Source organism: Oncorhynchus nerka, linkage group LG25, assembly GCF_034236695.1.
Source record: "Oncorhynchus nerka isolate Pitt River linkage group LG25, Oner_Uvic_2.0, whole genome shotgun sequence".
Taxonomy (NCBI): Eukaryota; Metazoa; Chordata; class Actinopteri; order Salmoniformes; family Salmonidae; genus Oncorhynchus; species Oncorhynchus nerka.
The window spans coordinates 51,008,268-51,064,933 of NC_088420.1; the positions used below are offsets into that span (position 1 = coordinate 51,008,268).

A 56,666-nucleotide genomic window follows, 5' to 3' on the forward strand; every position below is an offset into this window, starting at 1 on the left:
ATGTTGTTAGCGGAGGCCAACTGAATCCCACCGTAATAATTAAAGAATAACAGCGTGCGACATTCTGCGACGGCAAATGGTGTCATTTGCTCTCCAGACCAGCTGCCTGCCAGCATAACCGTCCGACCGACACTTAACTGGTTAGGATTTACTGAGCTAAGGCTGAGCTGAACTGTCTTGGAATCCACAGTTAACTGCCTTTATAAAACCAGACAAGCCCCTCTCACATTAAGAATACTACCTCGGACTGCTGGCCATTAAAGTTCCTCACAGTCAATCATTCATTTAGGAGTGATGGTCAGTTATTGTAAATTCCAGACAATGGAATTAAGCATTGGATTTAGATGCGTGTAGCAGAATATCTTTAGCTGATCCATCAATTAAGTGATGGCGTGATGGTGTAATGTGCAAACGGGGATGCAGCTGTTAGTCTGCTATACAGACAGGTCAGCTGTCCTGTACTTTGAAATGGCACACACAGACATTAGCAAAGAGCAGAGACGACAACATAGGCTACAGCTCAGGCGTCAACAACATCAGTTTGTTATGATTGTTGTGTAGCTCCAGTTCTTGATATGAATGGGGTAACTTTGCACCTTGATCAGTGGTTCCTAACCAGGAGACCATAGGCTTACTGGTAAAATGCAAATGGGGGGGGGTTACTTCAGGGGTCTTCTGGGTAGAGCAAAATTCAGTTGTTGGTACAGTAAGCAGAAAAGATTGGGAACCAGAGACCTAGATGCTGCATTATAAGACTTGGTGACTCCTTCTAAAACTGCATATTTAGCTATAATGCATGCATATTGGGGTCTTCAGGGATTCTGACAAGCTGTTGTCCCCCCAAGATCAGAAATACTACACTTACGGCACTCGGGTGGCAGACAACAAGATTGACGTCACCGAACTTTAATGAATGTCTCTCGTCTTGTCCTGTCCTTGTCCCTTGTCAGTATGTAAAGTAGTGTGTCTCCATAACCATAGGGCATATGTGCCGTATCCTAATGGGAATGTGTGTATGCATGTGTTCCTGGCTGTCCGAAGTTGAATGGAGTACAGGACCAAAATAAATAATACATAGAAACCCACCCAGACTGGCCAAGGGTAATTATCAAAGGGAAAATATCATCCAGTCTGCGATAGACAGATATCTCATCTCATTACATGATCAAACCACACATGGGCCAAAGCCAGCGTTACATAGCCTACCTTCCAGCCGGTTGGCGTGTTCCTCTGTTCAATTAAAGATGTTCAGAGCCGCAGTCTAGCAGGTGAACATGTGCCGCTACAATTATTCCGACTGACGTTGGAATAACTGCCAGGTAGCCCACCAAATGGTGCTGTCAGCCCCCAGGTTTAATTGCCTTGGCACCGGTGCCAGCTATAATCACCTGTCACCGCAAACAACGGCTGCATCTGTTTACACGTCTGTCAGAGGTGCCAGAACGCGCCGGCCTTTGGGACGAGACAACTTTCAGCGAAGAGCGCGACCTAGACACAAAAGGTCATGTGTCCTCCTGCTTTAGAAGTCATTCACCCAGCAGGAAGGAACTAACAAGGAAGAAAACCATGGATAGTGGATGAGAAATGATGCCTCCGTAAATGTTACGGGGCTCTTGAATGTTAGTTTTTCTTGGATGGAAACGTTGCATTCTTGTGAACTGGACCAGATGATGGCCAGTAGTTTCTGCACAAGATGCTACATTCAATGAATAACTTTCTACCCTGATGTGTGTGGGTGCCAATGTGTATGTTAGTTTATTCTGGTAGCAGAAGAACCAGTATTGGCCCAGCCATCCCAACTGAGTAATGTGATAGCCAGGCCCTATCCGTCCCAAAGCCAGCAGCCCCTTTAGCCCACATAAGTCCCTCCAAACCCACCCCTCCAGTCCCCACACACCCAGGTCTGATCCCCAGCACCCGGCCCAGTTCCTCAACACAAGTGGCCACTAAAAAGAGCAGCTGGTTCTCCCCTCGCCAGATTGAGGACATTTTTATTACTGGTTCTTTCCCCAAGTCACCGTTCACCTTCAACATAATTTATGACCTGCTCAGGAGCCTTGAACAGACAATATGCTTGCTATGAAATTAACTGGAACAGTCTGGTGGATTATAACCAGACCCTAACAACAGTGCCACATGAACTCTTTACACTGTCATATCTAATGGTCCTATATATGTTCTAGGGTATATCCTAAAACTCATCACAATTACATATTTATTTCAACAAGACATCACTATCAACCATACTCTCAACCAAAGGCTGAATATCATACTGTTTGCTTGTACGTTGTATCTGACAAATGGGGGGCCCTTGTGGCTATAAAATATGTTATTTCCAAGTTATGCCTCATATGTCTGGCAACTCCACACCTGACAATACATATACAACCCTCTCTGCAGCGTGGAACAGACGGAGAAGCACACAGTGCATTAACATCAGTATTGACATTGACATTATCCTCCTTCCTCACCACTTAAACAGACTGATAATAACCTGCAGTAATAAGTGTTCAGGACAGACTGGGCTTCGTCCCAAATGGCACCCTATTACCTATATAGTTGACTACTTTTGACCAGTACATGGAAAAAAGGGTGCCATTTGGTATGCAGGCTGGGTCTGCTACCATGACTGCATTGGGCTCATCTGTCTTGGGAGTGTAGAGTCAGATAATGACGCTCCTCATTAAAGTCATTGGATATGCACACGACAGTCCCTTTTTAACTTGGTTAGGCAGGCAGGCCCAAGAACATGTTGTCAGTCACAACACCATCGACAGATAATAGTGAAAATATGTGATTAGATCCTTTACAGTACCTAGCTAGCACATAATGTCCTGAGAACCATATGTTTCTTAGAGCTTTGTGAGAGCGTCGTTGTCATATGGTTATTTTGCATACATATTTTGCATCCTCTCTAGGTTTCTTCCTAGGTTCCGGCCTTTCTAGGGAGATTTTCCTAGCCACCGTGCTTCTACACCTGCATTGCTTGCTTTTGGGGGTTTTAGGCTGGGTTTCTGTACAGCTCTTTGTGACATTAGCTGATGTAAGAGGGGCTTCATAAATAAATTTGATTGAAATTTGATTGAACCTTCCCACAACTGTCTGGAAATGGTGCAGGTCATTTGCTTGGCTTTGGAACTTTTTCAGCACATTTAAGGAACTTAACAAAAAATGTAGTATTTCATTACTTTAACAGAACGTTTCCTAAAAGTTAAAACATGGTTATATTCAATTTGGTAATGTTCTAGGAACATTCTCCAACTGGTTTGACATGTTGGAGAATGTTCTCAAATAGAGACATGTTGGGAATTTCAAATAGTTCTCAAATAGTTCAGAGAACGTTAAGAAACTTCTGTGGAAATTTCAGTACTTCAGCGTAACTGTAACGGCTGTCTTCCTCCGATGAGGAGGAGTAGTAAGGATCGGAGGACCAATGCACAGCGTGGTACGTGTTCATGCTCTTTAATAAAACAAGCGAACACTGAAACAAAACAATACGTGAAATAACCAACCGAAACAGTTCCGAGTGGAACACACAGACACAGAAAATAAACACCCACCAAACACAAGTTGGAAAAGGCTACCTAAGTATGATTCTCAATCAGAGACAACTAACGACACCTGCCTCTGATTGAGAACCATACCAGGCCAAACGCAAACACAACATAGAAAACGGACAAACCCACCCAACTCACGCCCTGACCATACTAAAACAAAGACATAACAAAGGAACTAAGGTCAGAGCGTGACAGTAACGTTTCCCTACAGGGTTCCTCATGGTCCTATTTAAAAGCCATGTTCTCAAATTGTTCCGTGAACATTAAGAATTATCAATAAAAACAACAAGAAAACTTTAGTAACGTTCAGAGAACGTTCTAAGAATGTTATTTAAAAACATACACTGCTGTTCAAAAGTTTGGGGTCACATAGAAATGTCCTTGTTTTTGAAAGAATTAAAATAACATCAATTTGATCAGAAATACACTGTAGACATTGTTAGTGTTGTAAATGACTATTGTAGCTGGGAACGGCAGATTTTTTATGGAATATCTACATAGGCGTACAGAGGCCCATTATCAGCAACTATCACTCCATTTAAAAAACGTTCCATTTTACCAGACAGGAAACATATGGCTTTGTTCCCACAACCAATGTGAAACATATTTAAATTGTGTATTGCTTTCCCTTAGTTAAACCACATAAGAGAACAGCAGAAGGGTTCTGGAAACCTTGATTTTACAACCGGTCTCAAAAATTCCTCAGTTAAAAAAGTTGTATAAAAAGGTTTCACACAAATCCCTCTCCCTTGAATTCTACAAATTATAAAAAGTACAAATTTACTCACCTACTTCAAGTATCCCCAAAAATATATCCTTAAATAATATAAAGTCAACTTGGAAAATCATGAATCAAAAATGTATTGTTGGAAATAAGACCTATAGTGATCCTGATGTTATTTCATGTGAATTTAATAACTTTATGAATGTAGGTTCCTCAATGTCAAAGACAATTTTGAAAACTGATGTAAATCCCTTGGATTACATGAAGGGACATTTCCCTTCTTTGGTGTGAATAAATAAAACATAAACCAAAAACATACATTCCCACAAGGAACCAAATTCCCTTCCAAGGAACCAAATGTGCTAGCTGGGTAATATCAAATATTAACATTACTTTAATATCAATATAAAACTTTTGCATTTCTAAAATTGTGTGAATATTGTTTAGTGGTTAAGTCTCTTGTAACAAAGAGACTACACTTCAATAAAGTATTCATACCCATTGACAGCCTGAATTCAAAATGGATTAAATAAAAAATAAAAACTCACCCATCTACACACAATACCCCATAATGACAAAGTGAAAACATGATTTTCATAAATGTTTGTTGATTTATTGAAAATGAAATACAGAAATACCTAATTTGGCTTACCCCGGCTACACCCTAACAACGCTGGGCAAATTGTGCGCTGCCCTATGGGAGTCCCAATCGCGGCCGGTTGTGATACAGCCTTGAATCGAACCAGTAGTGACGCCTCTAGCACTGAGATGCAGTGCCTTAGACCACTGCGCCACTCATTTCTAAACAACCAATTTCATGTCTTGCCATAGATTTTCAAGCTGATTGAAGAGTGGATTGATGATGGCTAGAAGACCGGCGACACAGACCGCCGAACGCTGCCCGAACAAGGAGAGGAACCGACTTCGGTGGAAGTTGTGACAGTACCCCCCTTTGAGTTGCGGCTCCAGCAGCGTGCCGACTCCGGCCTCGGGGACGACCCGGAAGGCGAGGCGCAGTGCGATCTGGACGAAGATGGTGGAACTCCTGCAGCATTGAAGGGTCCAATACATCCTCGACCGGAACCCAGCACCTCTCCTCCGGACCGTACCCCTCCCACTCCACGAGATACTGAAGGCCCCTCGCCCGACACCTCGAATCCAGTATGGAGCGAACGGAGTACGCCGGGGCCCCCTCGACATCGAGCACCTCCAGCACCTCAGACTCCTGGAGCGGACCAGCCACCACCGGCCTGAGGAGAGACACATGGAACGAGTGGTTAATACGATAATCGGGGGGGGGGGGGGGCTGTAAACTATAACAAACCTAGTTCACTCTCCTCAGGACTTTAAATGGCCCCACAAACCGCGGACCAAGCTTCCGGCAGGGCAGGCGGAGGGGCAGGTTTCGGGTTGAGAGCCAGACCCGGTCCCCCGGTGCGAAAACCGGGGCCTCACTGCGGTAACGGTCTGCGCTTTTTCTCTGGCGCAGCACGGCCTGCTGAAGGTGAACACAGGCAGCTTCCCAGGTCTCCTACGTGCGCCTGAACAAGTTGTCCACCGCAGGAGCCTCGGTCTGACTCTAATGCCAAGGCGCCAGAACCGGCTGGTACCCCAGTACGCACAGGAAGGGAGAGAGGTTAGTGGAGAAGTGGCGGAGCGAGTCCTGTGCCATCTTGGCCCAGGGCACGAACCCGGCCGGTTCTGGCAATAAGACCTCAGAAACCTGCCCACATCCTGGTTTACTCTCCCCACCTGTCCATTACTCTCGGAGTGAAATCCGAGGTAAGGCTGATCGAGACCCCCAGATGTTTCATGAACGCCTCCCAGACCCTAGACATGAACTGGGGGCCTCGATCAGACACTGTATCCTCAGGCACCCCCTGTCCGCCTCAGCCGACCACTGCAAGCTCACCGGGCCACCCTTCAGCAGTGAAGTAATGGGAGCCGCTACCTGACCAAAACCCTGGATAAACCTCCGGTAGTAATTGGCAAACCCAAGAAACCGCTGCACCTCCTTTACCGTGATGGGAGTCGGCCAATTATGCACGGCTACAATGCGGTCACTCTCCATCTTCACCCCTGAGGTGGAAATGCGGTACCCTAGGAAGGAGACGGACTGCTGGAACAACAGGCATTTCTCAGCCTTGACGTACAGGTCATGCTCCAACAATCGTCCAAGCACCCTGTGCACCAGGGACACATGCTCGTGGAGGCGGGTGAAGTGGAGGACCGAATGTACCACTGATGCAGGGATTCAGAGACATATGTTTCCATAGCCGCTGTCTCCGCTTGTGACAGAGGATACACGTGACTCCTGGGAAGTGCGGCGTCTACCAGGAGATTTATCGCACAATCCCCCTGTCAATGGGGTGTTAATTGAGTTGCCTTCTTCTTGGAGAATCGGCATATTCAAGGGAATGAGACCTGGTCTGGACTTTCCACTGTGCTAGCACCAACGGAAACCCCTAAACACCTCCCCGAGCACTCTCGCGACCACCCCGTGAGATCCCTCCGTTGCCAAGAAACAGTGGGGTCATGACAACCATGGGAAACGCAGGAGAGTCAATGAGGAAGAGACTAATTCTCTCCTTGTGACCACCCTGCGTCACCATACCCAGAGGAGCGGTGGCCTCCCTAATCAACCGTGACCCTAATGGTCGACTATCTAAGGCGTGAACAGGGAAGGGCACAGCCATGGGAACAATGGGGATCCCTAAACTATGGGCGAACGATCTATCTATAAAATTCCCAGCCGCGCCTGAATTGACGAGCACCTTATGCTGGGAACGCGAGGAAAACTCAGGAAAAGTGACATACAAAAACATATGTGCAACAGAGGGCTCAGGTGAGAATGGTGCCTGCTCACCTGGGGTGACGCCAGAACGCCCTGCCTGCTGCCTCGATCCCCAGAGGAACCAACCCAGCACCGACCGGCAGTGTGACCTCTACGGCCACAGATGGTGCGTGAGCTGGAACCTCCTCCGGTCTCCCTGTGCACCGCCCCTCCCAGCTTCATGGGTATCGGAGAGGGGGTGCGGGAGGATGGAACCGACAGACCCCGATCTGAACGTCCGCACGTAGCCAGCAGGTTATCCACCTAGATGGACAGGTCCACCAGCTGGTCGAATGTGAGGGTGGTGTCTCTGCAGGCCAACTTCCGAAGGAAGTCCTCACGCAGACTGCAGCGATAATGGTCGATCAGGGCCCTGTCGTTCCATCCAGCACCAGTGGCCAGGGTCCCAAACTCCAGGGCGAACTCCTGGGCGCTCCTCGTCCCCTGCCTCAGATGAAAGAGGCGTTCACCCGCCGCTCGGCGTTCACCCGCCGCTACCCTCGGGCAGGCGTTCACCCGCCGCTACCCTCGGGCAGGTGGTCGAAGTGTGCCCGGAAGCGGTGGGTGAACTCCTCAATCTGGTCCAAAGCCGCATCTCCCTCTCCCCATACGGCGTTGGCCCACTCCAGGGCTTTCCCGGTGAGGCACGAAACGAGGGCAGACACCGTCTCACGGCCCGAAGGAGCCAGGTGGAGGGTTGCCAGTTATAAGTCTAGCTGCAACAGGAACCCCTGGCAGTTCGCAGCCGTCCCGTCTTATTCCCGGGGAAGGGAGAGACAAATCCCACTGGAACCAGGAGAATGGGGGGCGAGTAGTGGAGATCCCGGTTGTGCTGGTGGAGGAGCTGGTAGAACTCCCTGTCTCTCCCAGTGGTTCATTGTCTGGACAACGCAGTCCATGGTGGTGCCAAGATGGTGGAGCATCGCCGCGTGCTCCCGGACACGCTCCTCCACCACTATACCCGGGGTACCTGCTCCTGCTGACTCCATAATACAGGTCCGGAATTCTGTGAGTGGTGCGTACTGGCGGCAGGGAAATCAGGTGCAGGAGAGCCAAAACTGTGTTACAACGGGAGCAGTTTAATAATTAAAACCACATGAAATCCAGAACAAATAATCAATGTGTACAAAATCCGTCACACACCAGAAAAACGTGCACAATGCACTCACAATAAACAATTCCGGACAAGGACATGGGGGGGGAACAGAGGGTTAAATACACAACATGTAATGACGGAATTGAAACCAGGTGTGTGGGAAGACGAGACAAAACAAATGGAAGATGAAGAGTGGATCGTTGTTGGCTAGAAGACCAGCTACACCGACCGCCATCCGAACAATGGGAGGAACCGATTTTAGCGGTTCCGATTTTAAGTCGTGACAGGCCTTGTGTTTTAGGTTATTGTCCTGCTGAAATGTGAATTTGTCTCCCAGTGTCTGTTAGAAAGCAGACTGAACCTTGTTTTCCTCTAGGATTTTTGTCTGTGCTTAACTCTATTCTGTTTATTTTTATCCTAAAAAACTCCCTAGTCCTTGCCAATGGCAAGCACACCCATAACATGATACAGCTACAACCATGCACTGTCAAGAGCATTATGACCATCGGGTTTCACTTTACTTGGACTAAAAAAAATGCACTTTATGACATTGTCAAGAAGCATTATGACCATCAGAATTATATACAGGACCCTCTGTAATTATTGGGACAGTTAAGCATTTTTTCTTCTTATGGCTATATACACTTCAAAAGTTTGGATTTGAAATCAAACAATGACTATGAGGTTAAAGTGCAGACTGTTTTTGAGGGTATTTCCATCCATATCGAGTGAACTGTTTAGAAATGACACTTTTTGTACATAGTCCCCCCATTTTAGGGGAGCAAATGTATCGGGACAAATTGTGTATTAAAGTATTCAAAAGTTTAGTATTTGGTCCCATATTCATAGCACGCAATGATTACATCAAGCTTGTGACTCATTTATTGGATGCATTTGCTGTTTGTTTTGGTTGTGTTTCAGATTATTTTGTGCCCAATAGCAATGAATGGTAAATAATGTATTGTAATTTTGGAGTCACTTTTATTGTATAACCTGTTTCTAAACACTTCTACATGAATATGGATGCTACCATGATTAAGGACAATCCTGAATTAATTAAGAATAATGATGAGTAAGAAAGTTAGACGCACAAATATCATACACAACCCCCTAGTTCTAGTAATAAACTTGTGTTACTTCGACACTGTCTGCATCTGGGTCTTCCCTAAAACGTGATACTTATTGACTCAAGACTTTTCATTTTGATGAATTATTAAACATTTCTAAAAACATAATTCCACTTTGACATTATGGAGAATTGTGTGTAGGCCAGTGACACAACCTCTCAATGTAATCCATTTTAAATTCAGGCTGTAACACAACAAAACGTGGAAAAAGCCAAGGGGTGGGAATACTTTCGGAAGGCACTGTATATACAAGCTAATTCAAATGTGTAAATGCCACATCAGACACAGCAATGGACACAGCCTGATCCAGTAATCAGTCATTAACAAGAACACAGACTATGGCTACATCTCAAGTGGCACCCTATTCCCTATAATAGTGCACTACCTTTGAGCAAGGCCCTTAGGGTAGTGCACTATAAAGGGAATAGGGTGCCTTTGGGACGGACCCTGTATATCTATGTGGCTGCTGCATAATCAGGAAGTTTCATGGTGTAATACGCCATAAGAGTCATTCATTAAAACAGCCTTCAAAAGGAGGGACACTGACTGCAGGGTAAAGCATGTAAAAACAAGCTATCCTTTGACTCATGGAATACTAAGTGATAATTAATGTATTGCTAACTTAGATGGGCATTCATCTTAAAGCTAGTTGCTATTACTGGGTGTCAGGCCAGTCGGGCCCTGGCTGCAGACTTATATTGTAACAACCCAGTCAGCCTTGTCTATAAATCATACAAAGTCCCGATGGCAGTCCTTCCACATGCACGCACGCTCCCCACACAGTCACTCCACCCCACACACGTTTTTGCCAACCACTCGATCACTATGGCATTCATTCTGTAAAACCACCATGAAAAATGAGTGTGCCAGCAGATCTCTTCTGCTCTCTCACAGTGATACCCAATGGAAGAGTCCACTAATTGTTCTTTCAGTCTGGGGGAAGTGCTATTCATTGGTCTAAACAGCAGGGTTGACAAAAGGTGAAATCACTCCTATGAAGATGGATCTCTCCCTCTCTCTCTGAATGTGTGGCCTAGATTTGATGAAGAGAAGTACAGTACAGTACAGTGATCTCAAGCTTCTCATGGCCCAAGTGTATTTACTCTTATTAGAACAGTACAACCGAAATACCATTATGGCACAAAAACGGCTGATCATTGACAGTATTAACCATAATGACAAAGACAAAGACAAAAAGACAAAGAGCTATATGGAAATGATGTAAGATACCAAACTTCTCTTTGGCACACATACACATTCATAGGATGTTTCCACTGCTAATGCAATCACGTCATGCGGAACACACAACAAAAATGTTTTACGGATTTTACGTATTGTTTTGAGGTGAACCGTTTAGAATTGTCATCACTTTTTGTAAATAGTCCCCCCCCCCATTTTAGGGGAGCAAAAGTATTGGGACAAATTCACTTATGTGTGTATTAAAGTAGTAAAAAGTTAAGTATTTGTTCCCATATTCATAGCAAGCAATGATTACGTCAAGCGTGTGACTGTACATGTTTGTTGGATGCATTTGCTCTTTGTTTTATTTGTGTTTCAGATATTTCAGATAATTTTGTGCCAAATAGAAATAAATGTATTGGCTCATTTTGGAGTCACTTTTATTGTAAATGAGAATAGAATATGCTTCAAAGCACTTCTAAATGAATGTGAATGTCACCATGATTATGGATAATTCTGAATGAATCGTGAATAAGGATGAGTAAGAAAGTTACAGATGCACAAATATCATAGTCCCAAGATACGCTAACCACTCATCATTACAATAACAGGGGTAGTTACACCCCAAAAATGCTATGATATTTGTGTGTCTGTAGGAAAGTTATGCTAATGTACAAAAATTCCCACAGAAGAACATTGTTTCTTAATGTTCTTGGGGGATTTTTTTTTGAGAAAATGACTTTAAATAGAACCATAAGGAAACGATATGCTGAAATTCCCACAGAAGAATGTTATTTCAGAATGTTCTCTGAACCATGAGAACATTACCAATGTCAAACCAGTTGGAGAACGTTCCTAGAACATTACCAAAATTGATATGAAATGTAACCATGTTTGAACTTTTAGGAAACTTTCTGTTAAAGTTATGAAATAAAATACCAAGAAATGATTCCTTTAATGTGCTGTGAATGTTCCAAAGCCAAGCAACTATCCCGCACCATTCCCAGAAAGTTATGGGAAGGTTGTCTGCAAAATAACCATATGACCATGCTCACAAAGCTCTAAGAAACATATGGTTCTCAGAACGTTATGCGTTAGCTGGGTATTTTCCTATTGAGACGCAATAACATTGAAAATTGTACACCGTCTCTTTAAGAGCGTCAAGTTTCCGCAAGAGATCTGTCATTCATTTATTGCTATGATCATTGACCTCCTGAAGAAGCTACCCCTTTGCCTTCCTTTCTTTGCCTCACAAATATTTTGTCGCATTTGACCGCACTTTAGAACCCTGGGTGCCAATAATTTGGACCCCTAGCTTTTTTACATTTGCTTTATTACTTGTTAAGCAAAATGTCTTTCTCTGAGCAAATGTAGTATAAAGTATAAAATATTATATTTTCTTAATTTCTTTAGCATACAATATAGCTCAGTATTTGTATGATTTATTTTATATAGTCTTTTTTGCTCATCTTTATTAAAGGTTGCCAATAATTATGGACCCCACAGTAACATATGTGAATATTCTAGCCAGACATGAATAACTTAACCTTCCCTAGTGTGCAGTAGCTTCTCCGAAACACTCAAATCAAATGTATTTATAAAGTCCTTTTTAAAATCAGCAGAAACCTAAAACCCCAAACAGCAAGTAATGCAGATGTAGAAGGACGGTGGCTTGGAAAGAATCCCTAGAAAGACAGAAACCTAGCAAGAAACCTAGAGAGGAACCAGGCTCGGAGGGGTGGCCAGTCCTCTTCTGGCTGTCCCGGGTGAAGTCCTCTAAAAAATAAAGCACTATAATAATGCTAAACTAGTGTTATTTATACGTTTCTGTTCATATGAAACCAACAGGTTTTTTTTAATGAAACCAATTTAAACTAGACTGTTGTCGAAGACACCTTCAAAACATGTCTAGCAGATGTACTGTGGGCTGTGACAGAGGTGAATGAATATTCATCACTGTGACCTATGGTAACATAAGGCTGCCATGGCCCTGCACTGCATGAAAACAAACAGAAACAATAACAGAACGAAAGGCTATGCCACCAAGAGGATGAATGAGGGAGTGTGGGCTGTAGCCTCTCAGAGACTGGTAACCAAGTGCCATCTAGTGTCACATGGGGGTTGTGAGTGTGTGTGGAAAAGGCTCTTATTTTTCTTCAACTTTTTAGTTACCTGTCCCTTTAATTGCACTTTTTGGTTAACTGTTCCTTTAACTGAAGGCACGTCTGAGCCATATAAATGTATAAAGACCACAATGTATCAGTCCTCAATGTTGTCCCATGTAATATAGGCTTTTGGGCACTGTAGACCTCTATATAGCTCTATGGTGTAAGCGCACCTGCAACCAATTATTTTATTAAATACCCGAGCTCCTTTTGTCTTTTAGGTCAATGCCAAACAAGCCATGTCTCTTGAAGAAACTCTCCAGCATTTCTACCTTTTATTTCTGTTATCTGTGAGTCCAATACCCAACATGAGTAGTCACAATATTGTTTACATTTGACTTTGTTTCATGTGTGAATATATTTGCATATAATGATGCACTGTTGTATCAGTAGTGGTAGACCTTTGAGTTCCTGCCACATGTCACGTAAGGACATGAATAATGAATATTTTGTATATGCTTTGGAGAATGATGATTTAATGAGAATTATGAAAATACTGAAATACTGAATACTGATAATTGTTTTGACGACTCATGTTTATGATATGAAAATATACTGATGCAAATATGTTTTGTTTTCTGTTTATTTCTAGCACACACTTATGGAAATGAAATGCATAATTGAAAGGATAAAATAAAATGGGAGCCGCAACTCTCTAAATCAAAAGCCCAAGTCTCTCTGCCATATCCTTGTCCTCTAAAAGACAATTTATGCTTGATTCAGATATTTTTAATACAACCTTCCCACTACTTTCTGGGAATGTTACAGGATAGTTGCTTGCCTTTGGAACATTCTCAGCACATTTAAGGAATTTGACAAAAAAATGAATCTTGTTACTTCATTACTTTAACAGAAGTTCCTAAAAGTTCCAACATGGTTACATTTAATGTCAATTTTGGTAGTGTTCTAGGAACGTTCAACTGGGTTGACATTGGGAATGTTTTCAAATTGTTCAAAGAACCTTAAGTTATTCTGTGGGAATTTAATTTAACATGTACTGTGCATTCCGTTCTCAGCATTAACAAAACTTTCTAGCCTCTATTTTAAGTGTGTTGGCCTCGCCCACTAATTGGACACACCTCCTGCTCTTAATGAGTGTTTGTTTCCATCGAAATGGGGTCCATTTGAATACATAAAAATGTACAGCTTTGTATGCGTAAAAACATAAATAGGGCATGCTAGCTCCATCATGTTGGCGCAAGAGACTAATTACATGGATAGAGAACAGAAAACTGTAGGTATGAATTTCACTGATGCAGTGACAAAAAAAAAAATGTATGCATTTGCATGATTAAATGAATATTCACAATCTCCAGCACCACCCCAACATTAACATATGTGAAAATTGTACATTTCTATGTTTTGTAGTCGGTGTGTGTCATGTGATTTGAACCAATTATGAGTAGGTATTGCCTACTAATTGGTTGATGTCAATGGAAACACCTAGATTTTTTTACTACAAAACATAGAAACACACCATTTCACAAATGTTATTGTTGGGGTGGTGCTGGAGATATGAAGTTGAAACATTTAGAAATTTCATTAACTAACTAACTTTTCATAGAAATGTTCCTGTGATGTGCAAGTAATGTTTCCAAGAGACTATTCCCTTAATGTCAAATTGAACTTACCCAGAACGTTGTTACCATGTTAGCAGAACTTAAGATATGAAATGTTCTAGACACGTTTCATGGGAACGTGGCAAAAACATTGTCATTTTCTGTGAGTTAGGAGAATATTCCATCAACGTCCCACCAAACATAACACAGAACATGGTTGACATGTTCTCAGAACGTAAGATATTAATGTTCTAGACACGATTCTTTGGAACGTTGCAAAAAATAAATAATAATCATTACAAATCAATTCTTGTTACTGTTGCCGATCCAATCAAGTCCCTGATTGGTGAACAACTGTTCCATTCGTAGCTTTTTTTTGTTGGCAAGGATAGGGATAATCACACACAGTGCTTTTAAGATAGTGTTTTCAACTAAAATATTTGACATGCATGAAAACAATGTGCATGTTCAATTAATCAGAAATTATTATTCAACATGTCCTCACCTGGGATTTTGCGATCTTCCTGCTATGCCACCATGTCAAGTATCAGTTAATTTGACAATTCTCTCATCATTAATGTATGATTGACTTATTTCAACAATTTAAGGGCTTTCTGTACAGTTGTCTAATGTCGGTGTGACATATTAACCTGTTTTAATGATACTCCTGAGTGTACCTTTAACAGAGCTGAGATTTACTTTAAAGTGCATTCAACAGATTGCTTACATCTATCTATCAAGTGGTTTTAGATTGACATATGTGCCTAGGGAGGAGTGGTTAGGTTTTTTGTCCGGACAGGACCTATAAGCACATGCCCTAGAGCAGTGGTCACCAACCACTGAATACTGTGAACTAAGAGGTTGAGTAAAATGTTGAATAATAATTACTGTATGCATGAACATGCACAATGTAATCATGCATGTCAAATATGCAAGTTAAAAGCACTGTGTGTGGGAGTATCCCTAACCTTGCCAACAGGCAAAAAGAGCTGTGAATGGATCAGTGGTTAACCAATCAGGTCCTTGGTCGGCTTGGAAACAGGAACAAGGGTGTGATGTGTAATGGAAAAAAATATTTTTGACCATCAGGTGACATCCTGACAACTGATACACAGAATGTTCTTGCAATTTTCCCATGAAAAGTGTCAAGAACATTAATGTCATATTCTGAGAACGTGGTAACCATGTACTGTGTATGTTTGGTGGGAGGTTGATGGAATATTAAGGGAATGTGCTCCTCACTTTAACACCAAAACATGTTAAAAAGGTTCTCAGAAGGTTTTTGCTATCATGGATACAATGTTCCCCTAATGTAAAACTGGACACGAAAATATTAGGGGAACATTGCGGGTAATGTTACAAAAACGGTTTCTCCCCCTAAAATTGTTAGCTGGAGAAACTCATTCAAAATAAAACCAGACCGCTAGGAGACATTGGGAGGGAAATCTCCTCATTTTACAATGGGAGGGAGGTAGGGGAATTGAGGCGTGAAAAAAAGTGCCCTTTCCATGCTCGTCTGATCATGTGCTTGACAGTTCTGTTCTGCAGTGCTTGTTGAACAAAAGTTAGAAAAGCATCATGGAACTACGACAGGCCAGCTCTGACAGTTATATGAACAGTGACCTGACAGATAGACACGCCTTGCCTTTGCTGACCGCCAAAACAAAAAAGCACCCTGACCCACTCCAACCCTCCGATAAAGAGAGAGAGGGGGGGAGTCAAAGGTTAGGATTTAAGGAGGCAGCCATGGGAGGGGACTGTCATGCCCCAGCACTCTCTGCGTGGCAACCCAGGAGCAGAGCATGCAGAGTGAACTCATTCTGTCCAGTCCAGCTCTCATCTCAGCCTTGTAAATTAGTTTAATTGCCAATTCATGAAAGGCAGAGAGCTGACAGCTTGCCTGTCAAATCCCAGACTGTAAACCAGAGCTCTTTTTCCATCTCAGATCACAAATACGCCTACAGGCAAAGTTTGGGATTATGCATAGAACAGGACCTGAGTGATAGCCCTGCTACTTCCCTTCACAGAGGATGGTCAGAGGGAAACATAACGAACGATAAACATGAAGCATAGACTGGATTGTATAAAAAAGGGGGACATTCATTAACTTCATTGTAAAATCCCCTAAACATGTAGGCTACAACACAACTGATCTTGCACAATCCCCTATCCCACATGGACAAGAAGAATATCTATGTGAAAATGCTGTCCATCAACTACAGCACAGCTTTCAACACCATAGGGCTCATCACTAAGCTCAGGGCCCTGGGTCTGAACTCATCCCTTTGCAACTCGTTCCTGGACTTCCTGTCGGGCCGACCCTGTGAGGTGAGGGTATGCAACAACACCTCTGCCACGCTGATCCTCGACATAGGGGCCCCCCAGGGGTTTGTGCTTAGCCCCCTCTTGTACTCCCTGTTTACCCATGACTGCGTGGCCACGCACGACGCAATAATCAAGATTGCTCACAACATGACAGTCGTAGGCCTGATCACCAACAATGACGAGACAGCCGACAGGGAGGAGGTAAGAGCCCTGACCGAGTGATGCCAGGACAATAACCTATCCCTCAACGCCAATAAAACCAAGGAGTTGATTGTTGACTACAGGAGTTGGGAGGGTCAAAAGATTAAAGTCTCTCGGCGTGCAGATCACGGAGGACCTGAAATGGTCCCTTCACATTGACACCATAGGGAAGAAGGCACAGCGCCTCTTCAACCTCAGGAAGCTGAAGAAATTCATCATGGCCACTAAGACCCTCATGAACTTCTACAGATGCACCATTGAGGGCATTCTGTCAGGCTGAATCACCGCCTGGCTCCTACGCACCATCGGGGGCTCCCTGCCTGCCCACGTTAAGGACTTCAGCCACCCAGGCCACAATCTGTTCACTGGGCTACCATCTAGCAGACAGACGCTACAGGTGCATCAGATCCTGGACAGAGACTGAGAAACAGCGACGCATATAAGGCCCTCCCCCGCCCTCCTTCCGGAAAAGCTGACCACGGCTCCATTTTGTTGCTCCCAGCCTATAGACAGAGACTAAAACAGGAAGCACCCACACTCAGGTCTGGTCAACGCTGGTCCGACCAATCGGATTCCACGCTTCAAGATTGCTTCGATCACGTGGACTGGGATATGTTCCACATAGCATTGAACAACAACATTGATGAATATGCTGATTCGGTGAGCGAGTTTATTAGCAAGTGCATCGGTGATGTTGTACCCACAGCGTCTATTAAAATATTCCCCCACCAGAAACCGTGGATTGATGGCAGCATTCGCAAAAAATTGAAAGCGCGAACCACTGCTTTTAATCAAGGCAAGGTGACCGGAAACATGACCGAATACAAACAGTGTAGCTATTCCCTCCGCAAGCTAATCAAACAAGCTAAGCGTCAGTATAGAGACAATGTAGAGTCGCAATTTAACGGCTCAGACACGAGAAGTATGTGACAGGGTCTACAGTCAATCACAGACTACAAAAGGAAAACAAGCCCCGTTGCGGACCCGGATGTCTTGCTCCCAGACAGACTAAATAACTTCTTTGCTCGCTTTGAGGACAATACAGTGCCACTGACACAGCCTGCTACCAAAACCTGTGGGCTCTCCTTCACTGCAGCCGACGTGAGTAAAACATGCGCAGACCAGCTGGCTGGTGTGTTTAAGGACATATACAATCAATCCTTATCCCAGTCTGCTGTTCCCACGTGCTTCAAGAGGGCCACCGTTGTTCCTGTTCCCAAGAAAGCTATGGTAACTGAGCTAAATGACTACCGCCCCTTAGCACTCACTTCCGTCATCATGAAGTGCTTTGAGAGACTAGTCAATGACCATATCGCCTCCACCCTACCTGACACCCTAGACCCACTCCAATTTGCTTACCGCCCCAATAGGTCCACAGATGACACAATCACACTGCCCTAACCCATCTGGACAAGAGGAATACCTATGTAAAAATGCTGTTTCATCGACTACAGCTCAGCATTTAACACCCTGGGTCTCGACCCCGCTTTGTGCAACTGGGTCCTGGACTTCCTGATGGGCCGCCCCCCAGGTGGTGAGGGTAGATAACAACATCTCCACCCCGCTGATCCTCAACACTGGTGCCACACAAGGGTACGTTCTCAGCCCTCTCCTGTACTCCCTGTTCACCCACGACTGCGTGGCCATGCACACCTCCAATTCAATCATCACGTTTGCAGACGACACTATAGTGGTAGGCTTGATTACCAACAACGATGAGACGACCTACAGGGAGGAGATGAGGGCCCTCGGAGTGTGGTGTCAGGAAAATAACCTCACACTCAATGTCAACAAAACAAAGGAGATGATCGTGGACTTCAGGAAACAGCAGAGGGAGCAGCCCCCAATGCACATCGACGGGACAGAAGTGGAGAGGGTGGAAAGTTAAGTTCTTCGGCGTACACATCACGGACAAACTGAAATGGTCCACCCACACAGACAGCGTGGTGAAGAAGGCGCAGCAGCGCCTCAACCTCAGAAGGCTGAAGAAATTTGGCTTGTCACCAATTGTTAGGTTAGATTACTTGTTAGATATTACTGCATTGTCGGAACTAGAAGCACAAGCATTTTGCTTCACTCGCATTAACATCTGCTAACCATGTGTATGTGACAAATAACATTTGATTTGATATTACCAGGGCCCAGTTTTTCAAAAGTTATCTATCCGGATGAATTATTTTGGCTATCGGATAGGATTAAATGCATAGAAATACAATGAATAGAATGGGCGTCCCCATTCAATTCAATGATTTGTCCATTCTATTTATATGCGCTAACCCTATCTGATAGACGAAATACAGATAGATAACTTTAAAAAAACTTGGCCCAGGCCATTAGATTGTTGAACAGCCATCACTAGCCGGCTACCTGCCCAGTACTGTCCTGCACCTTAGATACTTTCTTGCACACAAACTCCCAGACACACACACAAGTTCACACACACCTCATACACATGCAGACTCCTGCACTCACATAAACACATATGCCCATACTCACAACATACAAACATACTCACGCACACAGCCAACACTGCTGTCCCATGTATACAGAGACATTAAACACTGGACACTTTCCATTTATTTCATACTTTTTTTCACACTCCATTTATATACTGAATTCTCGGCATTGCTCATTCTAATAAACTCAGCAAAAAAAGAAAAGTCCTGTCAGTGTCAACTGCGTTTCTTTTCAGCAAACTCAACATGTGTATATATTTGTATGAACATTAGATTCAACAACTGAGACATCAACTGAACAAGTTCCAAAGACATGTGACTAACAGAAATTGAATAATGTGTCCCTGAACAAAGGTGGGGTCAAAATCAAAAGTAACAGTCAGTATCTGATGTGGCCACCAGCTGCATTAAGTACTGCAGTGAATCTCCTCCTCATGGACTGCACCAGATTTGCCAGTTCTTGCGGTGAGATGTTACCCCACTCTTCCATCAAGGCACCTGCAAGTTCCCGGACATTTCTGGAGAGAATGGCCCTAGCCCTCACCCTCCGATCCAACAGGTCCCAAACGTGCTCAATGGGATTGAGAGCCGGGATATTCACTGGCCATGGCAGAACACTGACATTCCTGTTTTGCAGGAAATCACACACAGAATGAGCACTATGGCTGGTGGCATTGTCATGCTGGAGGGTCATGTCAGGATGAGCCTGCAAGAAGGGTACCACATGAGGGAGGAGGATGTCTTCCCTGTAACGCACAGCATTGAGATTGCCTGCAATGACAATAAGCTCAGTCCGATGATGCTGTGACACACCGCCCAGACCATGACGGACCCTCCACCTCCAAATCGATATTGCTCCAGAGTACAGGCATCGTGTAACGCTCATTCCTTCGACGATAAACACAAATCCGACCATCACCCCTGGTGAGACAAAGCCATGACTCGTCAGTGAAGAGCACTTTTTTGCCAGTCCTGTCTGGTCCAGTGGCGGTGGGTTTGTGTCCATGTCTGGTGAGGAACTGCCTTACAACAGGCCTACAAGCCCTCAGTCCAGCCTCTCTCAGCCTATTGCGGACAGTCTGAGCACTGATGGAGGGATTGTGCGTTCCTGGACGGATTGTGCATTCCTGGTGTAACTCGGGCAGTTGTTGTTGCCATCCTGTACCTTGCCCGCAGGTGTGATGTTCGGATGTACCGATCCTGTGCAGGTGTTGTTACTAGAGGTCGACCGATTATGATTTTTCAACGCCAATACTGATTATTGGAGGACCAAAAAAAGCTGATACCGATTAATCAGACGATTTTTAAATATATATATATTTGTAATAATGACAATTGCAACAATACTGAATGAACACTTTTATTTGAACTTAATATAATACATAAATATAAATCAATTTAGACTCAAATAAATAATGAAACATTTAAATCATATCTTTGACTATTGGATGTCCTTATAGGCACTATAGTGTTGCCAGCCTAATCTCGGGAGTTGATAGGCTTGAAGTCATAAACAGCACTGTGCTTCAAGCATTGCGAAGAGCTGCGGGCAAATGCAGGAAAGTGCTGTTGAATGAATGCTTACGAGCCTGCTGCTGCCAACCACCGCTCAGTCAGACTGCTCTATCAAATCTTAGACTTAATTATAATATAATAAACACACAGAAATACGAGCCTTAGGACATCATATGGTCAAATCCGGAAACTATCATTTCGAAAACAAAACGTATATTCTTTCAGTGAAATACGGAACCGTTCCGTATTTTATCTAACGGGTGGCATCCATAAGTCTAAATATTGCTGTACATTGCACAACCTTCAATGTATTGTCATAATTATGGCAAATTATTTACGGTCTTTGTTAGGAAGAAATGGTCAGTTAGCAATGAGCCAGGCAGCCCAAACTTCTGCATATACCCATACTTTGCTTGCACTAAACGCAAGAGAAGTGACACAATTTCCCTAGTTAATATTGCCTGATAACACAAATTTATTTTAACTAAATATGCAGGTTTAAAAATATATACTTGTGTATTGATTTTAAGAAAGGCATTGATGTTTATGGTTAGGTACATTGGTGCAACGACAGTGCTTTTTTAGCGAATGCGCTTGCTAAATCATCACCGTTTGGCGAAGTAGGCTGTGATTCGATGATAAATTAACAGGCACCGCATTGATTATTTGCAATGCAGGACAAGTTAGTTAAACTACTAATATCATCAACCATTTGTAGTTAAACTAGTGATTATGTTAAGATTGATTGTTTTTTAAGATAAGTTTAATGCTAGCTAGCAACTTACCTTGACTCCTTGCTGCACTCTCTTAACAGGTGGTCAGCCTGCCACGCATTCTCCTTGTGGAGTACAATGTAATCGGCCATAATCGGTGTCCAAAAATTCAGATTACCGATTGCTATGAAAACTTGAAATCAACCCTAATTAATCAGCCATGCCGATTAATCGGGCGACCTCTAGTTGTTACACATGGTCTGCCACTGCGAGGACGATCAGCTGTCTGTCCTGTCTCCCTGTAGCGCTGTCTTACACTACAGACATTGCAATTTATTGCCCTGGCCACATCTGCAGTCCTCATGCCTCCTTGCAGCATGCCTAAGGCACGTTCACACAGGGACCCTGGGCATCTTTCTTTTGGTGTTTTTCAGAGTAAGTAGAAAGGCCTCTTTAGTGTCCTAAATTTTCATAACTGTGACCTTAATTGTCTCCCGTCTGTAAGCTGTTAGTGTGTTAACGACCGTCCACAGGTGCATGCTCATTAATTGTTTATGGTTCATTGAACAAGCATGGGAAACAGTGTTTAAACCCTTTACAATGAAGATCTGTGAAGTTATTTGGATTTTTACAACTTATCTTTGAAAGACAGGGTCCTGAAAAAGGGACGTTTCTGTTTTTGCTGAGTTTATATCTACTGTACATTGCATTTTCTGTTACACTAATTGTACACACCGTGTATTTACATACTGGATTCTTGACATAGCTAATATGTCTACTGCTGTACATACTGTATCATTTGCATAGCTTGCATTTGGATTACTGTTAGTGTTATTTGTATTCTTTCTGACATTTCTTGTTTGAAATTTTACTGCATTGTAAGGAGCTAGTAACTCAAGCATTTCGCTGCACACGCTATAACATCTGCTAAACTGTGTATACGACCACTATACTTTTATTTAATTTTGCATTGCAGGTATCACGGTAAAGGCTAGCCCTGGATCATGACTCTCAGTTCCATTACATTACAAATAAGTCATTGTGCGATGTTGTCTTCTGTACAGGGGAGTTTTGTTAAGCCCCGACACTCGGTCTGAACATTAACACGCATCACTTGTGGTACGGTTTTGGAAGCATAAAGACCTTATCTTTCATATCAGCGAGAAATAATAATAACACATTTTTTAAAAGTAAAATTGAAAAGTCATTGAAAATAAGAATTTGTTCTTAACTGACTTGCCTAGTTAAATAAAGGTAAAATAAATAAAAAATAAAAACAAATTACCCACCGAGTTCTTAAACTACCGCAAGCAATATGGTTCAATGTGACATTATAACAGTACAATCTACTTTTTAGTTTTATCAAATTACCGCCTTCATGGACCACAAATTGGGATCGTGTATACTGTGCAAATGCCTATACAAAAAAATGAGCAATGTACAATACAGCGAAATTCGCAAACGAGGGATTTGTTGTATGCACACGGGGGCCGCCATCTTTATTAACTTTCGCCTATTAGCTATCTAGCACACCTGTGTGTAATGGAAGCCCCAGTAGGGTCGAGTTGTACCATCATCTCTCAGAGTAGCCACCCCTCAGGGTCTCTATGCTGCCACCTACTGATATGTCATCTCTCAGTGCAGTGCATCTCTCAGGAAAAGTGGGGGTGTCGATAGGTGAGAGCATTTAGAAAGGAACCATTATAAGTGGGGGTTATGAAAGGCGCCTTTTAACACTAAAAGCGCTGGAATTCCATAACTACTAGCACTGCCATGACTTGATATTTCAATTATTATTATTCCAAATATTCAATAATACATTAATGTAAAAAATAAAATTATAAATTAAGGTAGCTAGTCCCGTGTAGCTCAGGTGATTATTTTGGAGGCGCATGGGCGCCAGCGTCGGGGAGTTCTTTTCCCACGAGGGACCAATAATGAAACAAGTATTCAAATGTATGCACTCACCACTGTACGTTTGTTAAATTACGTAAATGTAACGTTGGCTAGCATTTACAAGAAAAGTATTGTTACATACATACTACCTGTATGTAACATTTAAAGAAACAGCTTAGTCAGTGAATATCCTTTATTTTTTTATATTTTTTTTTACATAACTAAAATTCCTCACTGTCGTCTCTGCAGACCATTACTAATGTCCGATAACCCAAACGACATATTGAGTGAAACGTGTCGAAACCCCCACTTCTCCATATAGTTCACTTGAAACGTTCACACTTTTCGAAAATTCCACTTTTCCTGAGAGATGCGCTGCACTGAGAGATTACATAGCAGTAGGTGGCAGCATAGAGACCCTGAGGGATGACGACACTGAGATGATGTCGCAGCAGCTGGAACCCTCTCGCCAGAAACGTGGCGTCACTGAAAAATACTCTCGGCTGCAACTAAAACAGTGTACAGTAATTGAATATTTTGTATTTGTGAGATTATTTTGATGTGATATGAAAGTCCAGGACTTTATGTTTCTATAACCGCATCGCAATTGAGAATCGATTCACGTTTAGATGGAGTATTTGGCTGTTTTGGTCCTTGGACCTTAAGGCTAACAGTAAACTCCATCTTGGGCTAGATTAAGGCTTGTCAACATGGTAATGAAAGGAGACAGTGTAAAAGACACAGTGCATAGGAACATTTACTGAAATAATGCCTATCAGCATTGCAAAGTAGCCTACTGCACCAAATACCTGTTAGATATTGACTCACTGTACATAATATTATGAAATGCTCAGTCTTCTGACTGTACTGCTCTTCTCCTGAAACTACTTATCCCATGATTCTTTTGAAACGCATGCGCACATGGGAACAGGAAGACAATTGTTTGTTAGCAACAGTCGCTGAGGAGTGAAGTGTTAATGTGAAACGGTAACAAATGTGTAGGAAATGAATAGTTAATGGTAAACATTATGCATGCATGCTTTACTATTGGATAGACACTTTTAAACGGGACGATAGCTAACTTGTTAGCTTGCTTATCCACTCTAAAACTAACGTTAGCTAGTTCATTGAGACTTGGCTTCAGACGAGCCGCTTGTTTTTGTACGTACGTAGCCAAACGAACCTAGCTAGCCTATTTGTGAGCTATTTTAACCTAGAAAGAAACATTTAGCTAAGCTAATAGAACAGTAATAATATGTACGCCTATTCTAGACATTGATAGCAACTAGTTAGTACTGTTAGTTGCATGGTTTTCATCCGACCTTCCTAGCTAAAACAAGCCACAGGAGGTTGTGTCCTGTTAGTCTTTCATTGATGGATAGCTGTGATGTCTCAACCTTTTGTTTCCAGATTGAACCATGTCAACGTTTGCTGACGAGACTGCAGCAGATGTGCCCGTTAAAGACATCACCCTAAACCTCACTAAGGTTGGAGTGGGATTATCAGGTTATTAATGCCATTACTTGACTTTGGTTTACTTTACTCTACCCTATGGACCTTAACAATTGGGTCTAAACTGGTGGTAACTTCCTGGCTCTGTTTGCAGAGATGCTGGTAGCCCAGAATGCCCGGGCGAGGCAGGCGATCTTGCGGGTGAGCAGGGAGGAGCTGGAGGACAGGTTCCTACGGCTCCATGAGGAAAACCTGCTCCTCAAACAACACACACACAAACAGGAGGACAAAATCAAGAGGTGGGAACTGCACCTGGATGTATGCACACACACGCAACACACACACACATTTAGCTAAGGTTTCAACATCAATGCATACCCCTACAGTATCAAACCTTAGAGTTCAACAACTCTTCATGTGGATTCCTTGCCTCTGCTTCCATTCTATTGAACTTCAAACTTCTCTTGGCTTTTCGCAGGATGGCCACCAAGCTGGTGCGCTTGGTGAAGGACCGTCGGCGTGTGGAACAAGTGGCTGCAGGTGGGGTGCGATCAGGGAGCCGGGACGTGGAGCTGGAGGAGATGATGGAAGAGCTGCAGGAGAAGGTGGACCACTTTGAAAATAAGTGGATGCGTCCGAAATTGCACCATTATTCCCTATATAGTGCACTAGTTTTTACAAGGGCTCTGGTCAAAAGTAGTGTAGGGAATAGGGTGCCATTTGGGACATAACCAGTGTTTTCATGAATGTTTTTGTGTGTTATCCTCTAGGATTTCAAATGCGCATCTTGTCGATGTACGTTTTGTTTATTTGCAACCCAAAATTGAGTGTAATTCAATTCTAGGTCCAGGAGCTGCAGATGCAGAATGAGGGCCTGAAGCAGCGCCTGTTGGCCGCCAAACAGCAGCTGCAGACGCAGAGCAAACGGCCCACCCCCTATGGCCATGTCCAATCACGAGTCAATACAGGCCTGCGGAGGCTGAGGGAGGACACGTTCAGCCTGGCTCAGCTACCCCCTGCTGCCCCCAGAGGTGACCTTTGACATTTTACTTTTATACTCTGACACTGAATCCCAAAATAACTCCTAGTCTTTACTCCCTAGGCATAGATTGGATAGGAAAGCAATATGGCTTTAGCCTCATGTTTGAATATTGGTGGGAGTTTTCTGTTAGCCTTAACTTTTGTGTCTGTTTGTGTCTCCCAGGCCCTAGAAGTGTGGAGGTGGAGATGAGTGGCAGGGCCCCTCAGGGTCTGCTGCCCAGATACGGACACAGTTTGCTGGACGACGCCAGAGCTGAGATCCGCAACCTGTATGTAATGTTTTTATCAGCTAGCTAGACTGTGAGGGACTGTACTTTTTGCACCATATTAGCAACATCCCCTCCATGATTGCAATGCTCTCTCTCTTATTCTCTTTCTCTCTCTATCCTCCCTCTCTATCTGTCTCTCTTTCACTCAGTCTTTTTCTGTCTCTCCAGTTTTCTGTCTCTCTATCTCTCTCTCACCTTCCCTCTCGTTTGTCTTTTTTAAAATTCATTTTATTAATATATTTGAATACATCTATTTAAGTGATAATGCCCAAGAAGCCGGTGTTTGGAGGATATATTGGCACAGGTACTGTTAGGGTCGAAACGAAGTCTAGAGCTGGCAAACCATACCAATATATCCTAAAAACTGTCTTCGAGGGCATTTTCACTTTTACCAACATATTGAAATAATTATTGACATTTTTGTAAAAAAAAATGTTATTTTGATTAATTTATTAATGCTATTTCATCCTTCCACAAGATATAGTCCCAACACAAATCTAGGGTTGATACCCAAGCCGGCTGGTTGTTCGTTCTATCGGTTCGGTTGCGAAACCGTCGTTCAGTCTTCTTGATCTGTATCTATGGACGCGACCCAGTCGTTCGTTATAAATGTTCCATTGCCATACTGGCTGGCAACATTCTTATCGCTTGCTAGCTAGCCAACTACTGCTAACTTACAGTCACATCAAAAAGTGCAGCCCAAATAACAACAGTAGCTGCATTTGTTTAAGCTGTTTTCTAGTGACCTTTATTTGGACGCATCCATAACAATGAGCTAATGAGGCATGATTTCACCTGGCATAGAAAATGTCAGGACACTGTTGTTCAGAGGAGCTAGCCAACAACACAGCTAACACAATCACTTCAAACTGAAGGTGGAAAGACTGCAAACTAGCTGCACTTCATTTCGTTGGACCTTTTTCCAATTTACATTTCTTTGAATATATCCATAAAAATTATGCCAGCTGATTCACGAGTTCGACTGGCTGAGAAACACTGCCTGTCGGTCTCGTCCCGACTCCCGACACGTTCATTACTATGGGACACACGGAGGTCAAATTTGAATATTGAAACAATGTTGCAAATGACATGAGAGACAGACAGCAAGGTTTATAGAAATCTCCACTGTTGAAAACTACATTTTAGTCTCAAGGAAATGTGAGATAATGTCTAGATGCTTTTTGTAGTGGAGATCAAGTTTATAAATTGTTTGGCTGAGTTAATGAGACATTGGATTGCGCAGTCAGATGGAACAAAGTAAATAGACATTTTAACATCATATGTTTAGCCGGTGGTAACTTGTGGAATAGACACAGGCTGGAATGTGGTTTTAACCAATCAGCATTCAGGAATAGACCCACCCGTTGTATAAATTTATAATAGAGCCCCACAGTGGTGTCATAAAACCTAGTGGTCAAACAGGACAATGGTTCCAATTGTTTTTCCAACATTTGATAAAAGTCACCTTGTCCTAGAGAGATGTACATGGTTATCAGGGTAAGCCCTTTTGTGTTTCTAAAATCCCCTATGGGAAAAATCGATTGGAACCATTTCCCTGTTTGACCGCTAGGTTTTATGGGTATTTTGACTCATGCTGTGGATCGCCTACAATTTTACACCAATTTTCTTCATTTTTGGCTCTTACATCCTTCTGGACACTTTTTATATTCTGCTGTGTTTTGTATTATTTACCCATAATGCTCATTGAATTGACATTCCAAATTACCATTAAATAAAGCTCTGATTGATTAGTTCTACCATGATTCATTGTGTTGACCAAAAAAACATAAGCAAAAAAACAAAAACATCCTGCCAATACTGCTATTTTACTTTTCAAAATCCATACATTCTAATTATTGCATCATCATTTATCCCATGATGACGTCACTCCGCCCCCCTCCAGCCCTATAAAAGGGGCCCCCGGCCCATCTAAAAGTCATTCATAGTCTTATCTGCCGCACCAGGGTGTCCCGGCGTTGAAGGAGAGGAGGCCGCAAGCGATAGACAGGCTAGGTAACCTACCTGACTGAACCTCCCGTTTCTCCTTCCCGACAGACTCCTGGTAGTGTAGAAATGTTAGTCTGCTTAAGTTAAAGAGGGCTTTCAACTACACTGAACAAAAATATAAAGGCAACATGTAAAGTGTTGGTCCCATGTTTATGTGCTGAAATAAAAGATTCCAGACATTTTCCATATGCACAAAAAGCTTATTTCTCTCATTTTGTGCACAAATTTGTTTACTTTCCTGTTAGTGAGAATTCTCCTTTGCCAAGATAATCCATCTACCTGACAGGTGTGGCATATCAATAAGCTGATTAAACAGCATGAGCATTACACTGGTGCACTTGGTACTGGGGACAACAAAAGGCCACACAACACAATACCACAGATGTCTCAAGTGTTGTGGGAGCATGCAATTGGCATGATGAATACAGGAATGTCCAGCAGAGCTGTTGTCAAAGAATTTAATGTTCATTTCTCTACCATAAGGCACCTCTATTGTTGTTTTAAAGAATTTGTCAGTACGTCCAACCGGCCTTACAACCGCAGACCATGTGTAACCACACCAGCCCAGGACCTCCACATCTGGATTTTTCACCTGCCGGATGGTCTGAGACAAGCCACGCGGACAGTTGATGAATCTGTGGGTTTGCACAACCAAAGAATTTCTGCACAAGCTGCCAGAAACCGTCTCAAGGAAGCTCATCCGTTTGCTCGTCGTCTTCACTAGGATCTTGACCTGACTGCAGTGAAGTGAATGCTGTCCCACTTCATGTGACTAACAGAAATGGAATCATGTGTCCCTGAACAAAGGAGGGGTCAAAATCAAAAGTAACAGTCAGTAGTATCTGGTGTTGCCACCAGCTGCATTAAGTAGTGCAGTGCTTCTCCTCATGGACTGCACCAGATTTGCCCGTTCTTGCTGTGAGATGTTACCCCACTCTTCCACCAAGGCACCTGCAAGTTCCCGGGAATTTCTGGGGGGAATGGCCCTAGCCCTCACCCTCCGATCCAACAGGTCCCAGACGTGCTCAATGGGATTGAGATCCGTGCTCTTCGCTGGCCATGGCCGAACACTGACATTCCTGTCTTGCAGGAAATCATGCACAGAACGAGCAGTATGGCTGGTGGCATTGTCATGTCAGGATGAGCCTGCAGGAAGAGTACCACATGAGGGAGGAGGATGTCTTCCCTATAACGTACAGCGTTGAGTTTGCCTGCAATGACAACAAGCTCAGTCCGATGATGCTGTGACACACTGCCCCAGACCATGATGGACCCTCCACCTCCAAATCGATACTGCTCCAGAGTACAAGCCTCGGTGTAACGCTCATTCTTTCGACGATAAACGCGGATCCTACCAGCCCTGGTGAGACAAAACCACGACCTGTCAGTGAAGAGCACTTTTTGCCAGTCCTGTCTGGCCCAGCGATGGTGGGTTTGTGCCCATAGGCAACATTGTTGTCGGTGATGTCAGGGGAGGACCTGCCTTACAACAGGCCTACAAGCCCTCAGTCCAGCCTCTCTCTCAGCCTATTGTGGACTGTCTGAGCACTGATGGAGGGATTGTGCGTTCCTGGTGTAACTCGGGCAGTTGTTGCCATCCTGTACCAGTCCCGCAGTTGTGATGTTCAGATGTATCGATCCTGTGCAGGTGTTACACACAGTCTGCCACTGCGAGAACAATCGACTGTCCGTCCTGTCTCCCTGTAGCGCTGTCTTAGGCGTCTCACAGTAAGGACATTGCAATTTATTGCCCTGGCCACATCTGCAGTCCTCATGCCTCCTTGCAGCATGTCTAAGACACGTTCATGCAGATGAGCAGGGACCCTGGGCATCTTTCTTTTGGTGTTTTTCAGAGTCAGTAGAAAGGCCTCTTTATGTCCTAAGTTTTCATAACTGTGACCTTAATTGCCTATCGTCTATAAGCTGTTAGTGTGTTAACAACTGTTCCACTGGTCCATGTTCATTGAACAAGCATGGGAAACCGTGTTTAAACCCTTTACAATGAAGATCTGTGAAGTTATTTGGATTTTTATGAATTATCTTTGAAAGACTAGGTCCTGAAAAAGGGATGTTTATTTTTTTGCTGAGTTTAGAATATTATATATACACTGCTCAAAAAATTAAAGGGAACACTAAAATAACACATCCTAGATCTGAATGAATGAAATATTCTTATTAAATACTTTTTTCTTTACATAGTTGAATGTGCTGACAACAAAATCACACAAATTATCAATGGAAATCAAATTTATCAACCCATGGAGGTCTGGATTTGGAGTCACTCTCAAAATTAAAGTGCGAAAACCACACTACAGGCTGATTCAACTTTGATGTAATGTCCTTAAAACAAGTGAAATGAGGCTCAGTAGTGTGTGTGGCCTCCACGTGCCTGTATGACCTCCCTACAACGCCTGGGCATGCTCCTGATGAGGTGGCGGATGGTCTCCTGAGAGATCTCCTCCCAGACCTTGACTAAAGCATCCGCCAACTCCTGGACAGTCTGTGGTGCAACCTGGCGTTGGTTGATGGAGCGAGACATGATGTCCCAGATGTGCTCAATTGGATTCAGGTCTGGGGAACGAGCGGGCCAGTCCATAGCATCAATGCCTTCCTCTTGCAGGAACTGCTGACACACTCCAGCCACATGAGGTCTAGCGTTGTCTTGCATTAGGAGGAACCCAGGGCCAACCGCACCAGCATATGGTCTCACAAGGCGTCTGAAGATCTCATCTCGGTACCTAATGGCAGTCAGGCTACCTCTGGCGAGCACATGGAGGGCTTTGCGGCCCCCCCAAAGAAATGCCACCCCACACCATGACTGACCCACTCCCAAACCGGTCATGCTGGAGGATGTTGCAAGCAGCAGAACGTTCTCCACAGCGTCTCCAGACTCTGTCACGTCTGTCACATGTGCTCAATGTGAACCTGCTTTCATCTGTGAAGAGCACAGGGCGCCAGTGGCGAATTTGCCAATCTTGGTGTTCTCTGGCAAATGCCAAACGTCCTGCACGGTGTTGGGCTGTAAGCACAACCCCCACCTGTGGACGTCGGGCCCTCATACCACCCTCATGGAGTCTGTTTCTGACCGTTTGAGCAGACATATGCACATTTGTGGCCTGCTGGAGGTCATTTTGCAGGGCTCTGGCAGTGCTCCTCCTGCTCCTCCTTGCACAAAGGCGGAGGTAGCGGTCCTGCTGCTGGGTTGTTGCCCTCCTACGGCCTCCTCCACGTCTCCTGGTGTACTGGCCTGTCTCCTGGTAGCGCCTCCATGCTCTGGACACTACGCTGACAGACACAGCAAACCTTCTTGCCACAGCTCGCATTGATGTTCCATCCTGGATGAGCTGCACTACCTGAGCCACTTGTGTGGGTTGTAGACTCCGTCTCATGCTACCACTAGAGTGAAAGCACCGCCAGCATTCAAAAGTGACCAAAACATCAGCCAGGAAGCATAGGAACTGAGAAGTGGTCTGTGGTCACCACCTGCAGAACCACTCCTTTATTGGGGGTGTCTTGCTAATTGCCTATAATTTCCACCTGTTGTCTATTCCATTTGCACAACAGCATGTGAGATGTATTGTCAATCAGTGTTGCTTCCTAAGTGGACAGTTTGATTTCACAGAAGTGTGATTGACTTGGAAATTACATTGTGTTGTTTAAGTGTTCCCTTTTATTTTTTTGAGCAGTGTATATATTTTTTAAATCATGCACACACTTTCCACTGGGATGTTGGGATGTTTTGTGTATGAAAATATGTATACTATATATATTGAAAATGAAATGCAGAAATATCACATTTACCTAAGTGTTTCGACCCTTCACTCAGTACTTTGTTGAAGCACCTTTGGCAGCGATTACAGCCTTAAGTGTTCTTGGGTATGACGCTACAAGGTTGACACACCTGTATTTGGGGAGTTTCTCCCATTATTCTCTGCAGATCCTCTCAAGCTCTGTCAGGTTGGATGGGAAGTGTTGCTGCACAGCTAATGCCAGGTTTCTCCAGAGATGTTCGATTGGGTTCAAGTCCGGGCTCTAGCTGGGCAACTCAAGGACTTGTCCCGAATCCACTTCTGCATTGTCTTGGCTGTGTGCTTAGGATCGTTGTCCTGTTGGAAGGTGAACCTTTGCCCCCAGTCTGAGGTCCCTGAGCACTCTGGAGCAGGATTTCATCAAGGATCTCTCTGTACTTTGCTCCGTTCATCTTTCCCTCGATCCTGACAAGTCTCCCAGTCCCTGCCGCTGAAAAACATCCCCACGGCATGATTCTGCCGCCACCATGCTTCAACGTAGGGATGGTGCAAAGTTTCCTCCAGACATGAGGCTTGTCATTCACGCCAAAGAGTTCAATCTTGGTTTCATCAGACCGGAGAATCGTGTTTCTCATGGTCTGAGAGTCCTTTAAATACTGTTTGGCAAACTCCAAGCGGGCTATCGTGCATTTTTCTAAGGAGTAGTTTCCATCTGGCCACTCTACCATAAAGGCCTGATTGGTGGAGTTCAGCAGAGATGGTTGTCCTTTTGGAATGTTCTCCCATCTCCACAGAGGAACTCTGGAGCTCTGTCAGAGTGACTATCGGGTTCTTGGTCACCTCCCTGACCAAGGCCTTTCCCCCCCGATTGCTCAGTCTAAGAAGAGTCTTGGTGGTTCCAAACTTCTTCCATTGAACAATGATGGAGGCAACTGTGTTCTTGGGGACCTTCAATGCTGAATAAATGTTTTGGTACCCTTCCCCAGATCTGTGCTTCAACACAATCGTGTCTCTGAGCTCTACGGACAATTCCTTCGACCTCATGGCTTGGTTTTTGCCCTGACATGCACTGTTAACTGTGGAACCTTATATAGACAGGTGTGCCTTTCCAAATTATTTCAGATCAATTTAATTGACCACAGGGGGACGTTTTTATTTATTTTTAATACATTTTCAAACATTTATAAAAAATAATTTTATTTTTGTCATTATGGGGTATATTGTGTAGATTGATGAGATTTTAGAATAAGGCTGTAAAGTAACAAAAATTGGGGGAAATGAACGGGTCTGAATACTTTAAGCTGGAAAATATGGAGAGTTGTACTTAGTAATGTGTTGTATTGGATTTGTCCTAAACATAGCAATTTGTATTCAGGACAAAAAGTTTATTGCTTTGCCACATTTTTTGCAGTATTGATTTTGTGCCTGTTGCATTTAAAAAAAAATTTTTATTCTGTACAGGCTTCCTTCTTTTCTCTCTGTCAATTAAGTAAGTATTGTGGAGTACCTACTGTGTTGATCCATCCTCAGTTTTCTCCTATAACAGCCATTCAACTCTAACTATTTTAAAGTCACCATTGGCCTCATCGTCAAATCCCAGAGTGGTTTCCTTCCTCTCCGACAACTGAGTTAGGAAGGACGGCTGTATCTTTGTAGTGATTGGTTGTATTGATATACCATCCAAAGTGTCATTTAATAACTTCACCATGTTAAAGGGATATTCAAGACTGTTTTTTTATTTTTTACCCATCTACCAGTAGGTGCCCTTCTTTGCGAGCCATTGGAAAAGTTCCCTGGTCTCTGTGGTTTAATCCATGTTTGAAATTCACTGCCTGACTGAGGGACATTACAATTATGTGTGTGTTACAGAGAAATCATTTGAAACAATATTGCACACAGTGTGAGTCCATGCAACTTATTATATGACTTGTTAAGCACATTTTTGCTCCTGAACTTATTTAGGCTTGCCATAACAGTGTTTGATTACTGATTAGCTTTTATTTTTAACTAATTTTGAAAAAATATTTTCACTTTGACATTATCGGGTATGCCAGTGACAAACAAATCTAAATTTCATCCATTTTAAATTCAGGCTTTATCACAACAAAATGTGGAAACAGTAAAGGTGTGTGAATATTTTCTGTGGCACTGTGTATATAGATAGGTTGTGTGTGTATAAACACTCAGTGGCAAGTTTATTAGGTACACCTATCTAGTACTGGGTCGGACCTCCCGTTGCCTCCAGAACAGCCTGAATTCTTTGGGATATGGACACTTTGCTCAGTTGGTATCACGGGACCTAACGTGTGCCAGGAGATGCTGTTCTCTCCACTACCGTTGTACTGCTCCGTCATTTGCCTGCTTGTGACCCGCCTGTTAGTTTGCATGATTCTTGCCATTCTCCTTCGACCTCTCATCAACGAGCTGTTTTCGCTCACAGGACTGCCGCTGATTGGATGTTTTTGTTGTTGTTGTTTGTCTTACCATTCTCTGTAAACCCTAGACACTGTCGTGCGTGAAAGGCCCAGGAGGCAGGTAACTGACAAAATAAAGGAAACCCCAACGTGGTGTCTTAATAGGGCATTGGACCACCACGAGCCAGAACCGCGTCAATGCACCTTGGCATAGATTCTACAAGTGTCTGGAACTCTATTGGAGGAATGCGACACCATTTATCCATGAGAAATGTCATAATTTGGTGTTTTGTTATTGGTGGTGGAAAACGCTGTCTCAGGCGCGGCTCCAACATCTCCCATAGGTGTTCAATTGGGTTGAGATCTGGTCACTTAGACGGCCATGGCATATCGTTTTCATCAAACCATTCAGTGACTACTTGTGGCCTGTGGATATGGTCATTGTCATCCTTTGGGTTCATAGCCTTGGTAGCCAAAATAATGGCCTGCCCAGCAATCTTATACATAACCCTGAGAATGATGGGATGTTAATTTCTTAAATTACTCAGGAACCACACCTGTGTGGAAGCACCTGCTGTCAATATAGCTTGTCATACTTTGTATCCCTTATTTATTCAATTGGTTCCATTATTTTGCCAGTTACCTGTAAAGTTTATATTTTTTACTGTTATTGTTGTCATTCTCACTTTGCTTTAGCAACAGTAGCCTTGTCATTCATTCTAATAAAACAAATCTGAATCTTTGTCTGTCAGTGAGAATGTGATTGAGACTCAACGGTCTCACATAGAGGAGATGGACAAAGCTGCAGAGCTGCTGAGGGACCAGCTGAGGAGGAAGGAGAGAAAATTTGAGGAGTCGCTCCTCCACCTGCGAGAGCAGCAGACCACTGGGCAGAGGTAACACACCATGCAGAAGTAGCTACTCTGCATCCTAACAACACACTCCTCAATCAACCGCATTGAGCACATAAATTTCAACTTTTGGTTGATTTTGTTTTTGGTGGAGATTCACATCAACAATAAGTGGTAGTGTTCACGTACCTGTATATCTCCAGTTGTTTTATCCAGCAACGGCATACACACACACACACACTATGTGGGAATAGTGATCAAAACCATGCCTCTGTGTTGTGGTGTCTCCAGATCTACTATCAAGGACAACGTGGAGATGATCAGGTTGCAGAAGCAGCTTGTTGAGAAGGGCAACGCGTTCACTGTGCTCGAGGGCCGATTCCTACAACTCCAAGAAGTAAAATACAACTGCATGTTCCAGGAGACACTAGTTCATTAGCAATACTCTAGCAATGTCCAGTGTGGATTATTTGGGAAATGCATGTGGCATTAGTACTGCACCAGATTGAGGTTTTAAGAAAAATATTTGAGCTGATTAGAAATAAATGGGATTCAGACTATTTTTTGGGGTCTCCACCGCACATTCTAATCTATAGTCGACATGGAAACTTCAAATATCTTGTTCTTTCAGTCACATACTATTCAAACCCAGTCACCATGGTAATGACCACAGTGTTGTGATTGCAGAGTCAGAGGACCCTGAAGGTCAGTCATGAAGCTGTGATGGCCAAGGTGGATGAGTTAATGGGCCAGCTGAAAGACGAGCGACTGAGGAGTCTGGGCCTGGAGAGCCAACTACAGGCCAACTCATTCTCACAGAGAAGGACAGAGGAGGTAACCTTCCGATACATTTGGGGCTGGTTTCCCAGACCCAGATTAAGCCAAGTCTTCAACTAAAAAAAGCACTTTCAATGGAGATTCTCCATTGAGCATGCTTTATAGTCCTGGACTAAGCTTAATCTGTCTGGGAAAATGGTTCTTATGGTTTAGTCATTTAGCAGGCACTCTTATCGAGAGCAATTTGATGAGATTGAAACAATCTCATAACATTGTAGGGACACCCTTGGCTAAATTCTTGGCTAATAAACTATCCTCTTTTTTTTTAATGAAACACAGTTGCAGGAGCAAATCTTTGACCTGGAGAAGGAGAGAGTGTTGCTGAAGGAGAACTGTGATAAACTGGTGAACAGGTGAGGGGTTGGACACCACGTTTGTACGTTGCTTTGCGTGTTGAAATCCTACATGGAAAAACTCTTTGTATGATCATTTTGTGGATGACATATGGCTTTGTGTTCCCAGTGCTTTCGATGTAAGCCAGGATCAGACATTTAGGATGCGGGAGCAGCAACTGAAACTACAGATAGCCCAGCTAGAGATGGCACTGAAGTCGGACCTGACGGACAAAAACGAGATTCTGGACAAGATCAAGGTTGAAAGAGGTAACTGTCGACCAGAAACGTTTTGTGTACATTCAGAGACGTTTTTACATTGAAGTGTTTTAATTGTGTTACTATTTTAGATATGAACGAAAAATTGAGCCAAGAAAAGGAAGACATTCAGCTTCGGTTCCTGGAACAAAAGCAGCAGTTAGATGAAATAAGGGATCGAATAAAGTTTTACACCAAGGTACAGGAGCCGGTTCTCACTCCATATGAAAATGAATGTGTTTTTTAATGTGTATACCTCAACCAACATGGATATAGATGTGCGTTCATGTTTTTTCTCTTGCAGGAGAGTGAGGTCGATGTGGCAGAACTCAGTGAGGCACTGATGCTAATCAAGGTAATTGGTCATTTTACCTCAAATCAAATGTATTTAGAAAGCCCTTTTTACATCAGTAGATGTCACGAAGTACTTATACAGAAACACAGCCTAAAACCCCAAAAAACAAGCAATGCAGATGGTAGTAGCACGGTGGCTAGGAAAATCTCCCTAGAAAGGAAGAAACCTAGAGGGGAACCAGGCTCTGAGGTGTGGCCAGTCCTCTTCTGGCTGTGGCGATTAGAATACATGGCCATTTAGGCCAGATCGGTCTCTTATCGCTACCTGAAATCATGCTCTAAGGCAGGGTTGCCCAACCCTCTTCCTGGAGATCTACTGTCCTGTAGGTTTTCAGTCAAACCCTAATTTAGCATATCTGATTCAGCTAGTTAAGGTTTTGTTGAGCAGCTAATTAGTGGAAGCAGGTGTGTTAAATTAGGGTTGGACTGAAAACACACACTGAAAACCCTAGGTCTCCAGGAAGAGGGTTGGGCAGCCCAACTGTAAGGTCCACTTTGACCATATGCAGCATCACCATATGTTACCACTCCCATCCACAAGGGGGCACCATGCATTACAGTTTGCACCGAAATGAACGCCTTTCCCGTTTGCCACAAAGTAAAAATTGGCTATATTGTACAAATGTATGAAAACAAAAAATAGCTCTTTTGGTTTTAATTTAAGGTTAGTCATAAGGTTAGCAGTGTGGTTAATGTTAGGGATCAGGTTAGGGTTAGGTTTATAATCATTGTAAATTGTAGCAATAGGTGGGGTTTAGACAAAATGATGACTTTGTTGCTGTGGTAACTAGTGACAACCATTCTTCCCTCCCTCAGGTGCGTAAGTCCCAGAGGAGTGGTGAGCTGGGCTTCCTGGAGGAGGAGGAGGTGCGTAGCGACACGGAGCACTCCGTGAGGGAGCTGCAGGCCACGCACGCTGAGACCATCCAGGAGCTGGAGAAGACCAGGAACATGCTCATAGTCCAGCACAAGATCAACAAGGACTACCAGGTACGTGGTTATACACAGCATGAATCACTTGGACTACAGTTCGGAAAATAACTAGATATTCCATAACATTTGCAACAAGGACAATTGAATGGTGTCTTACATTACACATACTTTTAGAAATGGTCTTTATTCGTAGTATTTCACTTGAGGTGACATACTTAAAAAAATATATATAAAAAAAATTACACCGTATTCTTGTGTCTCAGGCGGAAGTTGAAGCGGTGACGCGTAAGATGGATGACTCCAAACTGCAGTACGAGCTAAAGTTGGAACGCCTTGCCCAGCTGCTGGACATGAGAGCTGCCAAGATCAAGAAACTAGAGGGTATGTATTTATTCTGTCACGATTATTGTGTGTTGTGGTGATTTTATTGTTATGTCTAGTTTTGTGGTGTTTGGTCGTGTCTGGTTTTGTCTTTATTGTCATTTTAACTGATTTTCTTGTTGTACTGTACTCTCTCCGTTCACCCCGCAGCCCAACTGAAAGACATTGCCTACGGCACCAAATCACACGTTTTCAAACCCGAGGTTACCGACGACGACGTAGCCGACGAGTTCGACGAGACCGTACACCTAGAGCGTGGAGAGAACCTTCTGGAAATCCACATCGGCATGGCGACCCTCTCCCCAGTCGCCCTGGAGACACTGAGCGACCGCGAGCCCTCCACCTTCTGCACCTACGCCTTCTACGATTTCGAGCTGCAGGCTACACCCGTAGTCAGGGGAGCCCGGCCGGCGTACGGCTTCACGTCGCAGTACGTGGTGAGGGTGGACGATCTATTCCTGCAGTACCTCCACACAGGTTCGGTGACGCTGGAGCTGCAGCTGGCCCGGGGCATGGACTTTACGACTGTGGCTGTGGGGCAGCTCAGGCTGTCGCAGCTCCTAGAGAACAACAGCAAAGCCCATGGGATCGTACAGCTGGTTGGTGAGTGGAGGGGTTTTTAATATGGACTTCTTTCTACCAGGGTATGCAACTCAGATTCTCAGGTTTCTACTGTATATCCAGTACCTACAGTAACTCTGCTCTCTCTTCTCTGCTCCTCAGGTGTGGCTGGCGAGGTGCAGTCATTTGGCTCTGTGGAGTACTGGGTGAGGCTGCGGGTGCCCATGGAGCAGGCCATTCGGCTGTACAAGGAGAGAGTGAAAGCCCTGGGCTACCTCAGCTCTGCTTTCAATGCGGAACAGCAGGTAGCTAGTGGATATTGTAACCAAACTAATCTTTCTTGGACAGACTATGTAAAAAATTGTACCATACATGCACTGCATGGTCAAAAGTATGTGGACACCCCTTCAAATGACTAGACTAGGCTATTTCAGCCACTCCTGTTGCTGACAGGTGTATAACATCGAGCTCTCCGCCATGCAATCTCCATAGACAAACATTGGCAGTAGAATGGCCTTACTGAAGAGCTCAGTGACTTTCAACGTGGCACTGTCATAGGATGACTCCTTTCCAACAAGTCAGTTCGTCAAATTTCTACCCTGCTAGAGCTGCCCTGGTCAACTGTGAAGTGGAAACGTCTAGGTGCTATATCGGCTCAGCCGCGAAGTGGTAGGCCACACAAACTCACAGAACAGGACCCCCGAGGGCTGAAGCGCTTAAAAATTGTCTGTACTCGGTTGCAACACTCACTCCCGAGTTCCAAACTGCCTCTGGAAGTAACGTCAGCACAAGATCTATTCGTCAGTATAGCTTCATGAAATGGGTTTCCATGGCCGAGCAGCCGTACACAAGCCTAAGATCACCATGTGCAATGTCAAACGTCGGCTGGAGTGGTGTAAAGCTCGCCGCCATTGGACTCTTGAGCAGTGGAAACGCGTTCATTGGAGTGATGAATCACGCTTCACCATCTGACAGTCCAACGGACTAATCTAGGTTTGGCGGATGCCAGGAGAACCCTACCTGTCCCAATGCATTGTGGCAACTGTAAAGTTTGGAGGAATAATGGTCTGAGGCTGTTTTTCATGGTTCTGGGCTAGGCCCCTTAGTTCCAGTGAAGGGAAATCTTTGCTACGGCATAGAACGACATTCTAGATGATCCTGTGCTTTCCTGTTTCAGCATGACAATGCCCCTGTGGACAAAGAAAGGTCTATACATTTACATTTAAGTCATTTAGCAGACGCTCTTATCCAGAGCGACTTACAAATTGGTGCGTTCACCTTAAGACATCCAGTGGAACAGCCACTTTACAATAGTGCATCTAAATCTTTTAAGGGGGGTGAGAAGGATTACTTTATCCTATCCTAGGTATTCCTGAAAGAGGTGGGGTTTCAGGTGTCTCCGGAAGGTGGTGATTGACTCCGCTGTCCTGGCGTCGTGAGGGAGTTTGTTCCACCATTGGGGGGCCAGAGCAGCGAACAGTTTTGACTGGGCTGCGCGGGAACTGTACTTCCTCAGTGGTAGGGAGGCGAGCAGGCCAGAGGTGGATGAACGCAGTGCCCTTGTTTGGGTGTAGGGCCTGATCAGAGCCTGGAGGTACTGAGGTGCCGTTCCCCTCACAGCTCCGTAGGCAAGCACCATGGTCTTGTAGCGGATGCGAGCTTCAACTGGAAGCCAGTGGAGAGAGCGGAGGAGCGGGGTGACGTGAGAGAACTTGGGAAGGTTGAACACCAGACGGGCTGTGGCGTTCTGGATGAGTTGTAGGAGTTTAATGGCACAGGCAGGGAGCCCAGCCAACAGCGAGTTGCAGTAATCCAGACGGGAGATGACAAGTGCCTGGATTAGGACCTGCGCTGCTTCCTGTGTGAGGCAGGGTCGTACTCTGCGGATGTTGTAGAGCATGAACCTACAAGAACGGGCCACCGCCTTGATGTTAGTTGAGAACGACAGGGTGTTGTCCAGGATCACGCCAAGGTTCTTAGCGCTCTGGGAGGAGGACACAATGGAGTTGTCAACCGTGATGGCGAGATCATGGAACGGGCAGTCCTTCCCCGGGAGGAAGAGCAGCTCCGTCTATACAGAAATGGTTTGTCAAGATTGGTGTAGAAGAACTTGACTGGCCTGCACAGAGCCTTGACCTCAACCCCATCGAGCCAGGCCTAATATCTCAATATCAGTGTCCGACCTCACTAATGCTCTTGTGAAAGAATGGAAGCAAGTCCCCGCAGCAATGTTCCAACATCTAGTGGAAAGCCTTCGCGGAAGAGTGGAGGCTGTTATAACAGGAAAAGGGGGATCAAACTTAATATTAATGCCCATGATTTTAGAATCAGATGTTCGACGAGTAGGTGTCTACATACTTTTGCATCGCATAACGAGCAGCAGTATTTCTGGTGCTTGAACCCAGAACTTAATCTGACCAAATTCGATGAGATTTTAGTTCCGGGTAAACAAGATTCATAACCATACCACAACACAGAACTAGAAAAATGTAATGTCTACCCTATTTTGGTGGTTCAGTGTTGGTGCTTCAATTTCACAAAACTTTAGTTAAAATACTTATTTAATATTTGGCCCATAAATCCTCACTAACCCTACTCTGTTTTTCTATAATCCCTCAGGTGTCAACCTCAACCCTAACCCCCATTCAGTGTCAGCCGACGGAGGCATGAACCTGAATGAGCTCAACGTCACCGTCCGATGCTGCAGCAACCTGACCTCCCGCCATGCCCACCCACCCAGCCCCTACGTGGTCTACCAGTTCTATGACTTCCCTGACCACGACACCTGCATCGTGGGCGACTGCAGCGAGCCTCAGTTTGAGGACAACATGTCCTTCCCAGTGGCCATGGAGGCAGAGCTGGACAGCTACCTGAAGGCAGGGGCTCTGCTGCTCTACGTGTTCGATGACCACGATACCCAGAGTGAGATGTACCTGGGCAAGGCCAGGGTGCCCCTCCTGTCTCTGGCCCACGACAAGGCCATCACTGGTTAGTTTGGTAGTTAGTCAGGGTGGTTAGTTAGAGCAACTACACTGGTAATTATTGACTTTGAGTGTGTTTGTATGGGTTTAGGTTTGGTTTATCTGTCTCTTCAAACTGCATACATTACTTCCATGTTTTGCCTATTTTATTGAATCTTAGTCACACAAACGACTCTTTTTGTTTGAGTGGGACCAGTTGGGCCACTCCAACCATCGACATCCCCCCTGTGTGTCCACATCTCAGGTACATTTGAGCTGACTGACCCGTCCGGCCTCCCCAGTGGCCATATTGATGTGACGCTGAAGTGGAAGTTCACCTACCTGCCTCCTCCTGGCTCTACAATGACAGTTGAACAGGCCAAGTTTGTACCCAAAGAGAGACCAGTGAAGCTAACAACACGAAAGGTAGAGGAGAAGAAGGTGGAAGTGGAGGAAAAGAGGAGAGAGGAGGAGGAGAAGAGGGAGGGGAAGAAAGAGGAGTTGAGGATGGTGGTGAAGGAAGAGAAAAGGGCCAAAGCTTTAATTCCTCTTCCTACTACTTCAATTGCATCCGAGGTAAGTACAGGTACTATGAGGGTAATGTTAGCTTGGTCTGGGATGGTTTGATGGAGGTGTCTTCCAGTACAGAAATAGTATTTACTACAATGTACCGTTTGATGGGAAAGGATTGCAGTATGTTTCAGTTACCTTTTTGGTTTTTGATTTGTCATGAAATTGTGTTTGATTCTTGTCTCCCAAGTTGCCGTTACCAAAACCTAGACTACGGACCTTGGTGAAAGAAAAAACGGCAAGCAAAAAAGTCTCATTCGTAGATGTCACAGCACCCGGAAATCAAGAAGTTGAAAATGTTTCATGTCCCTCTATTTTGCCTGGAACAGAGAAAAGGGAAGTCTCAAAGTTACCGCCCCTAACAAAGGTACTTTATGTCTCTGTCTCTGAGTTATATGTTATATTAAACACATACCTATTTCTGGGGTTTGGTGACTATGGGGTTATTTTGCTTCATGTTATAGTTGTAATTTTAGCGTGTGTGTATATACAGTTGAAGTCGGAAGTTAACATACACCTTAGCCAAATACATTAAACTCAGTCTTTCACAATTCCTGACATTTAATCCTTGTAAAAAAAGTCCCTGTTTTAGGTCAGTTAGGATCACCACTTTATTTTAAGGATGTGAAATGTCAGAATAATAGTAGAGAGAATGATTTATTTCAGTTTTGATCACATTCCCAGTGGGTCAGAAGTTTACATACACTAAATTAGTATTTGGTAGCATTGCCTTTAAATTGTTTAACCTGGGTCAAATGTTTTGGGTAGCATTCCACAAGGTTCCCACAATAAGTTGGGTGAATTTTGGCCCATTCCTCCTGACAGCTGGTGTAACTGAGTCAGGTTTGTAGGCCTCCTTGCTCGCACACGCTTTTTCAGTTCTGCCCACACATTTTCTATAGGATTGAGGTCAGGGCTTTGTGGCCACTCCAATACCTTTGTTGCCCTTAAGCAATTTTGCCACAACTTTGGAGGTATGCTTGGGGTCATTGTCCATTTGGAAGACCCATTTGCGACCAAGCTTTAACTGATGTCTTGATATGTTGCGTCACTATATCCACATAATTTTCTATTTCATAATAATATCATAATAATCTATTTTGTGAAGTGCACCAGTCCCTCCTTCAGCAAAGCACCCCCACAATATCATGCTGCCACCCCCGTGCTTCATGGTTGGGATGGTGTTCTTCGGCTTGCAAGCCTCCCCCTTTTTCCTCCAAACATAACGATGGTCAAACAGTTCTATTTTTGATTCATCAGACCAGAGGACATCTCCAAAAAGTACGATCTTTGTCCCCATGTGCAGTTGCAAACCGTAGTCTGGCTTTTTATGGCAGTTTTGGTGCAGTGGCTTGCTGAGCGGCCTTTCAGGTTGTCGATATAGGACTTGTTTTACTGTGGATATAGATCCTTTTGTACCTGTTTCCTCCAGCATCTTCACAAGGTCCTTTGCTGTTGTTCTGTGATTCATTTTCACTTTTCACATCAAAGTACGTTCATCTCTAGGAGACAGAACGCGTCTCCTTCCTGAGAGGTATGACGGCTGCGTGGTCCCATGGTGTTTATACTTGCGTACTATTGTTTGTACAGATGAACGTGGTACCTTCAGGCATTTGGAAATTGCTCCCAAGGATGAACCAGAGTTGTGGAGGTCTTCAATTTTTTTCAGAGGTCTTGGCTGTTTTTATTTGATTTTCCCATGATGTCAAGCAAAGAGGCACTGAGTTTGAAGGTAGCCCTTGAAATACATCCACCTCCAATTGACATAGGCTAATTGGCATAATTTATCAGAAGCTTCTAAAGCCATGACCTAATTTTCTGAAATTTTCCAAGCTGTTTAAAGGCACAGTCAACATAGTGTATGTAACCTTCTGACCCACTGAAATTGTGATACAGTGAATTAGAAGTGAAATCATCTGTCTGTCAACAATTGTTGAAAAAAATACTTGTGTCATGCGCAAAGTAGATGTCCTTACTTTGCCAAATCTGTAGTTTGTTTACAATACATTTGTGGAGTGGTTGGAAAATGAGTTTTAATGACTCCAACCTAAGTTTATGTAAACTTCTGACTTCAACTTTACACTGGACCTGTAATGAGGCAATTCAATGTGATGATTAAGCTTTTAGAGTTATTGTCTACTGTGAGATTAGGCAAGGGATACATGCATAAGAACGGTGATGTGCTCCACAGGTGGTCACAGGGTCAGCGGTAGCACCAGAGCCTCCTCAGAGCACCACAGAGGAAGAGGATGATGAGGAAGAGTCTCACTTCTCTGAGGGACAGGTGATCGTAGCCAGCTCTCAGTCTACCTCAGACGAATCAGACATTTCCGAGGAGATTCTCGAACAGATGGAAGGTTAGCACCTCACTGATATCAACAACAACACTAGCGGAAACATGTAACAAAAATAACAACCAGTTTCCTTGGTCCAACGATAATGCTAATCATTTGTATCGAGGTCCTATCGGAATTGGGAAGGATATGTTTGTTTTCCCTGCTCTCCCTGTCTTGTTGTTTGGAGTGCAGCTGCTACACTCTGTTTAGAATTTTTCTACTTCTTGCGTCAATCTTAATCATATTCCAGCAAGGCCTAATGTACAAACAAAACCCAAACCTGTACTGTAACTCTCTTAAGTATGACTTTAGTGTACAGTACCTACTTTTTAGTCTGAGTTCGGATAGGGTTAGGGCTGCAGGGCAGCTCTGGCTCATCAGCCTTAATAGCCAAATGTATATTCACATTTTAGTCATTCAGCAGATGCTCTTATCCAGTGCATGCATTTTTGTCCTGGTCCCCCGTGGGAATCGAACCCGCAACCCTGCCGTTGCAAGTGCCGTGCTCTACCAACTGAGCCCCACGGGGCCAAATCCCCTATGGATCCTTAGGAAACACATACTTACTATTGTATTCTCTTTCAAGTGCAAACAGTCCATGCTATTGTTTGCTGACGTGTTTCTTCACCAGAAAACCCATAAATATTTTAGTTCTGCTGCCAATAGTCTTCAGGCTGGGGATAGCTGAGCCCATCAATGTTAATGCTGACCTTGAGTAGTACGCGAGAGAGAGACCCCCCCCCCTTTCAATGTTCAGCAGTGGTACATATCATTCAGCCTGCATCAATAAAACTTGCTGTCAACATGTCAATGCCAATAAGAATAGGTGATGTCATGTCAACTGTTATCACTCTCCCCAGTTTCTTTCAAAACACGTATGCAGTGTACACACGCTCACAGCAACACTTATGAATCCTCTCCTTCTCTATTGCTCAGTATAAACCCACCCTTGCTTCCTTCTGCAACACATCAAGCCTGAAATGCTCTTCTTGGTTATGACTGAATCTTTTTTCTCCTTCTCTCCCCCTCTCTTCCCCCCCCCCACAGACTTGGAGGCGGCCCCAGTGGCAGAGGACGAGGAACAGAGTGAATCTATCCTCTCAGACAGTGATGACTGCATTGTTCCTGGCCAGTCCATGGGACGGAAGGTGGGTGAACCAGGGATAGAGGATAGAACCCAGCCTGTTTGCCTTGTACTCTGAGTCCATAGAGGATAGGAGTACAGTACAGTTGGATAGAAAGTACTGTATCAAGGTTATTGGGCTTGTTGTGTTTATATCATGGGAATATAACAGCAGCATCCAAGTAAAAGTTTCTACCCAACAAGTCTAGTTTGCTTTAAGTTATTTGTATTGTTTATGTTGCCAACCATTGTTTGGACAAACCTCTAGTGCTGTAAGTATATTTACTGTGCCAAGGTTCTCTACTGATCATCTTTAACCAGTTTGTCAGATGGGATTATTGATTCTTTATTGGAAGCACAAAATACAAGCATTCATTCATCATTAATGGTGTTGATTTGAACTGTACAGACATGATATCCAGTTCAATATTAGCTGCATTATTATTGTTGATGGATAGGAAACAAATATTTCTCACTTGATCATCTATCTGGAAGGAGGTGGAGCGATTTGCTCTACAAGTGAGTTATTTGCACATTCCTCTCACATCTGCTAAGGATGTTATTTTAAAGTAAATGTACAATTGACTTAGCTATTTTAGATGACTCTCATTATTTTAGTAGTTTATATTTCAGTACAATTACGTCGGACCCCTTCCAAACATATTAGGAGGTATAAGAAATCATCTCCAGTATATGATCATCTAGAAATCTTCAGTCATTACTGCTCTGGTAGGTTAAGATTCTACTGTGTGTTCTTATAGACCCATCAGCCTAGTAAATGGGATCCACAGCATGAATATTAGCCAATAGACTTTCCAAAATCCCACCACGGCTAAAGCCTAAATGATGAGCCACCCTTTATTATTCCAGTGGCGTTATGTCACCGAGTCTTATTACGTTACAGCGTCCTGTTTGTCTCTGCAGCCTTCGGAGCGCGTGCGTGTGGAGATCGTGTCTCTGAGCCTGAGGCCTGAGTCGCGGGCAGCAGCAGACTGTAGTGTGGTCAGGTTGTTTGTAGAGTACTCCCTGTTGGACATGCCCTCTGAAGAGACACCACTGTCCCTGCCCAAACCCTCGCCGGGTATGACCAGCCACTACAACTACAGCAATGGTAAGGGAATACCAGAGAGTGCCTACACACACACACAAATGCTGAACCTTAATTGGGGAGGACGGATTTTTGGTAATGAGTGGAGCGGAATGGGTGGATTGGTATTAAAAACCATGTGTTTGATGCCGTTCCAGACATTATGAATAACTGTCAGGAGAAACGAGGCATGGCTTACTGGAAACCATGTGTATGATGCCGTTCCAGACATTATGAATCACTGTCAGGAGAAACAAGGCATGGCTTAATGGAAACCATGTGTATGATGCCGTTCCAGACATTATGAATAACTGTCAGGAGAAACAAGGCATGGCTTACTGGAAACCATGTGTATGATGCCGTTCCAGACATTATGAATCACTGTCAGGAGAAACAAGGCATGGCTTAATGGAAACCATGTGTATGATGCCGTTCCAGACATTATGAATAACTGTCAGGAGAAACAAGGCATGGCTTAATGGAAACCATGTGTATGATGCCGTTCCAGACATTATGAATAACTGTCAGGAGAAACAAGGCATGGCTTACTGGAAACCATGTGTATGATGCCGTTCCAGACATTATGAATCACTGTCAGGAGAAACAAGGCTTACTGGAAACCATGTGTATGATGCCGTTCCAGACATTATGAATCACTGTCAGGAGAAACAAGGCATGGCTTAATGGAAACCATGTGTATGATGCCGTTCCAGACATTATGAATAACTGTCAGGAGAAACAAGGCATGGCTTACTGGAAACCATGTGTATGATGCCGTTCCAGACATTATGAATAACTGTCAGGAGAAACAAGGCATGGCTTACTGGAAACCATGTGTATGATGCCGTTCCAGACATTATGAATCACTGTCAGGAGAAACGAGGCATGGCTTACTGGAAACCATGTGTATGATGCCGTTCCAGACATTATGAATAACTGTCAGGAGAAACGAGGCATGGCTTACTGGAAACCATGGGTATGATGCCGTTCCAGACATTATGAATAACTGTCAGGAGAAACAAGGCATGGCTTACTGGAAACCATGTGTATGATGCCGTTCCAGACATTATGAATAACTGTCAGGAGAAACAAGGCATGGCTTACTGGAAACCATGGGTATGATGCCGTTCCAGACATTATGAATAACTGTCAGGAGAAACAAGGCATGGCTTACTGGAAACCATGTGTTTGATGCTATTCCAGACATTATGAATCACTCAGGAGAAACAAGGCATGGCTTACTGGAAACCATGTGTTTGATGCCGTTCCATTAGCTCCGTTCCAGACATTATTATGAGTCGTCATAATGGTGGAAAATAAGTATTTGGTCACCTACAAACAAGCAAGATTTCTGGCTCTCACAGACCTGTAACTTCTTATTTAAGAGGCTCCTCTGTCCTCCACTCGTTACCTGTATTGATGGCACCTGTTTGAACTTGTTATCAGTATAAAAGACACCTGTCCACAACCTCAAACAGTCACACTCCAAACTCCACTATGGCCAAGCCCAAAGAGCTGTCAAAGGACACCAGAAACAAAATTGTAGTCCTGCACAAGGCTGGGAAGACTGAATCTGCAATAGGTAAGCAGCTTGGTTTGAAGAAATCAACTGTGGGAGCAATTATTAGGAAATGGAAGACATACAAGACCACTGATAATCTCCCTCGATCTGGGGCTCCACGCAAGATCTCACCCATGGGGTCAAAATGATCACAAGAACGGTGAGCAAAAATCCCAGAACCACACACACGGGGGGACCTAGTGAATGACCTGCAGAGAGCTGGGACCAAAGTAACAAAGCCTACCATCAGTAACACACTACGCCGCCAGGGACTCAAATCCTGCAGTGCCAGACGTGTCCCCCTGCTTAAGCCAGTACATGTCTAGGCCCGTCTGAAGTTTGATAGAGAGCATTTGGATGATCCAGAAGAAGATTGGGAGAATGTCATATGGTCAGATGAAACCAAAATATAACTTTTTGGTAAAAACTCAACTTGTCGTGTTTGGAGGACAATGAATGCTGAGTTGCATCCAAAGAACACCATACCTACTGTGAAGCATGGGGGTGGAAACATCATGCTTTGGGGCTGTTTTTCTGCAAAGGGACCAGGACGACTGATCCGTGTAAAGGAAAGAATGAATGGGGCCATGTATCGTGAGATTTTGAGTGAAAACCTCCTTCCATCAGCAAGGGCATTGAAGATGAAACGTGGCTGGGTCTTTCAGCATGACAATGATCCCAAACACACCGCCCGGGCAACGAAGGAGTGGCTTCGTAAGAAGCATTTCAAGGTCCTGGAGTGGCCTAGCCAGTCTCCAGATCTCAACCCCATAGAAAATCTTTGGAGGGAGTTGAAAGTCCGTGTTGCCCAGAAACAGCCCCAAACATCACTGCTCTAGAGGAGATCTGCATGGAGGAATGTGTGAAAACCTTGTGAAGACTTGCAGAAAACATTTGACCTCTGTCATTGCCAACAAAGGGTATATAACAAAGTATTGAGAAACTTTTGTTCTTGACCAAATACGTATTTTCCACCATAATTTGCAAATAAATTCATTAAAAATCCTACAATGTGATATTCTGGATTTTTTTTCTAATTTTGTCTGTCATAGTTGAATCTTACCTATGATGAAAATTACAGGCCTCTCTCATGTTTTTAAGTGGGAGAACTTTCACAATTGGTGGCTGACTAAATACTTTTTTGCCCCACTGTACATACACACACACACACAGACACCAAACACACACACACACACACACACACACACACTGTCACTCTTACTGAGCCCTTGCCAGTGTAGGATTTCAGCTACACATTAAGTAGCTAAAGAGAAACTGACAGGCTTGATGGAGCAACTCTGAAATGTTTCCTCCATTGAGTCTGTATGTGTGTGTGCTTGGAGTGTCAGATGTGATTCAGTAAGCCATGCCTTGTTTCTCCTGACAGTGATTCATGTGGACAAAGAGAACAACAAGTCCAGACGGGAGATTCTAAGGGGGGTGCTAGAGGGACGCAACCCCCAAATGGAAAGGTAAGAAAAAGGTTGTTAAGAGTGTGTGTCGTTTGTCCATTGCATGCGCATGCATGCTGGTAGTAAAAAAGGAGGCGTAGCTGAGATTTCCCTTTAACATTATGCAACATTACTGTCAGCTAGAAAATAGCCTAAATGAATAGACCAGATAGTGATGAGTTATGTGCTTCTCTATGGTGTCGCTGGTCATGGAAGGCAAGAAGATGAGGACAGGACTGTTGTAGACCGAACGGTTCTAGAAATAACCGTCTGTAGCTCTAGAAATGTACACACCGTTCCAGAGACTACATATTAACTTTGCCTGACCACTAACCTGCTGTGATTGGTCCCGTCTGACCTCTGGTGTGTTGCGATTGGCCAGTATCAGGTTCACGGTGGTGAGCGAGCCACCGGAGGAGGAGGAGCAGGAGAAAGAGTGTGAAGATGTAGGCGTGGCCTTCTTCAGGATCCCTGACATCCTGGAGCAACAGCAAGACCTGATTGAGACCAGCCTGAACAGTGAGTATTGTGTATGCATATTGTGTAGAAAACTGTGTCTTTATGTCAACTTGTGCAACAGGAAGTAAAACATTTGTGTTTTTTCTCACCCCCAACCCTCTTTTATGTGTGCATCTCTCTCTATCACTCTCTCTCTTTCGCTCCTTCTATTTGACTTTTACTTCCTCTCCACTCCCCCATTGTCTCTCTTTCTGAGTGTGTAGTTGTGGATGTGCAGGACAGCAGTGTGGTGGTGGGCAGTCTGTGTGTGTCTGTAGAGGGACTGGAGGCACTACAGTCTATCATGGAGGATGCAGACCATGACTACACGCCCCTCTCCTCACTGGAACAAAAGGCAGAGGGTTAACTCGCAACGGACATTTTACTAGTGTGAACGACTTGGGTGTTTAGCCTTGCACGCCACAAGACTGCGTCAGCTCATTGAGCTAAAGCCTAGGCATTAGCTAGCACAAGTCTTCTGGTCTCAGACAAGGTTACTCATCACATAAAAATGCTTCACCAAATCACAGCTGTGACACTAGAAATCAGTGGAGGCTGGTGGGCGGCGCTATAGGAGGACGGGCTCATTGTAATGGTTGGAACGGAGTCAAACTTGTGGTTTCCATATATTTGATTTAATTCAATTCCAGCATCTACAGTGACCCTGTCCTCCTATAGATCCTCCCACCAGCCGACTGCTAGAAATACATTTTTACTGCTGCTTACACAAACATTCATCACTTCACTTATTTCTTCCCGGGAGCTACAAGAAGTAAAACTTGGAATGTGTAATGGCTAATGTGGTCTATGGACACACTTTTCTATGTTCTGATTCTGTTATGTATGCAAATGAGTCAATTGCAAATTATACTGTATTTAGGTCATGTATTTAGGTCATCTATTTTATTTATATATTTTTATAGTTGAAAGGGATTCTTTTATGAGGCAGTATGGCACGCCATGTCAGTGGCGTGATGTGTGAAATTGTGTTGGTAAAAAACGGTGTATTTATATGGCCTTGTGACATTGGCTCTGGTTATAATTGGATAATTAGCACGAACCAGGAGTAATGTACGGACTGTGAAAACGTGTACCTCAAAAATATATTTTATATCTGAAATGAGGGTGTTCAGTAGAGTTATAGAATGTCCAAAGCATTGGGAAAGATCTTATTTTTACCTGTGTTAGAATAATAAAGAGTTTAGTTTCTAAATTACCTTATTTTGTTGTATTGATTCCTAACCATTTGTTTAGTTTTAATGATTGCCAGAACAACCTCTATTTGCAAACATCCTTTTGGCATGTAAAGTATTTTGCAGGATTTAATATTGCAGGGTTCACTGGCTCTGATAACATTTGCTCAATTTCCTGTGACATATTAAGTATCTGCCCCCAGAGGTCAAGGCAATTGAGTGTCCACTAATTTATGTGTTATGAAGCCCTTTGAGAGAAAAGAGGATCATAGTCCTATAAGCAAAATCCTAACATTCTGCTCAACGCTTGTCGTTGTAAGCGAATGAAGTGTTGATTACACCATAGAAGAATGGTATCCAAAACCTGAAAGTATTTTGTGGTTATCAAAGGGATGTTGATTTACACTACAGTACCATCTAGTGTTCATTTGATGCATCTCATCTGAGACTATATTTTAAAAAGTAATATGCATCCACTGTGTAGAAAATGCAATCAATGACTGTCCTTTCCCATGCCACTGATTGCATAGGAATCTAATCTAGGGGGCAGTGCTGTGTGCAGTGGCATGTCTTTCAACAAGGAGTTGCCAAAGAAATAAGATGCCATTTTTTAACAATGTAGGTTAAATTGGAGGCAATGCTGTGCAACAAAAGAAACACATATTTCTACAAGAGGATTCATTGTTTTTTTTTACATTGTAGCATTTCAATCTGCCTAGCTGCATGTTGTTACAACATAGTTGTTACAATGTGTTGACTGACACGTGGTGTTAGTTGCTACAAATGAACACTAATCTGGTTTATTGGGCTGAAGAATTGGGAAAGTTATCGGATTTATATTTTACGCAAGTGGTGACCCGTCATTCAGGGCAGCTGGGGCAGTTTGCAAACAACGGGGGAAAATAAAATAAATCATAGTTATAAAGCTGCATACAAACATGGTCTATTTTTTTGCTTTCTTGAGTAAGGCAGCCCCAAAATGCAGCTGTTTTAGCCTAGCTCAGTGGTTTCTGTGGTGGCAGGGCAGGGCAGCCAGCAGGTCAGTAGGGGTTGGTAATGTTCTCTGGTTGCTCCGTCATTGGCTCAGTGTTCTGTCACTCATGCGGACACTACATCACATCCAAATCTAAGGGTAGAGCCCGAAAATTCAAGCCCCTTGGGTGCTGCCATAGAATTACATTAGAAGTGCCCATCCCAAGAAGGCTCAAGGTCATTGGCCACAGATAAAATGTCAAATCACGGTATATCTACAGTAGCTTTGATTGGACTGATCATGTCAACATCATGAATCAAATCGACAATCTACTGGCAAATCCTTTGTAATCCTTGTCATATGAAGAGAAATAATGAATAGAAATTATAGCTAAAACGTATCGGTGCTCATCGCCCATTGGACACAAACATTACACAAGTGGAAATCGCACATTCAACAATGAGTGGTTTGGAAGGAATCAGTGGCTAACTGCAAGCGCTGCAAAGAAATCACTAGCCTGCTATTCAGTGGAGTGGGTGTGTGGTCCGAAGTCTGGGTTTAAGGGTCTCTTTCCAAGCTTAAAAGGATAAACATTCAACAACTGGGAACTCTGGAAAAAAACTAGCTCCTACTGGGAAAATATGTTTTGAACGGTCATCCAACTCGGAATTGCAAGTCAGGAACTCGGGCCTCTTTCTTTTTTTTAAATGAACAAACAAATATTAACAAACAAAATAGGAATATTTACATGCAAACTATTTACATTGGCAGAAATCCTAAACAAACATAATCATTAATAATAAGTCAGGTAGCCTAGTGGTTGGTGTGTTGGACTAGTAAGAGAAATGTGGAATATGGAAATGGAAATCCCGAGCTGACAAGGTAAAAATCTGTAGTCCTGAACGAGGCAGTTAACACACTGTTCCGAGGCCGTCTTTGAAAATAAGAATTTGTTCTTAACTGACTTGCCTAGTTAAATAAAACTAAAAGAAAAAATACAAGTTGTAGTGCCTTTTTGTTTTTCATTTTAGTTCAAGTAGTGCCATATTGTTTAAAATCATTTAAGTTAGGTTTTGAATTAGAACCATTTGCGAATATGAAATGTACCTAATACCTCCGACCTGACGATCACTGACGTCATCATGATTCGACCTTGTTCTTTTCCGAGTTTACAATTGTCATGAAAGCATCATAAATGCAGAGAATGACAGATTTATGACAAAGTTTGATGGCAAAATTTGTCCACGAAGGTCCGCGGCGCCACTTTCCTGTTCAAGTTAGCACAGCACAACAAGGTGTGTCCAAAAATGCATTGTATGAAGCTGCATAAATGATGTAATATGCCAGGGAGATACAGTTGAAGTCGGATGTTTACATACATTTAAGTTTCAGTCATTAAAACTCGTTTTCCAACCACTCCACAAATTTCTTGATAACAAACTATAGTTTTGGCAAGTCGGTTAGGACATCTACTTTGTGCATGACACAATTAATTATTTTAACAATTGTTTACAGACAGAATATTTAACTTACAATTCAAGGTATCACAATTCCAGTGGGTCAGAAGTTTACATACACTAAGTTGACTGTGCCTTTAAACAGCTTGGAAAATTCCAGAAAATGTCAGAAATTATGTCAGAAGCTTCTGATAGGCTAATTGACATAATTTGAGTCAATTGGAGGTGTACCTGTGGATGTATTTCAAGGCCTACCTTCAAACTCAGTGCCTCTTTGCTTGACATCATGGGAAAATCAAAAGAAATCAGCCAAGACCTCAGAAAAAAGTCTGGTTCAGCCTTCGGAGCAATTTCCAAACACCTGAAGGTACCACGTTAATCTGTACAAACAATAGTACGCAAGTATAAAAACCATGGGACCATGCAGCCGTCATACAGTTTAGGAAGGACACGCGTTCTGTCTCCTAGAAATGAACGTACTTTGGTGCGAAAAGTGCAAATCAATTCCAAAACGACAGAAAAGGACCATGTGAAGATATTGGAGGAAACAGGTACAAAAGTATCTATATCCACAGTAAAACGAGTCCTATATCGACATAACCTGAAAGGCCGCTCAGCAAGGAATAAGCCACTGCTCCAAAACCACCATAAAAAGCCAGACTACGTTTTGCAACTGCAAATGGGGACAAAGATCATACTTTTTGGAGAAATGTCCTCTGGTCTGATGAAAAAAATAGAACTGTTTGGCCATAATGTCCATTGTTAATGTTTGAAGGAAAAAGGGGGAGGCTTGCAAGCTGAAGAACACCATCCCAACTGTGAAGCACGGGGGTGGCAGCATCATGTTGTGTGGGTGCTTTGCTGCAGGAGGGACTGGTGCACTTCACAAAATAGATGGCTTTTGAGGCAGGAAAATTATGTGGATATATTGAAGCAACATCTCAAGACATCAGTTAGGAAGTTAAAACCTGGTCGCAAATGAGTCTTCCAAATGAACAATGACCCCAAGCATACATCCAAAGTTGTGGCAAAATGCCTTAAGGGCAACAATGTCAATGTATTGGAGTGGCCATCACAAAGCCCTGACCTCAGTCCCATAGAAAGTTTCTGGGCAGAACTGAAAAAGCGTGTGCGAGCACGGAGGCCTACAAACCTGACTCAGTTACACCAGCTCTGTCAGGAGGAATGGGGCCAAAATGCACCCAAATTATTGTGCGAAGTTTGTGCGAAGCTTCTGACCCACTGGGAATGTGATGAAAGAAATAAAAGCTGAAATAAATAATTATCTCTACTATTATTCTGACATTTCACATTCTTAAAATAAGGTGGTGATCCTAACTGACCTAAAACAGGGAATTTTTACTAGGATTAAATGTCAGGAATTGTGAAAAACTGAGTTTAAATGTATTTGGGCTAAGGTGTATGTAAACTTCCGACTTCAACTGTATCGGGCTGTAACACCGCCTGGTACGGCAACTGCTCCGCCCACAACCGTAAGGCTCTCCAGAGGGTAGTGAGGTCTGCACAACGCATCACCGGTGGCAAACTACCTGCCCTCCAGGACACCTACACCACCCGATGTCACAGGAAGGCCATAAAGATCATCAAGGACAACAACCACCCGAGCCACTGCCTGTTCACCCCGCTATCATCCAGAAGGCGAGGTCAGTACAGGTGCAAAGCTGGGACCGAGAGACTGAAAAACAGCTTCTATCTCAAGGCCATCAGACTGTTAAACAGCCACCACTAACATTGAGTGGCTGCTGCCAACACACTGACTCAACTCCAGCCACTTTAATAATGGGAATTGATGTAAAATATATCACTAGCCACTTTAAACAATGCTACCTAATATAATGTTTACATACCCTACATTATTCATCTCATATGTATGTGTATATACTGTACTCTATATCATCTACTGCATCTTTATGTAATACATGTATCACTAGCCACTTTAACTATGCCACTTTGTTTACATACTCATCTCATATGTATATACTGCACTCAATACCATCTACTGTATCTTGCCTATGCCGCTCTGTACCATCACTCACTCATATATCTTTATGTACATATTCTTTATCCCCTTACACTTGTGTCTATAAGGTAGTAGTTTTGGAATTGTTAGCTAGATTACTTGTTGGTTATTACTGCATTGTCGGAACTAGAAGCACAAGCATTTCGCTACACTCGCATTAACATCTGCTAACCATGTGTATGTGACAAATAAAATTTGATTTGATTTGTATACTGTAGCTAAGAATGTAATTGCCTACTGTTCTGACTTGGTGGTGCACATGTAGCCTATAGCCTGTTTTAGAGAAATGTAATCCTCGAATATTGTAAGAGCTTTCATTGTCTGCTTTATATACCCCATTTATTTATCCTACGGTTCTGACTTGGTGTACAGGAAGAAAACTGGAAGAATGTTCCATGTTCTGAATTCTGTCACAGTTTGTTTCAAAAGTGCTTAACAAATAGTTATATTTACTATATCCGTCCTAGCTCGCTCATTAATGTCTTCATCGAAATGATGCATTGCCTCATCTCCTTATGCCATATTTTCTACATCTCAATTGTCAGTAGAAACCACATTTGTTTAAGCAAGTCAGCCATATCAGCTATGTTTTTTTAAAGGGCAGTAAATGAGGCTGAATGAACTGTTTAGC

The 56,666-nt window shown here is 43.5% G+C and overlaps 1 protein-coding gene across 1 annotated transcript; it reads left to right on the plus strand.

The window, feature by feature from the left end:
* Positions 1-24,218: 24,218 nt before the first annotated feature.
* Positions 24,219-51,587, plus strand: LOC115109644 (protein fantom). The gene is made up of 26 exons (XM_065009856.1): positions 24,219-24,333; positions 24,757-24,852; positions 24,953-25,097; positions 25,277-25,403; positions 25,643-25,829; positions 26,003-26,108; positions 35,031-35,174; positions 35,421-35,526; positions 35,817-35,963; positions 36,246-36,319; positions 36,429-36,568; positions 36,649-36,755; positions 36,861-36,911; positions 37,727-37,900; positions 38,107-38,224; positions 38,375-38,827; positions 38,948-39,097; positions 41,405-41,773; positions 42,011-42,321; positions 42,506-42,682; positions 44,507-44,672; positions 45,699-45,799; positions 46,699-46,885; positions 49,810-49,894; positions 50,256-50,392; positions 50,596-51,587. The coding sequence occupies exons 2-26, from the start codon at positions 24,765-24,767 to the stop codon at positions 50,736-50,738; spliced, it is 3,993 nt and encodes a 1,330-aa protein (XP_064865928.1). The 5' UTR covers positions 24,219-24,333; positions 24,757-24,764; the 3' UTR covers positions 50,739-51,587.
* The last annotated feature ends 5,079 nt before the right edge of the window (positions 51,588-56,666 follow it).

Bases quoted from the DNA above. Each gene is read 5' to 3' on its own strand.
- LOC115109644 (XM_065009856.1), top strand. From the start codon at position 24,765: ATGTCAACGTTTGCTGACGAGACTGCAGCAGATGTGCCCGTTAAAGAC. The intron at 25,830-26,002 runs GTGACCTTTGAC...TGTGTCTCCCAG, and splicing joins ACCCCCTGCTGCCCCCAGAG to GCCCTAGAAGTGTGGAGGTG. The intron at 38,225-38,374 runs GTATGTATTTAT...TTCACCCCGCAG, and splicing joins CAAGATCAAGAAACTAGAGG to CCCAACTGAAAGACATTGCC.